Consider the following 72,089-nt stretch of genomic DNA (forward strand, 5'->3'; position numbering starts at 1 on the left):
GGACCTGCCTCCTTCCAGAGGTAACACAGCCATCCTGGTCCTTGTGGACTGCTTCTCTAAGGCATTCAAATTTATGGCACTGCTCAAGTTTCCATCTGCCAAGGAGACAGCAGAGCTGTGGTCAGGTTACACAGGATGCCTTGTGATCTGGTGTCTGATCAGGGACCCCAGTTTGATGGCCGCTTTTGGAAGGCCTTCTGCTGGCTCATGGGGGCCTCTGTGAGCCTCTCCTCCAGCTTCCACCCAGAGTCCAATGGCCAAACCAAGCAGGTCATCCAAGACCTAGCCTAGACTCTATGGTGCTTGACCTCCACTAACCCCTCCTCGTGGATTCGTACAGCATTCGTCCTTGGGCATGTCTCCCTTCATTTCCTCTGCCCATGTTCCCCAAGGAGGAGCAGTAGGTCGGGGTCCCTGCTGCTGAGCAATTCATGCAGTGTTGGGGCATGACCATCACCGAGGCCAGGAAACAGGTGGCAGACTGTAGGAGGCATCTGGCACCAACCTTCCGGCCTGGCCAGCGGGTCTGGCTTTTCTTTGTTGTACAGAAAGCATCAAATTAGAATCATCAAGAAGTGAATTCAGGCTGGAGACGAGGGAATGTTGATGGACAAATAACCAGACAAGATTTGTATGACATACAGCCATAAAGCCTTCACAAATGAACATGACAAACAAATGAACATAATCTCCAACTACACCTAGCTGACATCTGTTACATTTGTCAATCGAAAGCATCATCAAAAAAAGCACAGCAGGGAGTGACATACATCCCGTGGGCTAGTTTAAAGTGAATTAACTGATGAGACAAATTCTATGAAGACACAAAAATGTTATGCCACACCACATGCCAATTTGCAGAAATGTTGAGTGTACGTAGGTCTCTACTCCAGGGCTCTACTGCACCTAAAGAAGAATTCTTAAATCGAATAAACAAATCATACAAAGAATGTTTACTTTTTAAGAGTGCAGTTTATGTCTGTTATAGTTTGTGGTTGTTTAGTGTAGTGGTTAACACCTCTGCTTTCTACTCTATAGAATGGGGGTTCAATCCCCTACCAGGGCAAGCATCCTACACTATACCAGTAAGAGTCCTTGGGCTAGACTCCTAACATCACCTTGGCCTGCTTGTGTAAAATGATTAAATTGTAAGTCACTCTGGATAAGAGCATCTGCCTATGTCTATGTTGCTTTACTTCATAGATTTTTCTAGCTGTGTTCTGTGAATGAACACTGCAGGTGTCAGTCATGTGGACCTCTTCAATAGTCTCAGCTTTATGTTTGCTGTCAACAAACATTGTGCTTGAGGCGAATCATAAAAGTCCAAGATTTAGAGCCATAAATGTCAGTTACAGCTTTACAGAGCTGGCCAGTAGGCTAGGAGTCTAAACATGTTGAAACTGGCAAGTGCCAAGAATAGCACATTGTGCAACAAGGACACATGTAGCACTAGTGATTTCTAATCAGTGAGCACATTACTTGCTTATGCTGTCATATGCTAAAGTTATATGAGTGATGGAGTAAACATTTTAAAAGAAATGGCCAGACAGTGTGATGTTATGTCATCTACAGTATCAGTATTTGCAGCAGGAGCATTCAAACAAGACATTGGAAGTTCCAGTCACATCAAATTTCTTTTTAAGTTAAAGGCAACACTACTAACCATTAATAATGAGTTCAGAACATAAGACACACCTTATACACCAACCGGCCACATCATTAAGTTCACCTCCTTGTCTCTACAATCATTGTCTATTTTATCAATCCACTTAGCATACAGGGCCTCCACAGCACTGCTGTGTCTGATCCATAGATACCAGCGCAACATACACTAACACAGCACCACCATGCCAGCGTTACCGCAGTGCTGAGAATGAACCACCACCCATTTAAGGCATGCTCCATGGTGGTCCTGTGGGGGTCAAGACCACTGAAGAACAGAGTAAAAAAGTATGCAGAGATAGACTACAGTCTGTAACTGTAGAACTTCAATGCACTCCTATGTTGTAGGTGGAACTGATAAAATGGATAAAGGTGGGAAAAAAGGAGGCATATTTAATGAATTGGCCAGTCTGTGATTATTTTGTTTTATTTTGAACATACTTATTATAATATACTGAAGATTGTAAAATTGTATGGTCATTGGCTCATCTCATATGACTGTCGTAAAGTAAGTAAATAAACAAAATAAATGAATGAATAAAAATCTCAGTACAGTCGAAAAATAGATTTAATAGATTAAAATTGAAATAAAACTAAATAAAAAAATGAATAAAAGCTAATGTTAATGATCGTGTGATGTGCTTGTGGTGTCAGGGAATAGGTGAGCACTCTGGTAAAACTTTCACATTGAACTTTTTGTTTATTTTATTTCACTTATTTTATTTTCTCTTTATTCCTTTGGGTAAGTTCATTCGCAGCATAGGTTAATGTTTCCTTTTGTCCAGCACCATATATTCTGAACTAAACAGAGATTTCTCTGTTTCTTTGTTTTTCAAACTTTCTGTTTTTATAAACTTTTTGTTTTGAAGCAAACCATGATTTCACTACTCAGACCAGAAATAGTAAATAAAATAAATAACTGATGAAAATATGTGTAATGATTTGCCTTCTGACCTGATATCTACCCCTGCAGTCTCTGTTCGGATGAGCTGCTTTTGGCTAAAGTCATATGTAAATGCATTAGACTGGTTGAACTGTCGCAGGGGGCTGCTACAGGGGCCATAATTTATGGGTCATTCTACAGAAACATCCACTTTTCTGTCTCATAATCAGAATCAGAATCCTTTTTTGATCCCAGAGGGAAATTGCAGAGGAGTCACTCTCCATAGGAGTCACTGGTGTTACCATCATCCTCATTGGTAGTCCACATCATAAAGGAAACACCAGAGACATTTTTAATGAACAATGCATTTTACAAATTGTCTGCTACAGAACATCAAATCCCATGTTGACAATCATTGAACATCCACTAAAATATGGAATTTAATCCATTTGAATTTTATTTGTTTACAGTTACCTCAGAATAAAGTCGGTCACACCAGTGACTTCAACTAAAAGCTTAATTTGAGATCATAAGCTGAATGAGAAAATCTCTGACAACTGAAACACTCAGTGGACTCACCATGTGTTTTTCTTAATAAATCCTCAGAAAACAGGTGAAAGGAGATGAAAGTGACATCATCAGTGTGACTTTTATTTCAAAATAAGATCATTTTTGTTATGCAGTAACACCAGTGACACGACTCACGAGGACAACTTTCATTATATATTATATACTATTTATTTGTTCTCTTTATATCATTTAATTTATATATTCCATAGTCATGTAGAGATTTTTGTAGTTAAAATTGCAGAAAAATGTGTTTTTTACTTCAAAATATGGCCTCAGCCTTCACACATGACTGTGATGACGAGCTCTTCTGTGGTGCTTGGAATTCTAAACGATTGATTTAAAAAGCAATATTGCTAAATTGAGGCTCAGGAAGGTAAAATAAAAAAATAATAACTTATTGTTTTATTTTAAAGCATAAATAAATTGTACACCATTTATGTGTGAAATGGTACACCAATGGTAAAATAACTGAAAAGGCTAAGGACACAAAAACAGATGTTTTTAAAATACTCCATACCTCAGTTGAAGACGCCTGCTCTATAGTATAAGCAACACTGGAACCTATCATTGCTGTTGCTGTACATCAAACTCTAGCCCCTTTTATAACTAGCCCAGCCTTCATCCACCCAGTGCACTGGCAGCGCACTCCAGCATACACAACAGTATCCACAACACAAAGAATGAAAAAGCTGCTCTATTATAATGAGCATGAAGTGATTCTACACTGCACTGCTTTTGTGATTCACTGTTGAACGATGTTCATTCTGTTTAGCCAACAGTCATCAAAGTAGCACATGGACACAGAAGGGCACTCTGGAATAATGATTATGCTTATAAAGCGCTCATATTGAAACTGGAGATGTCATGAGAGGAAATGCTGATTCTGTCTGACAAAAAAAGCAACAACAAATGGCCACAGATTTAGGTCAAACCACGTCATTACCAGAGGCAGTGTTGTACTTGATTTAAGGACCTATAAGTCCTGGTATACCTTATGAAACTGCAAAGCACAAAAGGAGAAGAAACAGAACACAAGGGATGAGTGTTGCAGGATTCAATGTGTCTGCTGAAGTGAGGGTTATAATAAATGTGTCCTACATTGCCTGTAAAGGCCTGCAGCATGCTTAAAACATTCATAAAGAAAGTAATCATACAAATGAAGACTTTCAGACCTACATTAGAGCCTTTCTACGTTTGCATACTGTTGTGTTTTGCAATATCATGTTGGCAAGTATTACATACACAATATTGCCAAATGTATTCGCTCATCTGCCTTCACATGCAAATAAACATCCCATTCCTAATCCATAGGGTTTAATATGATGTTGGCCCACCCTTTGCAGCTTCAACTCTTCTGGGAAGGCTTTCCACAAGGGTTAGGAGTGTGTTTATGGGAATTTTTGACCGTTCTTCCAGAAGCGCATTTGTGAGGTCAGACACTGATTTTGGATGAGAAGGCCAGGCTCGCAGTCTCCGCTCTAATTCATCCCTGAGGTGTTCTGTCGGGTTGAGGTCAGGACTCTGTGCAGGCCAGTCAAGTTCTTCCGCACCAAACTGGCTCATCCATGTCTTTATGGACCTGTTCCAACAGTCATGTTGGAACAGGAGGGGGCCCAAACTGTTCCCACAAAGTTGGGAGCATGAAATTATCGAAAATCTCTTGGTGCTGAAGCGTTAAGAGATCCTTTCACTGGAACTAAGTGCCTGAGCCCAACTCCTGAAAAGCAACCCCACACCATAATCCCCCCTCCACCAAACTTTACACTTGGCACAGTGAGGTCAAACAAGTACCGGATTTCCAGACGGAGAAGCGTGATTGGTCACTCCAGAGAACACATCTCCACTGTTCTAGAGTCCATTCGCGACGCTTTACACCACTGCATTCCACGCTTTGCATTACGCTTGGTGATGTAAGGCTTGGATGCAGCTGTTCAGCCATGGAAACCCGTTCCATGAAGCTCTCTACACTGTTCTTGAGCTGATCTGAAGGCCACATGAAGTTTGGAGGTCTGTAGCCATTGACTCTGCAGAAAGTTGGTGACCTCTGCGCACTATGCGCCTCAGCATCTGCTGACCCCACTCTGTCATTTTACGTGGCCGACTACTTTGTAGCTGAGTTGCTGTCGTTCCCAAACGCTTCCACTTTGTTATAACACCACTGACAGTTGACTGTGGAATATTTAGTAGTGAGGAAATTTCACGACTGGACTTGGGAAGTCCTGAGAGGTCCAGGACTGGAGGTCCTGAGAGAGACCCATTCTTTCACTAATGTTTATAGAAGCAGTCTGCAGGCCTAGGGGCTTGGTTTTATACACTTGTGGCCATGGAAGTGACTGGAACACCTGAATTAAATGTTTTGGATAGGTGAGTGAATACTTCTGCCAATATAGTATAAATTCATATTCACTGTAAGGCTTTTTCAGGACTCTTGCCTTAAACAGGCAGCAATAGTGTAAAGTAATTCTAATCCACAACCACTCACGGAGACCAAAGCAGTGACCCAAAACTAGGTATGATGCTTGGGTTATCAAGAACAGAATAATTATCATTTAGAACTGGCAACTAGGAACTATTAGATATAACACTAAATACAAGGGAACTGGCAAGCTGATCAAAACAAGAAAAGTCCTGTCCATGCTCCGCCCACACTGGTGTTCTCTGGAGGCAGCTGTTGAATGTGCTTTACAGACTTCTGCAAAAATCGCATTTAATCACTCTGAATTATTCATTTTCGAAGTACTCAAATTTAATTTGCTATTAATTTTGAATGATCAAATGTCTGTGATTGATCAGTCAGATGGCTCTTCCCAGTAACAGTAGGTCTTCAGAGAAAGCTGTATTTTCTAGGAACTAAAAAAAATACACACTTTTAATGTTTAACTGGTAAGTACAGTACTGTGCAAGTCGTAGGCACCCAAGACACATTTTCAAAATCTATTTATTTGTGATGTTTGTGTTTATTTGCTGAGAAAAGTGTATATATATATTATATATATATATATATATATATATATTTATATCTGAATAAACAAATGTATAGAATATTAATTAATAATGATATATATATATATATATATATATATATATATATATATATATATATATATATATATATATATAATATAGTCCTGTGATGGACTGGCGACCTGTCCTTCCGCCTGTCCTTCCGCTGGATGTTGGTGTGTTTGTTTAACCATTTCCAAACGTCTACTCGAGGAAGCCCAGTATTATATGTAGTTAGTTAAGTTCAGTATTATATGTAGTTAGTTAAGTTCAGTATTATATGTAGTTAGTTAAGTTCAGTATTATATGTAGTTAGTTAAGTTCAGTATTATATGTAGTTAGTTAAGTCCAGTATTATATGTAGTTAGTTAAGTTCAGTATTATATGTAGTTAATTAAGCCCAGTATTATATGTAGTTAGTTAAGTCCAGTATTATATGTAGTTAGTTAAGTTCAGTATTATATGTAGTTAGTTAAGTTCAGTATTATATGTAGTTAGTTAAGTTCAGTATTATATGTAGTTAGTTAAGTCCAGTATTATATGTAGTTAGTTAAGTTCAGTATTATATGTAGTTAGTTAAGTCCAGTATTATATGTAGTTAGTTAAGTCCAGTATTATATGTAGTTAGTTAAGTTCAGTATTATATGTAGTTAGTTAAGTCCAGTATTATATGTAGTTAGTTAAGTCCAGTATTATATGTAGTTAGTTAAGTTCAGTATTATATGTAGTTAGTTAAGTCCAGTATTATATGTAGTTAGTTAAGTTCAGTATTATATGTAGTTAGTTAAGTCCAGTATTATATGTAGTTAGTTAAGCCCAGTATTATATGTAGTTAGTTAAGTTCAGTATTATATGTAGTTAGTTAAGCCCAGTATTATATGTAGTTAGTTAAGTTCAGTATTATATGTAGTTAGTTAAGTCCAGTATTATATGTAGTTAGTTAAGTCCAGTATTATATGTAGTTAGTTAAGTCCAGTATTATATGTAGTTAGTTAAGTTCAGTATTTTATGTAGTTAGTTAAGTCCAGTATTATATGTAGTTAGTTAAGTCCAGTATTATATGTAGTTAAAAAGCAGCTCCTGGTTTGACCAATTAGTGCTTCAGTAAATTGTGCTCATGGTGTAATTGATGATATTAACAAGTCTCTGTGGCGGCTGTGAAGCTGTCAAGAAAAAATATGGACCCAAGACATTCTTGTTACTTTTTTTTGTTTTTATATTTATTTGAATTATGAATATGACTTTATTCTAATGTATATTGTGATAAACTCACTGCTGAGTTCATTTGTTTAGATGTCTAAAACCTTCGTACTGTATTTAATAGAACCACCATGCTTGTTCTATTTAAACTCTGCACAGATTGTAGTATAACTCTTGCACTACAGTTGGAATTTTTATTGGAAACAAAAGGGTTAAAATCTTGAAAAATTGGAAAATTATCCAATCAGACTGTTGTTCTCTATGGATGCAGATATACATCTAAGCTAGCTTTCATATCAGTCAGTACCCCTGGAGCTGCACTAAATACCTTATATTAAATACTTATTAACTACTAAGATAGTGGCCCAAGTTCAGCCACGTCACTACACTGCTGCGCTCCCTTCACTGGCTCCCTGTAGCTGCACGCATCAGATTTAAAGCCCTAATGCTGGCCTACAAAGCCAAAAATGGACCAGCCCCTACCTACTTGATGGCAATGGTGAAATCTCGAACTGTACCACGAGCTTCGAGTACAGCTTGGCTTGACCCGCCATCCTTCAAGGTGTGTGGAAGACAAGCATCGAGACTGTTCTCTGTACTGGCACCCAATGGTGGAATGAACTCGCACTGGCTTTTCCGAGTTTCTTCGTGTCTTTAAATCTAGACTGAAGACACATCTCTTAACACCGCCCTTAAATGAGCACTGAATTAAGTATTGTTTGCAATATATTGTGCTGCACTTATTATATATTATATAATATATACTACACTGCACTATGTTATATTTTATTGTATTGCACTGTGTATTGTAGTTTACTTTATTGTTGAATGCACTGTGTATTGTAGTTTACTGGTATTGTATTGCATCGTATTGTATTGCACTGTATGGCACAGAGTTCAGTGTTCAACTCTGTCCTTTTTTCTGGGTATCTACAGTGACTTTTGTTTTTAGCAGCACCTGAGCTCAGGACTGTCTTTTCTTCTAACCTGTTGCTAACTAGCAAAGATACTTTCTCTAGATAGACAAAGCACTTCTTGCAAGTCGCTCTGGATAAGAGCATCTGCTAAATGCTGTAAATGTAAAATGTAAATGTAAACATAATTAGAGAGTAGCAGAGGTATCATGTCTTAATTTCCAATGGGTGGACCCAATTTTATGAGAAAAAATGGAATTCCAGGAAGTCCAGGGGTACATCACTCACCTTGAAAATGAGCAACAGCCTGACCAAAGGATTTCAGTCAGTTGTTAGAAATGGGAAATACTAGGCTTCTCACCATAAAATGCAACATACAAAGTGACATTTATGCTGATATGAGTTACAAGCTTAAACTAAAACGGAGATTGCCTTTCATTAACTTCAGAAATCTGTATTTGATCTATAATGGCCAAAAAAATGTTCTACTGTTCGCTTAGCATACTAACATACTAACATACCACTGGAAACTCCATAGGGGCCCTATTAATTTTTGTTTTGCCATTTACGGCCAAAACTGAAGGCCTAGAATTAGTTGTCATGCGTCACCACTGGCTCTATGTTTATTGCTTATTTTCAAGCAGCCTAAATTTTAATTTCTTTGCTAATGAAAACATATTATTACTATGTATTATGACTGCTAACAGCATTTTACTTTGTCAGTGTCTTGTATTCTACATCAGTGCCTACTTTACTTATGTGAAAATAAATGGACTATTTTGTACATTTAACCAGCTGTATCCTTCAATATGTAGACCCATGTTTGTTGAAAATACAAGCATTTTTGATATATAGGAGAAAATGAAGTCATTTTATTTAGTATTTTACACATACACTCACCGGCCACTTTATTAGGTACATCTGTTCAATTGCTTGTTAACACAAATAGCTAATTAGCCAATCACATGGCTGCAACTCAATGCATTTAGGCATGTAGAGGTGGTCAAGACAACTTGCTGAAGTGCAGACCGAGCATCAGAATGGGGAAGAAAGGTGATTTAAGTGACTTTGAACATGGCTTGGTTGTTGGTGCCAGACGGGCTGGTCTGAGTATTTCAGAAACTGCTGGGAACTACTGAACTACTGGGATTTTCACACACAACCATCTCTAGGGTTTACAGAGAATGGTCTGAAAAAGAGAAAATATCCAGTGAACGGCAGTTGTGTGGATGAAAGTGCCTTGGTCATGTCAGAGGTCAGAGGAGAATGGGCAGATGTAACGCGGAGCGATGAGGCGGACACATGTGCGGAGGTAAGCGACTTTTATTAAGGGCAAATCCAGGGTTGTGGTCAAAACAGTCCAAGTTCAGAAAGCCAACACGGAGAGATTGGGGTTCAGACATGACAAGAAACACAAATAGCAAACAGATTCAAACACAATACAGCGGACAAAGACCGATACATTAAACAAAGACCGGCGAACACTAAGGGTAAACACAGGGCTTAAGTAACACAGGGACAATGAGGGTCAGGTGCAGACAATCAGGGGCGGAGTTACAAAACAAGGGGTTGGACTACGACCACAACAAAAACGCACATGGACAGGGCTGGGAGGGGCCAACCGTGACAGCAGACTGGTTCCAGATGATAGAAAGGCAACAGAAACTCAAATAACCAACCAAAATCTCTGAACGTTTCCAACACCTTGTTGAAAGTATGCCACAAAGAATTAAGGCAGTTCTGAAGGCAAAAGGAGGTCCAACCTTTTACTAGAAAGCTGTACCAAATAAAGTGGCCGGTGAGTGTATTTTATTTAAATATTTTTACTAGTCAGTACATTTTAATTTACCAAACTTGCCAGTCTACGGAGACCCTGAACAGATTATAGCTAGCCATAGCTACATCTAATAATAAAAAGGCTATGAAAAAGACACAGGAAACAATGATAATGATTGTCAAGGCAATAGGTGGGTTTTGGGAAAAAACTGCATCACTCTTGCTCAAAAATCTACAAACATTGTTGTTCTAAAGACAGTGGACAAACTCACTATGGCCAGCCTATTGGAATTCAAATTTATACAATACCTTTGAACCATTTTCAACTCAGTGTGCCGAGTGTTTTCAATGCAGATAAATAAACGTTCTCTTATGAACTTTACCATATGGCGACTTCTTATAAATGCGTTAATGCACTTCAGATTAGCTAGCACTTTGGACAGATGTTGAGGGCAATCAAAACATTTCTGGGAACTCTCTGTGGCTCTTATTAGAATACATATCCAGGTCAGCTTGAGGACTGGGCTGTGTGGTATGCAGATAAACAGTCAGGCATCAAGAGGTCTTTGACAGAACACTTCACTGACCACCCTCCCCCCTTCCAAGAAAGAGACCAAAGTTAGCACATCACAGCATAAGATGACTCTCCTCTTTGCAATTCATTAACACTTGGACTTTCCACTCTGACAGCAGTGAAGGTTTTTTTTTGCCCCTATTAACGAAGCATTGGAGCGCATATCTTCTTGTCACCACTTCACTTTTATTTGTGAAAACAGTCAACACCTTTGTACCCTCCAGCGGGTTTTTTCCCATTAAAATGTGCTGTAAGCAGGTATGAGATGTGCTAGCTCATGCCTGTTTTGTAGGCTTAATGAGAAGCATTCCACCAGCATAGTGATATTTAAAAAGAAGCTATAAAATCTAGGGCTGGGGCTGTGTTTATATGTGTTTACGTGGCTCAGGGTATGCTGTGGAGCTGATTTCACTTACATAAGCTTGACTGCAGGCCAAGAACAAGCCTTTGCTCAGCGGAACTGGGTAGCTGCGGTCATCCTTATGTTCCTTTGGCACATCCCATATGAACTTATTGTTTCAACTACAACAGCATTGCTGGTTAAAAATAAATGTCTGCCTGTGCTGCTTTATTTGTGGATTCAGCTCCTTTAAACTTTAGCTACTGAGTTCTATTACTGTTGTTTTTCTATAATATTTCAATGTTTAGTTATAGTTGTTTGCCAAATGTTGGACATTTTGGACAAATTACATCTTTTGTTGTTAACCTTTGAAGTAAACACAAGTTAAGACAACCTTTGCAGCATTCTATTAAAAAAACATGTTGGACATGTTAATATACACTGATTAGGCATAACTTTAGGACCACCTCCTTGTTTCTGCACATGTCCATTTTATCAGCTCCACTTAATATATAGGTGCACTTTGTAGTTCTACGGTTACACACTGTAGTCCATCTGTTTCTCTGATACTTTGTTACCCACTTTTACCCTGTTCTTCACTATTTGGGTGGTGGATATACACTAACTGGCCACTTTATTAGGTATTAGGTATTTGCTTAATTAACATAAATAGCAAATCAGCCATTCACATGGCTGCAGCTGAATGCATTTAGGCATGTAGAGGTGGTCAAGACAACTTGCTGAAGTACAAACCGAGCATCAGAATGGGGGAAGAAAGGTGATTTAAGTGACTTTGAACGTGGCGTGGTTGTTGGTGCCAGACGGGCTGGTCTGAGTATTTCAGAATCTGCTGATCTACTGGGATTTTCACACACAACCATCTCTAGGGTTTACAGAGAATGGCCCGAAAAAGAGAAAATATCCAGTGAGCGGTCAGTTGTGTGGATGAAAGTGCCTTGGTGTCAGAGGTCAGAGGAGAATGGGCAGACTGGTTCGAGATGATGGAAAGGCAACAGTAACTCAAATAACCAACCAAAATCTCTGAGGAATGTTTCCAACACCTTGTTGAAAGTATGCCATGAGGAATTAAGGCAGTTCTGAAGGCAAAATGGGGTCCAACCTTTTACTAGCACCTAATAAAGAGGCCAGTGAGTGTATAGTTTATGCAGTAACAAGGAAAGCACAATTCACTTCTCTCCTCATGCATATACATTTGAAAGAGAACTGCAAATATGAGATCATCACACAAAAATGTGTGGGGATTTTGTAAATACATGTAATTACACATTGCATCCTGAAATTTGGGCCACTAGCAGCTGCCAGTTTTGCTTGAGACACCTCTGCCTCATACAACCTGGCATAATTTAATGATAATGCCTTGAAGGTACTCAGATAGTTAGGAGACTTCTTTTAATCATGGCAGCAATCACAGAGGCTGGATAAAGGCACAGGGCTCAAAGACATACTGAGAGAAGATTGATCAACAGAATTCAATCTGATATGACATCATACAGCCAGCATTTTGGTAGGCAACTTCAAGTTCACAGGGCAATGCAGTAGTGACTTTGCCTTGATTTTATTTGATTTGTTGCTGTAGTAATGACAAAAGAAAGCTGAGATCTAAATGGCTGAAATTTCCCACTGCATTACTTCTGCTGTGTCCCAAATTGTATAATAGCACACTAAACAGTATGTGAAATATTGTGAAGTACCATTAGAAGTGCACTCATTAGTAATAAATAGTAAGAAAAGTATAGAACTGTGTGGTTTGGGATGCTGCATTAGATCAGCCAGTGAGACAAATTCAACGGACTAACAGCATAACAGTCCAGTGGCTGATTATAGCTTGGCTGTACTGGTCATTATCTGGCAGAAATTTAGTGGCACATTCATATAAAACTAAACTGACCTCAAATTATGTACTGGAGTAAACAAATGTCTATAAATTCTTCTGTGACGTTTGCTAACTATCTTCAGGCTGAGAATATATAAGGAAGCTGATACTGTCTTGTCATTTGCTTCAAGCTTCTTTTCTGAAATGTATTTTACTATAAGGTGTCTGAATGTAAGTGCTTCACCTTTTATGGTGGAGTGGAAAATTTGAATAAGAAACTGGTGAATAAGAATCCAGCTGCATTTTGTTTATTATTCAAGAGATTTGGCAGTTTAGTTTTCATAAAAGCTGATTCACAGCAATATTCTGAACTTGAGAAGTCTACAGGTTATACAGATCCACTCCAATAATAAGACTGCTCATAGAGTTTTCTGGAGAATGCGTCTAAAGTGTCTGCATATCGTTTTGTCTTTTTTGTGGTAGATTAGATCTAGGTTGCTTGGACATCATCCACATGCACAGCTGTTGCTGCAGTAACAGCGATGAGACACATTATATCAGAGTTGTAGCTTGCCTACAAAATTATCCGTATTGGCCTTCTTAATGATGTAAACCAATGCTATATATAACACTATTTCAATTCGCACACCTCCTCCAGAGTGACTGATGGCACCGACTTTCCATACACATGTGCACCTGGCCCTCTGTCTTTTCTTAAATACCTGACTTTTTCTGCTAGATTATCTCCATGATCAAATCAAAGAAGTGCCATGAACGTGATTTATAAGGTTCTCGAGCCGAAGAGTGTCAGCTTAAGTGTTTGCTGTGGATCTGGTAGGTAATCCTGCAGCTTCTAAAGTCTCTTTGTTCACAGGCTCGCTGAAATATTGGCCCTCTCCCCTGTGTCAATAGGAACAGAGAGCTCCTCTAGCGCAGCGGCCAGCAGAGGTTACGTACCACTAATGAGCTGCCCGACCTCCAGCACCTGACATCTAAACAGAAAGGAGGCAGGAGACGTGGAAAAAGAAAAAGAAAAATGTGGCTTGTAATTAAATGGACCGATCTCAAAGATAAGGCTTCCAAGGAAACATGTCAAGCAGTTGTTAGCAGAATGGATCTACCAAGAAAAACATTTGGTCTGACAAAGTATCATTTGGCTTTTCTTCTATTTTGGCAAGCTTGCAATCTGATTGAGATCAGACAGATCTGGTCATTCTGATTGTGACCTGAGATGTGGTATCAGCCAAGAGTTTTGACTAGAGAGATCCGTAAAGAACCACCTTAGCCTTGACCATTCTGATTTTGGACAAACACATCAAGAGTTTAGCTGATGGCCAATATGTGTCATATGTCTTGACTGCTGGGCTCTTTGTTGTTAATAATTGATCTAAGTACTACATCTTCAAGACCAATGGTAAAGTTAGCAGTCTTGTCTGTTATCGCAACCTGTGTTTTCTTTATATTGAGCTGAAGTCCTGAGCTTTCCTTATAGGTTTTCCCTCAGGTCTTCATGATGATCTGTTTTAGTGTTTCATCTGCATTTTAAAGCTTACATTTCTTCCACGTCTTCCAATCTTCAGTCCACTGTCATCCTAGCCCAGTCCTTTCAGATGATTAATAAACTCTTAACAGATTATCAGTAACACATAAACAACATATACGTGAAATAGCAGTAGTGAAGCATCTGAATACATTCAGGTGATTATTTTGTAGATGCTCTGTTAATACATTATTTACATTAAGTAGAGATATTGTTAATATGTTACTTCCTTTACACAAAACCTAACCCTAACCCTGGCCCTAATCCTAACCTTAATCTTAACTTCAACCCAAAAGCTAATCTTAACCTTCACACTGGCCCTAATCCCAATCCTAATCCTAACCCTAAACTCAGCCTAAAACCTAATCCTAACCCTCACCCTGGCCCTAATCCTAAACCTATTCTTCACTTCAACCCAAAACCTAACCCCTACCCTCACACTGGCCCTAATCTTAACCTTAACCTCAACCCAAACCTGACCCTCACCCTGGCCCTAATCCAAAACTTAACCTCAATTTAAAACCTAATTCTAACCCTCATCCTGGCCCTAATTCTAACCCTAACCATAATCTCATCCCAAAACCTAACCCTAACCTTAACCCCAACCTGGCACTAATCCTAACCTTAACCCCAACCTGGCACTAATCCTAACCTTAACTTCAACTCTGGCCCTAATCCTAACCCTCATCCTGACCCTAATCCTAACCTTAACCTTCATCCCTGGCCCTAATCCTAACCCTCATCCTGGCACTAATCCTAACCTTAACCTCAGTGCCAACCACAGAGTGTTTTTTTTTTGACATAATTTGGTCAGCACTTAAACCAAGTCTTCTTCAGAATCTTCAGACATTTCCATTGTAATGATATGTATTTCTGGCAAGGAGCTCAGCACCTGTCTGAGTGCGTCTTCTAGCACTGAAGTTTCTTCTACGTCTTTACAATTGACTTCTTTTTTGACAAGGTCCGCTGTGTTTTGTCCATCTTTGTTTGATCTGTTATGACTTGTCCTTCCTGCCAGCTCTCTGGATTTTTACACTTTAGCTCTCCTAAAAGATCTTTATCCTTCTTGATTTTGGCTCCTATTTCTTATTTTTGTCATTTCTATCATATCAACAGTCAGTCACTTTAATGTTTTTCTCTTTTTCATTCTTCTCAAGGTGTTTTTTTCTTTACCATGACCTTTTCGAGTTCCACAGTTTTTTGGTCCTTTAACAATGATGTACATCTAAAATAAACAGTTCCTGACAATCCAGGTGGAGTGTTCTCCAGTGTTTCACACTGTCTTTGCAATTAAAATAGAGCTCCTCCATCTCTTGGAGCGAGAATGTGGTCGATTTGGTTTCAGTGAGCTCCATCTGGTGATGTCCAAATGTAGAGATGTTATGTTGGTTGCTTGAAGAATGTGTTAGTATCGAATAAGTCATTGTACTCACAGTCTTTCTCCTGCTTCATTCCTGTTTCCAAGGCCATGCTGTCTAATTGTATTTCCCTCCCTTTCATTTCTGACTTTGGCATTCCAGTCTCCCATCATCAGTAGTATATCTAGTCAGTTTCACCCTGAGCTTCATCATAAAACCTTTAGCTTTCTATATCGCTTGCCCCTGCAGGTGTGGCATGAAGCTGTATGACTGTAATGCTGAATGGTTGAACATGAAAGAGGATTGACATGGGTTAATCATTCACAGTGTTACGTTCTACAACAGTCTTGCTGACAATAAAAGCCACTCCATTTCTTCTTTGTTGTTTTTGACCTGAGTAGCAGACGGTGGGTTCTCCTTATCGAAATCTGGTCCATTTTTATAGTTAACTTAATTTTAACCTTTTTTAACTCCCTGAGACCACCGGTGGTTCCAAAATGCACTTCATCATATTCTTCATAACTTTATTTCATAAGCTACATTCAGAAGCTGGGTATTGTATGAGGCTGTAATGTCTTGTTTCCAGTGAAATAGATGGTGATGGCATTTTATCCATCCATCCATACACCCTGGACAGGTCGCCAGTCCATCGCAGGGCAGACAGACAGACACAGACAGTCACTCATACACTCACACCTAGGGGCAGTTTAGCATGTCCAATTGGCCTGACTGCATGTCTTTGGACTGTGGGAGGAAACCGGAGAACCCGGAGGAAACCCACACAGACACGATGAGAACATGCAAACTCCACACAGAGAGGACCCCAGTCACCCGGCTGTGAGGCGAGGAGGGCCATCCACCACGCCACCGTGCCGCCGCGTGATGGCATTTTAAACCCTTATAATAAAAAAAGCTGAACTCACAGTTTGTTTTTCTACTGAAAGTCGATCCATTTTCCCACAAATCTGGTGCACCTATATAGTAAGCGGAGCTGATAAAATGGACAATGGGTGCAGAAACAAGGAGGTGCTCATAATGTTACGCCTGATCGGTGAACATCTGTGAGTTACTAGTAATGGAAACGTGGCACTGATATATTACTAGACGTAGTGTGTCAGGGCAACTCATGACAGCATATGACGACTGCCAGGACACATCTATGGCATGGTTAAGTCAATGATATGCAGCTGGTTTATTATTTAGTTAACACAAGGCTTATTACATTCAATAACTATCTGGACTACAGTGCAAACTGGCAGAATTACAATAGAAACTTATCGAAGAGTGAAATAAATGTTTGGACTCTGTGGTCTTGCCCATTTTAAGGGTTAATGCTGAAGTAAACATCAATGAAAGCAAGTGTTGATTGCATTGTTTACATTAGTTGTGGTTCAGAAATGCAGTTCATGGTTAAAGCTTGACCGAAAGGCAAACGGCAAAAGGATGCCATATTCAAAAAGCATTTTTGCTGGCCCAGTCAGAAGCAGAAAGAGCATTAGCCCTGCCTGTGGTCTCTGAGAGTCTGGCCTGGCACAGCTGCAGGGTAAACAGAGAGGGGAATAGAGAGAGCCTCTGTGGCAGAGTTTCGTTTTCCATAATCAGTGCAATAATGCTGGGGGAATAAGGTCAGCCCAAGCGAAAGGAACATGACAGGAAGGAGGCGCCCGGCGTCAGGCCTCCGGCAATATCGGCTGTCACTCACCCGGCGCACCCCCCCACCATAAACGCTTATTCCACCAGGCAGTCTTCATCAGTCTGGGGCCAATCATCTCTTGGTGCTGAATTGGGACAAGACATACATGAGTGGGGGAGGGGAAGGGGGGTGGGGTGTATGGAGCAAAGATACGAAATAAACGCCTCACTGTCAACAAGGATGAGCCTATCAGTTTCTTGCCTTGGCTGGCACCAGTGCAGCAATTAGCAAGGGCAGCACCAGGATCGGTGGATGACTAATGGCTAATTATCACTTATGGTTGCTGCTGCAGATGGCTCGATGAACGTTAGCTAACAGGAGGACCAGGAAGGATGGCCCTGATTGTTCTGGCTCACACACCTCCAGTGGTGGAAAGAGTACTGAAAATCCCCACTTGGGTACAAACAGGACATAAATGGAGGTGGGGATGCAAGAGGATGTCATTCACCCCCAGTCCAAAAAAATAAAAGAGACAAATATGAAGTCCTGTACCCTCCCTTCTTCCATTCCCTTTAGATTAAGGTGATATACTTAAGCAGTAGAACCTGAGGAGTGTGTTGTTGTGAAATAACATCACGGCTGTGATTTGGTGGCCGTAGATCATCGCAGCCATGATGTTATTGGTGATAACATGCTCCTCGAGTGTTCTACTGCTTTAATACAACAGTTAAATAAATACAGTAAGAAATGAATAAACGCAGCGTTTAATATGTTTTAATGTTCAGTTCCTTCCTCCAAATTATAGCTCCTTAACAAGCAGCTTGTTGCTACGTCAGAGTAACGGGCTCTGCCCACTCGCTGCACAGCCGGCAGTTCTCTCTCCACCTCCTTACACTAAATTCCCAAACTGTCGTCACCACTGAGCAGCTTTTCAGTTTTTTATTGGGTCAGTTTTATGGCTCAGTCTGATTTGGTCAGACTCTGAAGATGAGACACATTTGGCGAATGGTATTGGGTTCATTTCTGGCTGATTCCAGGTTGTTTAGCTGTTTTTCTGTCACAGCTGCCGACCGAAAAGCTGTGATGCTCTACGGCCACCAAATCACAGCCTCTAACCTTCTATTGCTTAAATAATTTGGCTTATTTTAAGAAAAAATGCTTGAAAGAAGTATATTTTTATTAAAAAATGTTCTACGAGCATAGTGAGAGATTTTGGTACAGAGTAACACAGAAGTAAAATAATAAGTAATGAGCATGCCATTGCATTCTGAGAGAAGTAATTTGTATCTTGTAATTGATTACTTTTTAAAATAATTACCCAACCCTGGAGCTCTCTGTACTAATACTGACACTAGCATTATATACATTCTACTGAGTCAGTAACGGTTGCTACGTAACGCATTCATAACACCTTTCATAAACGCTTCATAACATCTTCATGCATGTTTAAATCAACTTTCATAAAGCATACATGTTTGACATGATGTTAATATGGACTATTATTAATATGGACAATCTTTTTTTACTGAGAAATATTTTTCCAAAATAAAAGTTCTTTTATTTTGAAAATCTATATTATTTTCAGGAAAATGCCTAATTTGTAGACAGCCACAAAAAAACTTGCTCTTTACCTCATGGGTTAAGTGCTTTGACTGCCAAAAATAAAAAATAAACAAATGAATAAATAAATAAATAAATAGATAAAAATGTTCATTTATTTCATGCACATACTGAATAATTTGCCGATTTGGTCACGAAAATTCAGATGGACAAACCATTTCACATTTACATTTACAGCATTTAGCAGACGCTCTTATCCAGAGCGACTTACAAAAAGTGCTTTGTCTATCTAGAGAAAGTATCTTACCAAACCAAACAAACCCTGGAGAATAAGAGGTTAATCCAATTTTGTACAATAATCATGGCCAATTCCAGTTGCTAGCTCAGTCTCCCCAGTCATACTCAGCTACCAAGCAGGGAGAGGGAGGGCTAGTGCATTTTGCCAATAGATGAAGAACTGCTAACTGCCAGGTGCTCACGTTGGCCAGAGTTATGTTGAGTAATGGAGTAGGGGGAGGCCAGTTATGCTCTTTGGGACTCCTGGCATGGGTGTTTGTGGCATTGCAGAGATAAAATGCTAGATTTCTTTACTATTTGACCAAAAATTAGACAGTTGCACCATTTGGGATCCTCTATGATTGTTATTTTAAAACAGCCGAACCTTCAAAAGAGGTTTGAATATTTTGATGTATATAATAGTGATTTTCTGGATGTGTGATTGTTTAACCATTTTCAAACCTCTCCTCGAGGAAGCCCAGTATTATATGTAGTTAGTTAAGTCCAGTATTATATGTAGTTAGTTAAGTTCAGTATTATATGTAGTTAGTTAAGTCCAGTATTATATGTAGTTAGTTAAGTTCAGTATTATATGCAGTTAGTTAAGTCCAGTATTATATGTAGTTAGCTAAGTCCAGTATTATATGTAGTTAGTTAAGTCCAGTATTATATGTAGTTAGTTAAGTTCAGTATTATGTGTAGTTAGTTAAGTTCAGTATTATATGTAGTTAGTTAAGTTCAGTATTATATGTAGTTAGTTAAGTCCAGTATTATATGTAGTTAGTTAAGTCCAGTATTATATGCAGTTAGTTAAGTCCAGTATTATATGTAGTTAGTTAAGTCCAGTATTATATGTAGTTAGTTAAGCCCAGTATTATATGTAGTTAGTTAAGCCCAGTATTATATGTAGTTAGTTAAGTTCAGTATTATATGTAGTTAGTTAAGTTCAGTATTATATGTAGTTAGTTAAGTCCAGTATTATATGTAGTTAGTTAAGTCCAGTATTATATGTAGTTAGCTAAGTCCAGTATTATATGTAGTTAGCTAAGTCCAGTATTATATATAGTTAGTTAAGTTCAGTATTATATGTAGTTAGTTAAGTCCAGTATTATATGCAGTTAGTTAAGTCCAGTATTATATGTAGTTAGTTAAGTCCAGTATTATATGTAGTTAGTTAAGCCCAGTATTATATGTAGTTAGTTAAGCCCAGTATTATATGTAGTTAGTTAAGTTCAGTATTATATGTAGTTAGTTAAGTCCAGTATTATATGTAGTTAGTTAAGTCCAGTATTATATGTAGTTAGCTAAGTCCAGTATTATATGTAGTTAGCTAAGTCCAGTATTATATGTAGTTAGTTAAGTTCAGTATTATATGTAGTTAGTTAAGTCCAGTATTATATGTAGTTAGTTAAGTCCAGTATTATATGTAGTTAGTTAAGTTCAGTATTATATGTAGTTAGCTAAGTTCAGTATTATGTGTAGTTAGTTAAGTTCAGTATTATATGTAGTTAGTTAAGTCCAGTATTATATGTAGTTAGTTAAGTCCAGTATTATATGTAGTTAGCTAAGTCCAGTATTATATGTAGTTAGCTAAGTCCAGTATTATATGTAGTTAGTTAAGTTCAGTATTATATGTAGTTAGTTAAGTCCAGTATTATATGTAGTTAGTTAAGTCCAGTATTATATGTAGTTAGTTAAGTTCAGTATTATATGTAGTTAGTTAAGTCCAGTATTATATGTAGTTAGTTAAGTCCAGTATTATATGTAGTTAGCTAAGTCCAGTATTATATGTAGTTAGCTAAGTCCAGTATTATATGTAGTTAGTTAAGTTCAGTATTATATGTAGTTAGTTAAGTCCAGTATTATATGTAGTTAGTTAAGTCCAGTATTATATGTAGTTAGTTAAGTTCAGTATTATATGTAGTTAGTTAAGTCCAGTATTATATGTAGTTAGTTAAGTTCAGTATTATATGTAGTTAAAAAGCAGCTCCTGGTTTGATCAATCAGTGCTTCAGTAAATTGTGCTCATGATGTAATTGATGATATTAACAAGTCTCTGTGGCGGCTGTGAAGGTGTCAAGAAAAAAATATGGACCCAAGAAATTCTTGTTACTTTTTATTGTTTTTATGTTTATTTGAATTATGAATATGACTTCATTATAATGTATATTGTGATAAACTCACTGCTGAGGGAAATTGTTTCAAAATTTGCTTAGATACCTAAAACTTTCACACAGTACTGTATATGCAGAAAGTGCCATTACAGAGAAAAGTGTACTTCATTTCGGTAACCAGAGTGGTTGTGAAAACTTACTTTATTTGCTTCTCTGATTATACTAGATATGACCTGTATTCCCTGTCAGCCTCTCAGTACTTAAAGCTAGACATATATTTAGGCATACAGACAGATGGACAGAAGGGCTGGGGTGAGAGAAAAAGAACACGCTCTATCCGAGATGCTGCTAACATCAGCCTAACATTGAAGTGCAATTACACAGCTGTAAAGTGGCTCCCTGCATGCTATTCTTAGCCTTGCCCCTCTTCAGAACTGATTTGACTGATTGCAGCATGAGCATCATCATCTGAATAATCTTTCGCATCGAAATGTACATTATGGAGAGCCAAGAGTTATTTTGGTGCCGAGATCTAAAGAGTGTAATTGCAAGCCACATTTAGACTTGCAGGGAGGAAGGGCAGATTGACGAGACTGGGCAAAAATGATCAGGCTTAAAGGAGCTACAGCTACATCTTTGATTAACCCCTTAGAAGGCTAGGGCCTTTTGGTTTGAGTGGTAGCTATGCTGTGTAAACTGTGCCACAGTGAGAGCACCCACTGAAAACTAATGACAACCTACGCAAGAATGAACCACTTCTTCTCCCTGTGAAAACTGCAAAACAATCCCTGTGAACAGTGTTCATGTGATAAATCTTGGATTTTTGCAATTAAATTAAAAAAAAACAACAAACTCCTAATGTTTCATTGTTTCCGTGTCAGTATGGCTGACATCACTTTTGGGAAAATGTGACAAACACACTTGATTTGGTGTGAAATAAAGAGGAAAAGCTAAAAATGCAGTCTGTAAAAGTTGGTGATCCTCAATCAATAGACAGTCCAAAATTCTAGTCAACAGTCTTATTTAATGTACAGAGAAGAATGAGTCTAATATTAAGGGAAAGCAGTGATCCGATTATTGAAATGGGCATGTAAGCACTGTACTCCAAACTAGAAATCAGACTAAGAAATCTGATAAAGAGGCTTTTAGCTCAGTAATCAGATTCAGTGCATGTGAGCTCTTAATCCGATTTCTTTTGGATTTCTCAGTCTGCGCATGTGTGAAAACAGACTGCTGTACCGGGAATAAGCAGCACCCTGAAACCAACTACATTCTCAACAAAATAAAGGATTTAAGTGATACTTATTTGTCCCACAATGGGGAAATTTCACCTCCGCAATTAAACCATCCGTGAAATGAAACACCATATACACACTAGTGAGCGCACACACACACACACACACACACACACACACACACACACACACACACACACACACACACACACACACACACACACACACACACACACACACACAGAGCAGTGGCCAGCCCTATCCACAGTGCCTGGGGAGCAGTTGTGGGTTAGATGTCTTGTTCAAGGACACCTCAGTCATGTACTGTTGGTGCCAGGGATTGAACAAGCAACCTTCCGGTCACAGGGCCAGTTCCCTAACCTCCAGCCGACGACTGCCCCTTAAACATTCTTCACCTTCTAAATAATGCATGTTCATATTTTTGGGCAAATTGTCACAATGTTTTTTTCTAAAAAAAGCCATGGCATGAAGTTTGAGTCTTCTTCTATGAGTTCATTGTCTATTCAAATCTGTTCATTCAAATCCGATTACTGTCTGACTCCTGTAGACCTGGAGTTTCACATTATCTGATTAGTTCAGTGCATGTAAACATGCTGAACAGATTACTGAGAAAATCAGATTTTCTGCAGTTATCGGCTATGAAGTGCATGTAAATGCATTTATTGACGCCAGGCTCAGATGCTGTTGAATGCTGATGTAAGTATCGGTGTCATGATCTCCTCTGTCCTGGTCTTCATCTGGTTTCTTGCTCTGTGTTGAAGCCATGTGCTTGTGTTTTTGTTTTGGTTCTTGTGTCTGTGGACTCTGTCTCCACCCTCTCCCAGGTGTTCCCCATTTTGTTGTAGCCTTTATCAAGCCCTCTGTTCCAGTCATTGTTTGTCTGGTCTACTTATCACTTCGGCAGATGTAGTTGTGTGACTAGCTCATGTTTGTTTCTTTGCTCAGCTTAGTAGTTTGCTATTTTGTGTTTTAATTATTCTACTAGCCTGTTTTGTTCATTAAAGTGTCCTCGCAAGTACATCCGGCCTCCCTGCTCTCCACACACATGATAATTGGTTTCTCGTAAATGCTGATCTGATCTCATTTGACTGGATCTATAACACCTAAAATGCTGTAGACACTGACTAAAGAAGGCCTTCCTTTTTGAAGACGTGGATCAGTTGACCAGCAAAGAAGCTGCAAATTGAAACTGGACACTGATCTCCGTAGCTCAAGCTTGTGTTGTGTTTATTATTTTGCTGTATCTTGCATGCTTATGGCTACAGCTGAGAGGAGTTTTCTACACAGAAAGCGCCAAGTCAGCAACCCTATAAATGTCTTTTTTTTTCTACCTTCGTCATCTGGGGCTGGTTCCCTGGAGATGAAGACAAACTCTGACACTTGAGTGGTGATTCTGGGCCATAATGAGAAATCTGGCCCAGATTCTGGGCTATAAAAGCTTAACCACGTTCACAGGAACAGACTCTTTTTCTCAAACTTTAAGACCACTTTTCTCGCAGTACCCAGGCTGGAAAATGAGGTGACTTTAATTCAGGCAGATAAGGTTTTTTTTAAGTGGGGAAGAGGTTTTAGGATTGCTGCCTTGGGTGTCAAACATATTTGTTGGATGATTCATGTAGGACATCTTTCTCTCTCCTCTCTCTCTCCCTCTCTCACACACACAGAACTCACAGAGAGAACAGTGTGCTTCGTGTACATCTTATCTAAGCTTTGGAACTGGGTCATTGTGTAGCAGCTTAGCTCTCGTCTACTACATGGCCAATGCCCCAGACATCCTTTTGTTTACCATCTAATGAATATATAAAACACGTTCTTGAAGCAGCTGCTTCAAAATGCAAACAATGCCTTTTAAGCATCACACTTACTGAGGCCCATTAAAAGCCCTTTTGTAGTACTGCATTACTTGATGCTATACATTTTTGGGGAACACTTTGTTCTATTCATAAGGCTACATAACACCTAAGCTTGTCATGACTACTGACATAAACTCTCTACATAAATGTTTATAAATGCTTATTCCAATAGGCATCATCTGTCATAAAGGCTACTTAAATAATGTTGATCAAAACTGGCTAAGGTAACCTTATGAACAATACTCTACCCTCTAAATATGTGTTACCCATTTTTCTTAGGAATGTAATGTTTAATTTAATGTATAATTTGTTTAAAGATATCAGGTAAGAATATTTTGCTTATCAGTTTGGTGAAAATGTAAGGGTTACACATCTGTACAAATGGTACATTAAGGAAACGATTTTCCTCTTACTTTAAATGTAATCAGTTAGCAGAGATATATTTGGTGTGTAAAACTGCATAGAAGCTTTGAGGATAATGTAGCTAATGTAAGTGCTTAGCCAACCTTAACAGACATGTTAATGTAAGATATCAGTATTCTGTACTACTACTACTAGTGTTCCACCAATTTTTGGCGCTCATGTTTGATTAATTTAACATATCGCTGTTGTCGGAACAAAAGCTCATATATCCAAAATGGTAACTTTACAGGAAAAGGAAAAAACTTACCTTACTTTTAATGTAAGTCAATGGAACCAGATGTCTTTTCAAGTCATTTTGGGACATTTCTTTTGGTCCACGCTTCATAAAATTTATATATAATGTAAAGGACAACAGGCATGTTCAAATTATGTCAAAAACTGAAAAACAGCAAAAATGGAGATATGACACCAACAACAGCGATATATTACACAAATCCCTTTGTTAAAGCTTAAAACATGATGTATACTATAACGAGCACATGAGCTTTTTGCCCCTAATTCAGTGAAATTCTAATGAATGCTTACAAATCTATAGCTTTTCTTCTAGGATGAAATACATTAAAATGACTTTTCTAATGACAATTTGATTTTAATATGTTCTGGGGTCTAATAATCGCATTATATATAAATCCGTTTCATGTTAAAAAGCAAAAACTATTTATCATGGAATCAGAATAGCTTAATGAAATGAGATCTCTTAGAAAATGCTCTTAGCTGCCCGAGGCTAAAACATCCAAAGAAAGTGTGGAACGGAAATATGGTGACATTTGGTTGTTTGCTGGATAAATAACCTCAGGGGTTTTAATCCTGGGGAGTGTTTAACCCTGTGATACCTTTATTTACAACTTCTAGAACTGAAAACATCTTGTTGTGATCTGTTGAAAAATAAAATAGTTTGGCTTCACATTCATTCCCTTTTTCCACTTCACCATTCAGGAAGATGTCGTTTGGCCCTCTAAAGGGAAAGTCAATAGGAAACTGGATAAGGGCATTATCCATTACAAAGGGTATTTTTATGAGGAATTAAATAGTCATATATAATGGATGACAAACCCATCAGGTATCAAATCACCTCTATTTGGTATATATGTTAAAATACCCAAAATAAAAATACAGCTACAAGTGTTCTCAAACCATAAAATGCCCCATTCAATCGGGTCTCAACCAACTAACATTTGTTTCAAAGAGTAAAGGATGAGGCTGACACGAGGCAGTTTATTACATACAAAAGACAAAAGACTTACACCAGTCCTTGTATCTCAGTTCAGCTCATTGTGCATGCGGAAATGCCTATTGCACTGATGTGCTGTAGCGTCAATAATGTATGGGCCCATGTCATGCCTGTCTATGCTCATAAGAGGCAGGTGAGTGATCCCTGTCACTGCATGGAAACTCTAACCTGCCGCAGATGGTTTCATCAGCAATAAACAGGCCTCACCAGACGAGTCTGGTGAATTTTGCTGCTTTACCCAGCGAAGAACCACATACTTTGACAGGAAGAGGCCGTTAGACTGACAAGGAAAATAACCAGTAACCAATACAGATTGTTGTTTTTGGGTGATGTGTAGACATCAAGGAAGATGAAGGAGGTGAAGAAACTCAATTGCTGCAATTGTGAGTTAAATTTTTATTGCAATCCTTAATGAAAACAAGAGGAATTAAGCAAAAAGAACTAGATTAAGGAAGAAACAAAGAACATTACTTAGCAACATAAGAAACTCAAAGACAATAAAGGACTAGAGAGAACGAAGAACACTAATATCTAACCTGGAAATTATGAAACAGGGTTTGGAAAACAAATTTCAGGACAACACTAGGGGTATAAATAAACAAGGGATATACAGTACTGTGTGAAAGTCTTAGCCACCCAAGACATGTTAAAAAATCTATATGTGTAGTTTGTTTTTATTTGCTGAGAAAAGAGTTAATATTTGAATAAACACAATTTATAGAATATAAATTAATAATGAGATACCACAGTTTAAGAACAACGTTTCTCAATGTTCAATTGCAAGGAATTTAGGGATTTCATCATCTACAGTCCATAATATCATCAAAAGATTCAGAGAATCTGGAGAAATCTCTGCAAGTAAATCGGCAAGGCAGAAAACCAACATTGAATGCCCGTGACCTTCGATCCCTCAGGCCGCACTGCATTAAAAACCGACATCATTCTGTAACGGATATTATCACATGGGCTCAGGAACACTTCAGAAAACCACTGACAGTGAACACAGTTCGTCGCTCCATCTACAAGTGCAAGTTAAAACTGTGCCATGCAAAGCGAAAGCCATAAATCAACAACACCCAGAAACGCCGCCAGCTTCTCTGGGTCCGAGCTCATCTGAGATGGACTGACGCAAAGTGGAAAAGTGTCTTGTGGTCTGACGAGTCCACATTTCAGATTGTTTTTGGAAATCGTGGACGTCGTGTCCTCTGGGCCAAAGAGGAAAAGGTCTGTCCAGATTGTTATCAAGTGTGTTAGTGCTCATGGCATGGGTAACTTGCACATCTGTGAAGGCACCATTAATGCTGAAAGGTACATGCAGGTTTTGGAGCAACATATGCTGCCATCCAAGCGATGTCTTTTTCAGGGACGTCCCTGCTTATTTCAGCAAGACAATGCCAAGCCACATTCTGCCATTGTTATAACAGCGTGGCTTTGTAGTAAAAGAGTGCGGGGACTAGACTGGCCTGCCTGCAGTCCAGACCTGTCTCCCATTGAAAATGTGTGGCCCATTATGAAGTGCAAAATACGACAACGGAGACTGTTGAGCAACTGAAGTTGTACATCAAGCAAGAATGGGAAAGAATTCAACCTACAAAGCTTCAACAATTAGTGTCCTCAGTTCCCAAACACTTATTGAGTGTTGTTAAAAGGAAAGGTGATGTAACACAGTGGTAAACATGCCCCTGTCCCAACTTCTTTGGAACGTGTTGCAGGCATCAAATTCAAAATGAGTGAATATTTGCAAAAAACAATAAAGTTTATCCGTTTGAACATTAAATATCTTGTCTTTGTAGTGTATTCAATTAAACATACATTGAAAAGGATTTGCAAATCATCGTATTCTGTTTTTATTTATGTTTTACACAACGTCCCAACTTCATTGGAATTGGGGTTGTATATATATATATATATATATATATATATATATATATATAGAGAGAGAGAGAGAGAGAGAGAGAGAGAGATAAATACAATGACAAACAGATCAAGAAGCATCTGAGCACAATTATAGGGCAGGATAACAGACAAGACACAGGTGAAGTGCAGGACAAAAGGGTGAAGCAAGGAAGCAGCAGGAAAACAAAGACAAAGAAAAGAATATGGTTAAGAGGCATGACCGGAATGGCCAGCACACAGGACATACAGCCATATACAGACCCACAACAGTGGAAATGTGATAGAAACATAGTGGGATGCACTGGCAATCATGCTGTATGCAGAACATGCAGGATACCTCGATTACTAGCTACCAATGCTTAATAGACAACTGGTGAATTATGTTTAAAGACATGATGCTATAAATTTTACACACATTTTTCAATCCAGCTATTATAGTTCCCTCCACAAATATTGGCACCCCTGGTAAACATGAGCAAAACAGGCTGTTTTGCATTTTTATTGCCAGTTTTTTTTTACCTTTCACTCAAAATATTAAGAAAAATCAAATTTTTAAGGACAAAGACTGAAAAAAACTAAATCTTATCAGGAAATATTTTCTCAATTATTGGCAATTTCATTTAATACTTTGTGCACCCTCCATTTACAAAGATAACAGCGCCTATAATACGTAATGAGACTGGAGAACACATGACAAATGATCTGAGACCATTCCTCCACAAAGAACCTCTCCAGAGCCTACAGATCCTGAGAGCCACACTGCAGACTCTCCTCTTCAGCTCATCCCCCAGGTCTTCTCCGGTGCCTGCAGAATGTTCAAAATGGTGCAGCCCACCTTCTGACCTCAACAAGAAAACGAGAGCACATCACCCCTTTATTGGTCTCCCTGCACTGGCTCCCAGTTGCTTTTAGAATTCATTTTAAAATTTTAATGATTGTTTTTAAATGTTTAAACTGTTTGGCACCGGCATATTTGACAGAACTGTTGCAGCCTTATTGTCCAACCAGAGGTCTGCAGATCAGCTCCTCCTAGGTGTTCCCAAATCTCGGCTCCAAAACTCTGGAACAGTCTGCCTTTAAATGTGTGATCAGCTAAGTCTCTAGAACAGTTTAAAGTTGGTCTATTTTCTTTGGCATTTCACTCAAATTAATTCTCCATTTCTTCTTTCATTCTATGTGTAATTTCTATTTTTTTAATTGAGTTGTTTTTAATTACTCTTTTTACATTAGTCTGTATTTAATGTGTGATTTTATTGCTTAGATTTTATTTATATTATTCTATATTATTATTGCACTTTGTACAGCACTTTGGCCAACTGACATTGTTTTTAAATGTGCTTTATAAATAAATTTGACATTGACATTCTATGGGATTTAGGTCAGCGAACTAACAAAACCTTGATTCTGTGATCAGTGGACCGGGTATGTTTTGGATCATTGTCCCACTGGAAGATCCAAACTATGGCCCAGTTTGAGCTTCCTATGGTGATTATGCAAGCTGTGTGTACTGCTACTGAATGCCTGAGTCAGCAATGGGAGCAGAATTCAGTAATTAAGAGGGATATCTGGATACTTTGGGAATTGTAGTGCACATTGCATTGTATCTTTTACAAGCCTTGAGTTCAGATTAGTGCAGAGATTCCTCTGTGCCAGTGGCATTTTTACACACAAATGAGAAACAGCAAAATTCCAGCACAGGGAATGAAAGCCAGCAAGGCCCAGTTAGCATCCATGACATTTGCTCACTGCTCCCCATTAGCTATCATTCATTGTTGGGCACATTAAGTATTCCATTAACTTAAACATGCCATTCAAGCTAAACAGATAACGTGAGGCAGGAGCATGCTGCCATTTTCCGAGTGGCTGCCTCCAAATGATCTTTCGCTCTCTCTCTGCGGTGACGGACTCTTACATCTCCTCGGGAATATTTGTTGCCTGTCATAGATCAACTTCCTCGATAATCCCAGAGGTAAACATTGTCGCTGGAAGATCTTTTCATATTTTATAACCCAATTCTCAGGTCTCCCCCTTTACATTGCGAACCTGCCACTGTGGTTTTCATGGACGCACTCTCTTCAACACACGCTTGGTACCTCTCTACAGAGACGGTGCTACACTGCTCCTCTCATATGTTATGCATGAAGTGCTTCATGTTCTATTTACACTCAGATGGCTCCACATATGGTCCCTGTATGTGCAACAACTGCAAACGGGTCTCATTTCATCAACAGGGAAGGAAGCTAAGCATCAGCCCTGAGATTTACTGTGCTCCCTGGTGGGAAATCGTCCTCTTTTGGGCCCTTTATCTTGGTGAGATGGCTGTTGCTGAATATTTGAGCCTAGTTATATTGAGGTTGCTATAAGATTGTTTGCAAATACACAGGGATGGAAAGACCACTGAACATTCCTACTTAAGTAAGAGTGCTTCTGCTGTAGTGATAATTTAACTGAATATAAGCAAAAGTTTAACAAATTACCTCGAGTCATTACTTTAAGTCAAGAGACCCTCTGCAATCTAACCCATCTGTACACCCTAATAAGGATCTCCTAATACAATCTAACCCATCCATGCAGTGGAACACCACACACACGCACTAGTGAAAATACACACTAGGCGACAGTGGGCACACTTGCCTGGAGCAGTGGGCAGCCTTGTCCACAGCACCCAGGGAGCAGATGGGGGTTAGGTGTCTTGCTCAAGGGCACCTCAGTCACAGACCGTCGGCTCTGAGGATCGAGCCAGTAACCTTCTGGTTGTAGGGCTGGTTCTCTAGCCTCCAGCCCAAGACTGCCCCTGAAAATTACTTTCAAGATGTACACCCTCAGGGATCCAGGACCACTTAATTAAACACGTTCTACTCTGGGACACTCAAAATCAAAATATTAAAGGGAGTTTCTGAAAATAAACTTTAAGAATGTCTTGTAATATTTTGATCTTCAGTATTAGCTAGAGCTGAGCTCTGTTGAAGAGTGGTGCTGTAGCAGATTAGTTAACCCAATGAACCTTTCACCAAAGTTCTCCTCTCAGGACTGATTTTTGGAGAAAACTTGGTAACACTTTAAATTAAGTGTTGACTAATTAACATGAAGTAATACATTGGTTAACATGAACAAGACATGAAGTAATGCGTTAATAATGGTTGACTAATGTTAAACAAACATGTGACAACTGCGTTAGTTAATGTTTTCATATGAAATGTTGACTCACTTACTTTAAGTAATGCATTTATTAACATGATCAACAATTGAGGTACTACTGAGTTAACTAATAGTTAACTGAGGTACTACTGAGTTAAGTAATAGTTACAACTGCATTAGTTAATGTTCTAGGCTTTTGTTCCAAAGTGAAATGTGTAAGCAACAAAGAAGCAAAACAGGAGCTGAACCACCTCAAAAAGATAACACAATGAAACCACAACAATAAACCAAACATTAGTGGTAGAACAAAAAATATTACAGCAGTAAAAGGAAGTGAGTCAATGCAACAGTGGCTACCACTGCTTACATATCATTTCAGCCAATTAAACTATTAGTTAACTGTTTTTTCAGTCATTAGGTATAAATGCAGTGCATGAGGAAAAGACTAGAACATTATCTAATGCAGTTGTAACATGTTTACTTAACATTAGTTAACCGTTATTAATGTAGTACCTTACAAGTTTTTCATGTTAATAAATGCATTGCTTAATGAGTCAACACTTCATATGAAAACAATATTAACTAATGCAGTTGTCGCATGTTTATTTAACATTAGTTAACCATTATTAATGCATTACTTCATGTTGGTTAGTCAACACAATGTAAAGTGTTACCAAAAACTTTACACCCATTGCACCAGCTGAAATAATGCTTAGAGGCTATGAAGACCAGTCTTACCGGTACAGACTAACATGAAACCATTTTGTCATAATCCTAAGAAAAACACATATTTCCAAAATAGTAACTGTACTGAAACGTAACTTATTGTGAAGAGGTTTTATGTGACTTTGGAGCATTTCCATTACTCCATTCATCTTAACATTTTCAGACAATTTAAAGGACTGCTGTGGTATGTAACAATGACAACTGCTAAGCAACTGGCAATACCAAACAAAAATACTAAGTACATATATTATATTGCCAAAAGTATTCACTCACACATCCAAATCATTGAATTCAGGTGCTCCAATCACTTCCATGGCCACAGGTGTATAAACCCAAGCACCTAGGCCTGCAGACTGCTTCTACAAACATTAGTGAAAGAATGGGTCGCTCTCAGGACCTCAATGAATTCCAGCGTGGTACCGTGATCGGACGCCACCTGTGCAAGTCCAGTTGTGAAATTTCCTCACTACTAAATATTCCACAGTCAACTGTCAGTGGTATTAGAACAAAGTTGAAGCAATTGGAAACGACAGCAACTCAGCCACAAAGTGGTCAGCCATGTAAAATGACAGAGTGGGGTCAGCGGATGCAGAGGTCACCAACTTTCTGCAGAGTCAATCACTATAGACCTCCAAACTTAATGCGGCCTTCAGATCAGCTCAAGAACAGCGTAGAGAGCTTCATGGAATGGGTTTCCATGGCCGAGCAGATGCATCCAAGCCTTACATCACCAAGTGTAATGCAAAGCATGGAATGCAGTGGTGTAAAGCACCGCCACTGGACTCTAGAGCAGTGGAGACGTGTTCTCTGGAGTGACCAATCACGCTTCTCCATCTGGCAATCCGATGGACAAGTCTGGGTTTGGCGGTTGCTAGGAGAACGGTGCTTGTCTGATTGCATTGTGCCAAGTGTAAAGTTTGGTGGAGGGGGTATTATGGTTTGGGCTCAGCCAGTGAAAGGAACTCTTAATGCTTCAGCACTAAGATTTTGGACGATTTCATTCTCCCAACTTTGTGGGAACAGTTTGGGGACGGCCCCTTCCTGTTCCAACATGACTGCGCTCCAGTGCACAAAGCAAGATCCATAAAGACATGGATGTGTGAGTTTGGTGTGGAAGAACCTGAATGGACTGCACAGAGTCAACCCGATGGAACACCTTTGGGATGAATTAGAATGGAGACTGTGAGCCAGTGTCTGACCTCACAAATGCGCTTCTGGATGAACGGTCAAAAATTCCCATAAACATACTCCTAACCTTGTGGAAAGCCTTCCCAGAAGAGTTGAAGCTGTTATAGCTGCAAAAGGTGGGCTGACATCATATTAAACCCTATGGGTTAAGAATGGGATGACACTCAACTTCATATGCATGTGAAGGCAGACGAGCAAATACTTATGACAATATAGTGTACTACTACTTTCTATAACTAAATCAATTCACGATGCAACTCATGAGGGAAAAAAAACTTCATAGTCATTGAAACCATGCTTTTGGACAAATGCAACAGATTAAATGGATGGATAAAAAATGTTTAGAAAAACGTGATAAAAGATTTTTTAAGACTGACACATCCATGTGCCCATTACTTTAGTTAATATAGTCTTAAAAGGTGAATTAATATGCAATAAGGCTGTTACTAAATTGTATATTGTTGGTTAAACAACCTGTTATTTTAACTCTTAATCAAGGAATCAGATTTAAAAAAAAAAAGCCAAAACAAACTGAATTAAACAGCAACGAAGTATTCACATCCTTGCAGAGATTTGGAAATACATTGCTGGAAATGGATACTTTTGGAAACCTTACAATATAATCATCCAATAAGGAAATGTATGCTATTCAATGCAAACCCTATGCGTTATACAATACACACCACAATGTGTAAATTATGGGCAAAACAAACTGTGATCTGTTTCAGGACTCAAATCTTTAGTCATGTAATATAAAACTACTCCTAGAAAATGTATTTCTATCAATTGTAAATCAAAATGTGATTGGTTGATTCTACTATAACTTCATTTGTTTAATTAAGGTTAGTGACTTTCACTCCAGCTTTTGAAGTCCTAATCAACGGGGGAACTAGCTCTGCTGTGTCTACCCAAATACCATAGACCAGAAGAAATCCTCACTCCATTGAGTGTTTCAAGACTCCGAGCGTGTCCTGGGTCTTCCCCAGGGTCTCCTCCCGGGTAGAGGCGTCCAGGAGGCATCCTAACCAGATGCCCGAGCCACCTCAGTTGGCTCCTCTCAACGTGGAGTAGCAGCGGCTCTACTCTGAGTCCCTCCCGGATGACCGAACTTCTTACCCTATCTCTAAGGGAGAGTCCAGACACCCTACAGAGGAAACTCATTTCGGCCGCTTGTATTCGTGATCTCATTCTTTCGGTCATTACCCAAAGCTCATGACCATAGGTGAGGGTGGGAACGTAGATCGATTGTAAATCGAGAGCCTTGCCTTATGGCTCAGCTCTTTCTTTATCACAACAGACTGGTAAAGAGCCCGCATCACTGCTGACCCAGCACCAATCTGCCTGTCAATCTCCCGCTCCCTTTTACCATCACTCTTGAACAAGACCCCAAGATACTTAAACTCATCCACTTGAGGTGACCCAGAGAGGGCTCTCCACCTTTTTCCTCCTGAGAACCATGGCCTCGGATTTGGAGGTACTGATTCTCATCCCGGCCGCTTCACACTCGGCTGCAAACCAATCCAGCAAAAGCTGAAGTTCAGGGCTTCATCAGCAAACAGCAGCGATGTGACCTTGACATCATCAAACCAGACACCCTCCATCCCCTGACTGCGCCTAGAAATTCTATCCATAAAAATTATGAATAGAATCGGTGACAAAGGGCAGCCCTGACAGAGTCCAACTCTCACTGGGAACGAGTCTGACTTACTGCCGGCCATGCGAACCAAACTCCTGCTTTGTTTGTACAGGGCCTGAATGGCTCATAGCAAAGAGCCATGTACCCTGTACTCACGAAACACCTCCCACAGAATACCCCGGGGAACACAGTCGAATGCCTTCTCCAAATCCACAAAGCATATGTGGACTGGTTGGGCAAACTCCCATGAACCCTCCAGAATCCTGGAGAAGGTGAAGAGTTGGTCCAGTGTTCCATGACCAGGGCGGAACCCACACTGCTCCTCCTGAATCTGATGTTCGACTATAAGCCGGATCTTCTCCAGTACCCCTGCAAGGACCTTACCAGGGAGTCTGAGCAGTGTGATTCCCCTGTAGTTGGAACATACCCTCCGGTCACCCTTTTTAAAAAGAGGCACCACCTCCCCAGTCTGCCAAGCCAGTGGCAATGCCTCCGATGTCCACGCGATGTTGAAAAGGCATGTCAGCCAAGACAGCCCCACAACATCCAGAGCTTTGAGGAACTCTGGATGGCTCTCATCCACCCCTGGAGCATTGCCACCAAGGAGGTTTTTAACTACCTTAGTGACTTCGGCCTCAGTAATGGACAAGCCTATTCCTGCCTCCTCACTGGAGAACGTGTCGGTGGGATTGAGAAGGTCCTCAAAGTATTCCTTCCACCTCCCAATGACGTCTTCAGTCGAAGTCAACAGCACACCATCTCCACTATATACAGTGCTAGTGGCATATTGCTTTCCCCTTCTGAGTCGCCTGATGGTTTGCCAGAATCTTTTCGGAGCCGACTTAGTCACTTTCCAAGGCCTCACCAAACTCCTCCCACACCCGGGTTTTTGCCTTAGCGACAACTGAAGCTGCAGATCGCTTGGCCTGTCGATACCTGCCAGCTGCCTCTGGTGTCCCACAGGCCAACCATGCCTGGTAGGACTCCTTCTTCAGCTTGACGGCGTCTCTCACCTGGGGTGTCCACCATCGGGTTTGAGGATTACCACCCTGACAGGCACCAACTATCTTGTGGCTACATCTACAGTCTGCCTCTTCAACAATGGAGGAGCAGAACATGGCCCATCCTGAGTCAATGTCCCTCACCTCCCCCGATATCTGGTTTGTGATGGACAAACTGTGGTTGGCACAGAATTCCAAAAACTGAACACCTTTTGGGTTCAGATCAGAGATGCCATTCCTCCCAATCACACCCCTCCAGGTCTCACTGTCATTGCCCACATGAATGTTAAAGTCCCCCAGTAGGACAATAGAGTCTCCAGGAGGAGCACTTTCAAGCACCCTTCCCAAGGACTCTAAGAAGGCTGGGTACTCTTAACTGCTGTTCGGTGCATAAGCACAGACAACAGTCAGGACCCGTTTGCCAACCCGAAGGTGTAGGGAAGCTACCCTCTCGTCCACCAGAGAAAACCTCAACTTACAGGCGCAGAGTCAAGGGGCTATGAGAAAGCCCACACCTGCCCGCCGCCTTTCACCATGGGCAACTCCAGAAAAGAATGAAGTCCAGCCCCTCTCAAGTCGATTGTACCCATTGCCCAAGCTGTGTGTTGAGGTAAGCCCAACTATATCTAGCCAGTATCTCTCAACCTCACACACCAACACAGGCTCCTTCCCCGCCAGTGAGGTAACATTCCAAGTTCCAAAAGCCAGTTTCAGCAACTGAGGATCAGAATGCCAAGGCCCATGCCTTCGGACACTGCCCGATCCACAAAGCACCGAACCCCTACTACTGCCCCTCCCATCGGTGGTGGGTTGATGGGAGGGGGGACTCATGTAACTCCTTTGGGCTGGGCCCAGCTGGGCACCATGAGTAAATGCCCAGTCACCAGATGTTCGCTGGTAAGCCCCTCCCCCAGGCCTGGCTCCAGGGTGGGGCCCTGGTAACCTTGATCCGGGCAGGGTACACAAGTCCTGTTTTCTTCTTATTTTCATAAGGGTAATCATCGATCACACTTTGTCTGACCTGTCACCTAGGAGCAGTTTGCCTTGGGAGACCCTACCAGGAGCTTTTGCTCCAGACAACATAGCTCCTAGGATCATTCAAGCACGCGAACCCCTCCACCACGATAAGGTAGTGATCCATGGAGAGGGAATTGTTAATATAATGCATTATAAATTGTGTTAATAACATATTATACTGTCAGTTCTAAAGAAGTCAGTCCCAGCTTGGAGGGCATAAAGTAAAGACAAATACAGAGTTCATTTATCTGGGATTTCCAGTGTTTTATTTCTCAGTGCTGGTGCTGTTAGAGCTGGATCTTCAGGGCTTCAGTCCTGAATATTCAGAGGATCCAAACAGGCTGTCTAGGCAGTACAGTAATGCTAATTTCTGCTAGCGTTCTAGTGCATATGCAGTGTTAAGTCAATGTCAGACTAACAGTGGTGCACATTAACAGTGTTGTACATTGACTTTCCCACATTGGGTAAAACACTGATGGCAGCACTAGTTTAAACTCTGACATTTGAAGCCTGTAATGAGCTTTATTGTGTATGTTTTAGTGTTTCAGTAAATCCTTGAGTAAATACTTCAAATTGAAGCCTCAGTCTTAACACTGGAGGAGGCTTTAGTGCAGTACGCTTTACATAGAGCGGACAAACACAGCTTATGAGCTCTTATAATTTGTTATGATCAGTATTTATAATGCATTACACTAACAATTCATAATGTATAATAAGCATGGCTATAACATATAATGCATTTTTATAAATATGTATAGCCATGTTTATAATTCCTTATGAATGCATTATAACATGTTATAAATGTGTTTATAGATGCTTACAAACGTGACATTCATAGAAAGTGTTACTGATTTAACTACAGTTTTGAAATGTATGGAAGTATTTGCAGTCACCTGACATTTCTGTCTAAACTCAATCATGAAGTCTGCATGACAAAGTTTTTCCATGTTTGGTAACATAGTTAACTAATCACGTACTGTTGATACACATACTTTAAAAGATAGTGAAGTTAGCTATTTAAGCTACGCGGTGCCATTACAGAGACTCCAGCTGTAGGAGAAAGAGTCTCTAACTTGCATGGTGTGCAGCAGCACTTTCACTAGCAACAGTCTAGATTGTTTAAAGCGGTTACTGTAGCCAAACAAAGCCCCAGCATTTGACTTGACTAGAAGGCCCCAGCATTTGACTTAAGTAGGTAAGTATTGATCCTGGAGGGGCAATTGCAGCGTTTCATAAGCAAGACATATAATTACACATGAACTTAAATAAACTATGGAGAAAAATTGAACAGAGAGATAAATCTAGGCAGAGGTTAAAGTACAAGACAAATAAAATAAAGTATAAAAGTATCTATTTACATATTTCCATGGCATATGACACAGACAGCAGGCACTGAGTGGTATGAGTTCTAACAGCACATATTAAAGACATGACTAACTTACATCAATATTTACATCAGTATTGTAGTGTAAAGTGCACAGTGAAAAGTGTCATTACAGTAATAGTTGTGATATATTGCACAGTGTGTATTGATCAGAGAGGAGATACAGTGATGTGGTTCAGCTCAGATCAGACAGCAGGAGATCAGTATCGTCTCTGCAGTAAGGAGAATTGTTGTTGACTACTCCCATGTAGCTATACAACTTTTTTGTGCAATAGTCTTAAAGATATAATCAACTTAAAGGCATGACTGAGTTATGACCAAATGTACAGTATTGCTGTAATATTGTGTGTTCGGTAGCTTAGTTGAGATCTCAAGAGTTTGCTACACTAATGAAATTTGACCCAAATTGTAGAGAGATTGAGTGTGAGATGATTAGTTTTACCGAATACTTACCAAGTCTGGTTTGCTAATGAACACATTCTTATTGTGTTAGAATTGATTTGATTTAAGACCAGACTACACCTACAATGTGAGCAGAAAGCCCTAGTGGGCTTTAGAGCCAAATGGAGAACAGTGGCAGTCAGCTCACTGTTAGGAAGGTAGCTCAGCTAACACTAGCAGTATGTAACAAGACCCAGTGGGACATTTACGCTAAATGTTAACCTTCAAATGCATATAATCAGACATTTACCTACCAGCGTTGCTGTTCATCTCCAATAGATCCACACAGGTTTATACGTGATGAGGCTTCTCATTTTTTGATGGAGATCTTTTCACAGTCCATTGCTGACATGGCAGGGTCAGAAGCTAGTCAGGTGCAGCTGTAGTAAAGAAGGGGGCAGGAATGGTGAATTCTCACTTTTCATGAGGTCAAGTTACCCAGGCTCCTTTTTGAAATGAAAAAAAAAAAAATAGAGTTTTAGATTTCTATGTTTCAATGAAAGAAGTTGAGGTGTCTGATTTACTCCCTAGCTGTTTGTTCTATGCAATCGTGTTGAGTAAAACTCAACATCTTTCTTATTGGCTCCTGGCATCATCTATTTGCATATTGCTTTACTTGTTTTACTCACTCTCTTCATGTTGTTTTCTCTTGGCCTACCTTATATTGTGTGTGCATCTTTAGGTTTTATACAGAGCATTTATGCTTGTTATTCTGGAACAACAGCAAAAAATGATCATTTTAGAACAGTGTAGCTATATAAGTAAGATTAATTAGACAGGGAGCTAATTGTTTCCTCAGATTGGAAATGGCAGATTCTTCTTATTCTGTAACAGTGACTAAAAATAAAAGGGTCTACATTAAATGCTTTATTGGTAATAGGCACAGATACACATACTGAGATACCGCATCTGTTATTCTCTATGTGAGGCGATACGTCTGCGCGTCCGCCATGTTGGAGAGGTCAAGATCCACTTGTGAACAGATTCACCTGTACTGAGAGACAAAGAGTCTCAGGTTTAAATTGGCCACAACTTCCTTATTACTTATTACCCATTTCCACCTAATCTGTTTGGTTATAATCCCCAGACTCAGATTAATCCAGGCTGCGCTGCTGCTCTCGGCAGCTTTCATTACTTTAATAACTGATCGTGATTATTGTTCGTCCAGACCAGCAGGAAAGTATTCAGTCAGTACCTGATGTGAGTTTAGCGCCCCGGTAAAAACACAATCAGCAAATCCATCAATGAGTGAATCACTTCTAATCTACATAAACAGAAGGACGAAGCTGAAGTGGCTTCATAGTCACCAGCAATTTTTCCGTTCCACCTTAAATGGCGCATCAGTCAGCTTCTTGTTTGAATTTTCCCGTTCCACCTTAAATTGTGCAGCAGTCAGCTTCTTGTTCGAATTTTTCCATTCCATTTTAAATGGTGCAGCTTCAAAGGCGCCAGAATGTGACTGCTGCACCATTTAAGATGGAATGGGAAAATTTGAACAAGAAGTTGGCTGATGCAGTATTTAAGGTGGAACGGGAAAATTCGAACAATATGCTGGCTGATGCAATATTTAAGATGGAATGGGAAAATTCGAACAAGAAGCTGGCAAATAAGAAGTTAACTTCAGGTTTGTGTGATAAGGTGCTAATCTATTATGAATATCTATATGGATTAAGGAATGCTATAACTTACCTACAAAGCATTAGCCATCACTGTAAATAAATAACTACTACATATAGTTAAGATCCCCTCAATAGACTATTACATGAAATAAGCTTAATATAAAACCAGAGGAAAAACAGTCACATCAACAGGTTCTCTGGGCCTCATTAACCACATGACCATATCTACATAAGCATCACACAGACATGAGCGTGGATCACTGCGTTCCCTCCGTTATATAATCCTATTCCACTTTCTGAGAGCAATATTTTTGAAATAGTGTAATTTTTGACAGTGTCTTTCTTAAAACTGCCGCTCTGTAATGGTACTGAATGCAGTCCAGCAGCAATGTTGACCACCCTAAAGCAGCGGTGCCGTTGATGTGCCTTTCTGGATGCCACATCTAGGTATGTATATCTATGGTAATAGGGATGTCATTCAATTAAAATGATGCATTTTCATATTATTCTGTTATTTTATGTAGATGTTAATCACATTTGTCTTATTTGCAGAAATTTGAACACAAATATATATATATATATATATATATATATATATATATATATATATATATATATATATATATATATATATATATTGAAAAAACAGTGCATTTTGTTATAGCTGTATGAGTGGATAAACTTTATCATAATGTTTTCATTGCTTTCAGTTATTAACCCCTTAAAATAACAGGCTTATTACATACTGAGTTTTATTATTCAGTAACTACAGGGACTTCAATGCAAACTGTTTAAGTTATTCTTAGATTATAAGTGTATAATTAAACTTTGGGCCTGCTGGTGGATCCTGGCCATTTAATGCATTAAATAACATGATTGTCAGCATGAACCTAAACATGTTTCAATTTCTACACAGTGAATGCAGTTTCCCTTTTTCATTACTGATGTCCAGTAAGAGCAACAGTGGCTTCATGTTCCAACCAATGAGTGTATATCAAGGGTTTGGAGGGTTACTTTAAAATTGTGGTTGAATACAGATTACCTACTAAAAATGTAACATGTAACCTAATCCAAAAGATTAGTATAATAAAGTAATGCAATCTAATTACTTTTTGATTACTTTTTTTTTAGCATTATAAAATAAAAAATAAACAGAGGAAAATCATCAATGAACCTTTTCCAATAAAAATTTTACTTCAAAATCGAAGCTTATGGGCTACTGAGTTGTCTGCACTTTATTTGTGTTGTTTATACATCCATTCATAAATCAGAGAAGCTGCGCAAACAAGTTGGAACAAATCCCTGTGGTGGATGGTTTTGGACCTGAATTACATTTACATTTATGCTATTTAGCAGACACTCTAGAGATTACCCACTTCTACTTGTGAACAGTGAAAATGATTACAAGATCAACTATAATTATTATAATTATTCTAATAACTCTGGCTGGCCATCATTTCTTCTATCTGCTAAAAGGCCTGTACTGGCTCATAAGGCTTAACACAATTAACTGTAACTGCCTTTTCATATCCTGAATACATAAAACAGATTACATGTATTCTGTTACTACTATCTTGAGTATATCATACATCACATTATAGAGGCAAGGATGGCAATTAATCATTGCAGCGTATCATTCTCAGAGTCTTTCATACAGCTTGTGAATTTACGGGGGGCTGTAGCTGTACACTTTGCTGTTGCTTTTGTTAGTTTGCTGCTTATTGATTTATCTATATTCGCTACTGTGAATATTGCCTAGTTAAAATTGCTAAAATGGGCTGAAAATATCCCTTTAAAAAGCCATTTAAAAGCTGTATTTGAATGGGAAAGGTACAATTGCAGATTATGCCATAGCAACCTACAACACATTAGCAGCTGGGCCTCAGCCTGCACTGTTACAGATGGACGAGGAAAATGTGTTATTGCTGTTAAAAAAAGTTAGCCGTAATATTCTGTCTTGCCCTGTTCTTGTCTTTTATCTATTTTTCCCTTTATGTTGTCGTTCTCTCTGTCTCTGCCATGTGTCTTTGTTTGTTTTGGTTTCCTGCTCCTCCTTAGCTCCACCCTTTTGAAACATTCATGACCTGAACCTTGTAAATAACCCTGCCTAATAATTAGTCCTAGGTGTTCCCTCATATCTATATATGAGTCTATACTCATATGAGTGACTCATATGACTCATATGAGTCTATACTCACTGGGCACTTTATTACGAACACCTGTACACGTACACATTCATGCAAATATTGTTGCAGCACTGCAGTACATAAAATCATGCAGATACTGGTCAGTAGCATCAGGTAGTGTTCACATCAAACATCAGAAAGGGGAAAAATGTGATGTCAGTGATTTTGATCATGGCACAATTAATTGAGTATTTCTTTTTTTTTTTTCAAAAACTTTTTATTAGGAGAAAGTGAAAGTAAGCCCAATACAACATCACGTTTATATACAGAATACCTTCACAACTTTCCCCATTTTTCCACCACACACCAACCAAGTTTTATAATAGAACACACACAAAAGCAAAAATGTACCCCAACACCCCCCACCCCCCACCTCAAATGTCCCATCCCAGCTCACCACACCCAACACGCACACTGCGAATAGTGATAGCTACAGAAAGGCCACGAAGCACACATTTAACCAGCTAATACTTTTAGGTTGGAAAAATACGATATAAAGGGCTTGGTAGATTTCCAAAGTAACAATAAGCGGCGTCTTGTCAATAAGGATGTAAAAGCTATAGTGTCACTTTGCATAGTGCCAAGTGCGAGAGAGTGGTCTGAAACCCCAAATATAGCAATTAGTGCACAAGGTTGTACCTGAACTCCAAGAATAGTGGACATTATAGTAAAATAACCCGTCCAAAAACATTTTAGTGCAGGACAAAGAAAAAACATGTGGCTAAGGTCACAGGGGGAACCATAGCATCTATCACACACATCTTTCACTTCTGGATACAATTTGGAAAGCCTAGATTTAGAGAAGTGTGCCCTGTATAAAACCTTAAACTAAATTAATCCAAGTCGTGCACAAGAGGTAGTAGAGCGTATACCATCCACGGCCTGTTCCCAAATGCCTTCTTCCATTTGAATTCCTAGTTCCTCCTCCCATTTACCCTTCAATTTTAGATCAGAGTAATCACTAACAGACATAATGAGATTATACAATTTCGAGATAACTCCTCTATGATGAGGAACCATTGAAAGCATGGTTTCCCAACACTGTACTAGAGGTAATGAAGGAAAACTAGGAAGACATTTAGCCACAAAATTGCGAACTTGAAAATAGCGGAATAGATGAGTGCCAGGAAGGCCATGTCGGGAGGACAAATTAGCAAAACTGTCAAAGACACCATCTACATAAACACAAGTGTTTACATTGTGTAATACCTTTATCAGCCCATAGTGAAAAAGCAGAATCCAAAATTGATGGAGGAAACAAATTATTATTATTTAAAGAGAGGAAGCTGAATATGAATATGAGCAGACCAATAATAAACTTGAAAATTAGGTAATGCAAGTCCTCCGCTAAGTCTACTTCTCTGCAGCATAATTTTACGGAGCCTAGGTGGTTTCCCTCCCCAAATTAAGGAACAAATAATCTGATCTAATGAATCAAAGAAATGTTTTGGTATAAAGAGAGGAATTGACTGGAATAAAAACAGAATGTTCATTTTAATAACATTAATCCTACCAATTAATGACAGGGGAAGGTTACCCCATCTTTGAATATCAGACGTAACCCTCGAAATAAGAGGAGTAAAATTAGCAGCTGCAAGACCAGATAATGAACGAGTCACATTGATACCTAGATATTTAAACCCAAAATGACTTAATTTAAAAGGCAAATCCAACTGTTGAAGATGACAGGCTGCAACATTAATAGGAAAACACTCACTTTTCGCCAAATTTAATTTATAACCTGAGAAAGTGCCAAAATTCTCCAGAATACTTAAAACAGCAGGGACAGAAAATGTAGGATTAGTTAGATACAGTAACAAATCATCCGTATATAACGATAATTTATGTTCAGTATAATTACGGATGATTCCTTTGAATAAGGAGGAAGATTTCAGTGCGATAGATAGAGGCTCAATTGCGATGGCAAAAAGAAGAGGTGACAGTGGGCAACCTTGGCCATGACCCAGATTAAAATAATCCGAATAAACATCATTAGTGTGGACACTGGCTTTAGGGGAAGAATAAAGAAGAATCCAAGAAATATACTCATCACCAAAGCCAAATTTCCTCAAAACAGCAAACAAGTACTCCCACTCGACCCTGTCAAATGTCTTTTCCGCATCCAAAGAAATTACAATTTCAGGAAGTACAGCTGATTGCCTTGAGTAAATTATATTAAAAAGTGTACGAATATTAAAAAACAATTGACTCCCCTTTATGAAATTTTAATCCTCAAATATATTACGAGGGAGCACATTCTCCAAACGGGATGCAAGTATTTTAGCCAACACCTTTACATCAGCATTAAGCAGAAATAGTGGTCTATATGAACCACAGGAGGCTGGATCCTTGTCCTGTTTGAGGAGAAGTGCAATGGTGGCCTGTGTCAGAGTTGGTGGTAGTGAACCGCCTTCCAAGGATTCGTTGAACACATATAGAAGTAATGGAGCCAAAGCACCAGCGAATGTCTTAAAAAACTCAATTGGAAAGCCGTCGGGGCCAGGGGCTTTGTTAGATTGCATCGCTTTAATTGCATTCAGTACTTCCTCAAGAGAAAGTGGAGAATCCAATTGCTTAGCGATATCAACATCAACCACTGGGATTGAAAGACCATCAAGAAAGTTGTGCATTCTAGTGCTATCTATAGGAAATTCTGATTTATATAATGAGGAGTAATAAGATTTAAAGGTAGCATTAATCTCTGAGGGGTCTGTAGTAATGACGTTATGAGCGTTTCTGATACTGGGTATCAAACGTGAAGTGGCCTGGCGCTTCAGCTGATGCGCCAGTAAACGACTTGCCTTGTCACCATGTTCATAATATGTGCTACGACTGCACAATAATAAACGTTCTGCCTCTTTAGTGGTAATACGGTCAAACTCCACCTGAGAGTCAATATGCTGTTTAAGTAATTCTGGAGAAGGATTCAACGCATACAAGTGATCAAGATTCCTGATAACAGATGTAAGTTTGTTAATTCTAGCATTATTGTTTTTGTTAGTAAAAGCAGAGTAAGATATGATTTGACCTCTTAGGTAGCATTTAAGTGTCTCCCAAAGCAGTGAGAATGAAACAGATTCAGTTTGAATAAAAGCCAAGAAGTCATTAACAGTATTTGAAATAAAATTGCAAAATTCCCTTTCTGCTAACAGAAGAGAGTTAAATCTCCAAAGTGATGGGTTACGTTTGGCAGTAGAAATTTGAATATCCAATAATAATGGTGAATGATCTGAAATTACAATACCTAAATAGTCAATAGAGCTCACACAAGAATTAAGTGCATTGTCAATTAAAAAGTAGAGGGGTTACGAGATCTCCATGGATCCACAAGTCCATTTTGTTCCATAAAATCTATGAATGACCTAGACATAGCAGATTGAGTTAGAATAAGAGGATAAGAACGATCTAAGGTTGGATTGAAAACACATTAATTAACAGATGTGTACTTAAACAGGGGATATTACTTAATAACTTATTAACAAATTCAACATCATCAAAATTTGGAGCATAGACATTTACCAACAAAATCTTCATCTGCATGACAGTACCAGCAACTATGAGGTATCGGCCATCTCTATCTGCAATAATATTGGTGGCAGAAAACTGATATTTTTTACTAATTAATATGGCAACGCCCCTAGACTTCGAATTAAAATTTGAATGGAAGACCTGACTTACCCAAGGACAATATAACCTGTGTTGATCTTTAGTGCGAAGGTGAGTCTCCTGTAAAAAAACTACATCAGAAGTTAGTCTTTTTAAATGTGCAAAGACCCTGGATCATTTAACAGGATTACCCATACCTCTAACATTCCAACTAATAAATTTGAGATGTGTGCCTGACCCAGCTACACTGGGACCACTATTGCCATCAACCATTTAAATAAATAAGACAACAAAAACTCAAATGGTCGCAGTGAGCAGAGACGGGACGCCCTCCCCCCAAAATACCCCCAAACACAAACACACCCAAAGTCTCCATAAACCCAAAAAAGAGAAAAAATATATAAAACAAAAACAAAAAAACAAAGGAGACAGCAGTGTTTCCCACAGTAACGAAACGCTGCTCACACTAGTGTGAAGCAACACTGGGACTATGCAGAAAAAGAAGTGAAAAAGAGAGATAAACTAAGAGAGAGAGAGAAAGGGATATTCCCACCGATTTTACCACAATACAACATTATGCACTAAAAACGAGTCAATAATGTATTACATTAAAATAAAACCCCTATTTTCAAACCAAGAGATGAACACTTTAACAAGAGAAAATATGTTATACAAAAAGAAACAACAGTGTAAAAATCTAATCAATAAAAGAAACTAATACCTGTATAACCACAATAACACAGTTAACATCAGTGTATCAAAAGGACGGTATAACTTTAACCTCAGAAAAGGTTGGAGTTCACCTAGTGGTCAAAGTTTTAATATACTTGTTGGCTTCTTCCGCAGAAACAAAATCTTTTTCAGTACCGTTATGTGAAATTTGCAGCCGCGCTGGATAAATTAGACCAAACCGAACACCGTCAATGTCCCGAAGTTTCCGTCTGACATCATTAAAAGCAGCCCGAGCCCGAGCCACCTTAGCAGTGTAGTCAGGAAAGACCGAAATAGTTAAATCTCCAACTTTAATTTGTCGGAGCTCTCTGGTGCAGCGCAAAATGTCCACACAATCACTGTGATAGTGAAAGCTACACACAATGGCTCGTGGACGATCACCTGGCTTGGGTTTGGGTTGGAGGGTTCGATGAGATCGGTCCAATAGCGGCTTCTTTTCCAAACCGAACGCATCTTTTAGCATGACGGCTACAGCAGAAGTGGTACAGGTGTCGGGGCCCTCTGGCACCACCACTATCCGGACGTTATTGCGGCGTGACCTGGACTCACATTTATCCTCTAGTTTATTTACCTGTGTGGTGAGAGACTTTATAGACGCTTTCATCTCTGAGACGTCATCGGCGCACACAGCGCGCGCTCCATCTCTCCGACTGTGTTTTTAATGTCAGACACAGTTTCGTCGATAGCAGCTTTATCAGAAGCTAACTGTGTCTTTACCGCGTTCAGGTCCGACTTTATAGAGGACAGGACATCTCTGAGTGTTTCCTGGAGCTCCTTTTTAAAAATCTCCATGATGTCTTTCCTCAGTGAAGCCAGCAGCTCTAATTTGAGAGTAGCGATGTCAGGGCTGGTGTGTGCTGAGGAAACTACAGCAGATACCACTGGCTCATTGAGGTCGCGGTCGGAGATTGTGCAGTAGGCCGCAATCGAGTCTGAACAGTACTGCGAGTTTTAATATCTTTTGCAGCCATGTCAGACACTGAAAGGCTTTCCAACAAAAGAAACACAATATACTTTCGGGGGTAAAATAAAGCAGAAAAGCAGGCACACTTTGAGCGTGTTAATTCCAATTAATCAACACTTGTATGCCACAGCCTATTTGAATATTATTGCTGACAATGTGCCTCCCTTAATGGCCACAATTTACCATCTACTAATGGAGCATTGTGGTTGGAAGGTCGCTGGTTCGGTCCCCACACCGACGGAACATGACTGAAGTGCCCTTGAGCAAGGCACCCAATCCCAGACTGCTTTCCGGGTGCCATGAATAGGGCTGCCCACAGCCCCGGGCAAGTGTGCTCACTAGTTGCATGTATGTGGGTGTTTCACTGATGTGTTAATTGTGGAAGTCTAATTCCTCAGGTGGTCAATGCTTCTGAATTCTACTTAATTCTACTTCCAGTATGATAATGCACCATGTCACAAAGCAAAAGTCGTCTCAAACTGGTTTCATGAACATGACAGTGAGTTCACTGTTCTTCAGTGGCCTTTCCAGTCGCTAAATCGGAATCAATAGAACACCTATGGGATGTGTTAGAACGGGAGATTCATAGCATGAAAAATTTGCTGGAATTGCATGATGCAATCATATCACCATGGACCAGAATCTCAAAGGAGTGTTTCCAACATCTCGTGAAATTGATGCCATTAAGAATTGAGGCTGTTTTAAGAGCAAAGTGAGGCCCTAACTAGCATTTGTGAAGTATTCCTAAATAAGTGCTTGGTGAGTGTATATACTCCTTGTTTTTGTCTTGTATCTTGCCTGGCATTGTTTGTTCAGTTGTGACTTAAGTGATCCTTATTAGTCCCACAATTACACCTCTGCATTTAACCCATCCACACAGTGAAACACCTCACACACACACACTAGTGAACACATACACTAGGAGGCAGTGAGCACAGTTGCCTGGAACGGTGGGCAGCCCTGTCTGCAGTTCCCAGGAAGCAGTTGGGGTTTTGGTGTCTTGCTCAAGGACACCTCAGTCATGTACCGTCGTCTCAAGGTTTTGAACCAGCGACCTTCCGACTTAACCTCCAGCCCAAAACTGCCCCCACTTTGTTGCCCTCATATTTCGCTGTTTTATAGCTTTTTTTTTTTTAATTGTTTTAAATTTTCTTTAATACCTGCATTTTCTCCTGTTTTCTATAACACCAACTTGCATACGCGTCTCCTGTTTTTCTCATGTAACAATTGCGTTAGCACGTTATTAATGTTAAGAGCCCAATCAGAAGTAAATTCCAGTACAAAATACTGCAATTGAGCCTAATTGTAGCTTTATAGGGAAAAATGTACTCAAGTACTGTAATGAGAATGTGTCATGATTGGCCCCTCCCAGTCCTGTCCATGTGTTCGTGTTGTGTTTTGGTTAAGCCCACATGTTCTTTGTTTTGTTTTTTTTAGTCCAGCCCCCTTGTTTCGTGACTCCACCCCTGATTGTTTCCATCTGTGTTCCCTCCTGTTCCTCATGTATTTAAAGCCTGTGTTTTCCCCTGTCTGGTCGCTGGTCTTTGTACTGGTCTATGTACTGGTGTTTGTTCTGCTTGTTCTGTTGATTTTTTTTCTTTTTTGATTTTCTGTTTTCATTTTTGTCATGTCTGCCCCCCGATCAATCCATGTTGGCTCTATGACCCTGGACTGCTTAGGCTATGACCCGGGATTTGCATATAATAAATGTCGCTTATCTCCGCATATGTGTCCGCCTCCTTGCTCCCAACCATTACCAAATGTTTGTAATTGGTTATCTCTGGAAATTAAAGGCATTTGAACAAACCAAGAATTTGTCAAATTGCAATAAAAGAGACTGTTGTTTTATATGCTTTAGTTTTTTATGACTCATAAATGACTCATAAATGACTCCTTCATGGGGTGGTGGTTGTGGTATGTTTTTGCTTTGCAGTATTTCAGTATGATACCAGCATGCTTAGAGGATACAGCCCACTGCTTGACAGAAATCAATACCCACAGTTACCTCACAAAAGAACAATAAGCCAAGACAAAGTCCTGGTGCTTGACTCCAGGATTTCTCTGCAGCTGGAAGCCATACGAAAAGGATAGAGCCCGGGGTGCACTTCAATTTACCCAAAGGTGTTCAAGCGTAGAGTGTAGGCAGAAAGGCCTATGTCTTTTATCTGCTGGTGGCAGACATTGACATATTGATTTAATGGGAGAGGGAACATCCAAGTCCGCACATTATTATTGTACGCTGGACCTGCCTTATTTTTCTCTCAAAGAGCTCCCCACTCCATCAGCCTCTGTTCGTGTCTTTGGGTGAAAGCCAAGCATAATGCAAGGGATCGTGGGATTGGGGGGCAGTATTTTGTGCTGTTTGCTCGGCATGTATTAAGTTAGAGAGAAGTAAATTTCCACACAAACAACAACTTCAAACTTTCACAGATGATTCTCAATTAGAAGTGCAATACATAAACAAGTTCTGTGCAATATCTGTAATTATTATTGTGCAATATCTACAATTTCTGCACAATATCCAATCATTACCTGCTCAGAAATGTGCAATATCCATACAACTGTATGTGTAAACTGTAAATTTGTATAGTTTCTTAATTCTATTTATATATATATATATATATATAAATATTTTTTTTTTTTTTTGCTAATAGACGCCTTGATTCTCTTATTTATTTCTATATTATATATTATATTTTGGTTTTTTTATGATGCCCATCTTTGTCTACTTACTGCTTACTGAGTATTCTGCTGTAACAATGCAAATTTCTTCCAGTGGGATAATAAAAGTCTATCTTATCTTAAATGCTTATAAATACTGAGATAGGCTGGCAGAAGGTGAAGTCCACGCCTATGTCTCATCTATGTAAAAGCATTTGAATGCATCACATGTTTATGACGTAGCATTACACTGTCAGAAAAAAAAGGTACGACACTGTCACTGTGGCGATTCCCTCAGGGGTCCATCTCAGTACCTTTAGTAAGGGAACATAACTGAACCATAATCCACTGAAATGATATGTTCTAAGCTGTACTTAGAACAGCTCTCCACATGCCCTGTCTCGCCTCCAGGCTTTTATTCTACTGTTCTGTTTTAAAACATTCCGTTATGAAAAGGTACAAATATGTAATTTTCACCTGGAAAAACTCAGGTAAGGTACTCCACTGGACCTTAAAACCATTGCTGTACCTTTGAGGGTACACTTACATTGTTTATACCTTGATGAATGAATCATGTACCTGCATAGTACGTTTATTTCTAACAGTGTACGTCAGCGCTAATATCCTCCATATCTACGCTTTTATAAAGATGTATAAACAAACAGAATGGTCTGAGTAAAAATGAACAAACTCTGCATGTTCTCTTTGCTCTAAACATTAATGTTTAATCACTCAGGCAAGAGCTAAAGGCCGTTAGTCATGTTAGATATTTGTTTCGTCTATTGCCTTGCAAACATTAAATGGCAGCCTGTATTATTTCTAATTTCTACTGGAGTCAAGTTTCCAAACAGAGGGGCTAGCGGAGGGGGGGGGTGAGTAACTGTGTAATCTGGTTATTCCAGATGTGTTGCAAAAACAATAGCAGTGAAGAATAGTTTTAGAGAGGGTCCTCTCAGGGTTCTCTTGGATCAAACCGCTTGGGAATTTAGGGACTGCATTGTGCTATATAGCTGAGTTACACTAGGAGAGCAAATCTGGAAGATTAATTAAGAATGACCTCATAAGCAGCTATAATTTGCCCTTATTATGGTCACTCGGCAGGAGAATTGAGGAAGAAAACAGTGGTAGATCACATCTGGCGCAGTTTCTCTTTCAGTGAAAACATTGGGTCTTTGCATTTTTTTGGCACTGGAAGCTGCATTGATTCAAATAAAATAAAATCTAAAATAAAAAAAATAAGAATCTGTTTAATTAGATGAATCTGTTTAAATGTCTTAAGCCTAAGAAGCCTACAGCAGTTTTCATTTTGTTACATTACTGCAAACACCCACATACATGCACACTAGTAAACACTCACCCACTAGTCCTATCCATGGTGACCGGGAAGCAATTGTCAGCATCCGCTGACCCCGCACTGTCGATTTACAAGGCCCACCACTTCGTGGCTGATTTGCTGTCGTTCCCAATCGCTTCCACTTTGTTATAATACCACAGAGAGGTGGCTGTGGAATATTTAGTAGTGACTTGTTGCACAGGTGGCGTCCGATCACGGTACCACGCTGGAATTCACTGAGCTCCTGAGAGCGACCCATTCTCTCACTAATGTTTGTAGAAGCACTGTGCAGGCCTAGGGGCTTGGTTTAATACACCCGTGGCAGTGGAAGTGATTGGAACACCTGAATTCAATGATTTGGATGGGTGACTGAACACTTTTGGAAATATAGTGTATTTTCATTCAAAGCTTAATATTGAACATTAAAACAGGAACCTGTTACTAAATAGCCATCTGCCATGTTGCTCTAGTTGCTAAGAAGACAGGTTCAAACAAAACTAGGTTCTTATGTAGGGTATGTTTAGTAGTAATATTCACTGTAAATACCTGTTGGTGGAGAACACTATGGCCATTCTTTCCCCATCCACAGGGAATGTCTAGCATTGATTTGTTATGAGTCTATGGCTGTGGGATGGGAAATCTAGAAAGCTTCCCCATTCCAAAATGCTCAATGGAACAGAGAGATGAAATCATAGCCACATCGGCCGCCAGTGCTCCACAGCCTTAAAGCTCAATGCCACTGACAGCGCTTACAATCTTTAAAGCTTACACTGGGTCCAGGAAAGAACTCACTAGGCTTTTAGAGGCTTAAGATGGTTGTTTTGACATTTCCTTTTCCCTGCCAGTGACCAATGATGTGAAAAAAACATTCCCAGAAATCCGTTCATGAGTATAAAATAACTCTACACTTATGTTAAAAAATGGCAGAGTGGTAAAAATGATATATATCACAAACAGCAAAACATGACAACAGGCTTTGCGTGTAGAGCAGCAGTGAAATAAATTGAATAAAGTGAGTAAAACGACAGAAACAAAGCTCATATCACGGTATTTGAAAGCCATATCACCTCCGAGTGACTCCAGGAAAGATACTTGAAAGCAAGTGACGCATGAGACAAATCCCACACCAAGGTGCTAAGAGAGGGGGCGGGGCTTTACTCACCACAGGTCATCTTTAAGAAGCTTTTTTTATTAATTGCATGTTATGCAATAGTGTGGGATTAGTTGAGATTCGGCTTTTCTGGTATTATCCAAGCAATCTCATAATTTCTTCCATATCAGGGAAAGCATATAAAATGTATACAGGGCACCCAAGACATGTTTTCAAAATCTATTTATTTGTGTAGTTTGTGTTTGTTTGCTAAGAAAAGTGTTAATATTTGAATAAACATGATTATACACACACACACACACACACACACACACACACACACACACACACACACACACACACACACACACACACACACATATATATATAATAGTGATTTTCTGGATGTGTGTTTAACCATTTTCAAACCTCTCCTCGAGGAAGCCCAGTATTATATGTAGTTAGTTAAATCCAGTATTATATGTAGTTAGTTAAGCCCAGTATTATATGTAGTTAGTTAAGCCCAGTATTATATGTAGTTAGTTAAGTCCAGTATTATATGTAGTTAGTTAAGTTCAGTATTATATGTAGTTAGTTAAGTCCAGTATTATATGTAATTAGTTAAGTTCAGTATTATATGTAGTTAGTTAAGTCCAGTATTATATGTAGTTAGCTAAGTTCAGTATTATATGTAGTTAGTTAAGTTCAGTATTATATGTAGTTAGTTAAGTTCAGTATTATATGTAGTTAGTTAAGTTCAGTATTATATGTAGTTAGTTAAGTCCAGTATTATATGTAGTTAGTTAAGTTCAGTATTATATGTAGTTAGTTAAGTCCAGTATTATATGTAGTTAGTTAAGTTCAGTATTATATGTAGTTAGTTAAGTCCAGTATTATATGTAGTTAGTTAAGTCCAGTATTATATGTAGTTAGTTAAGTCCAGTATTATATGTAGTTAGTTAAGTCCAGTATTATATGTAGTTAGTTAAGTCCAGTATTATATGTAGTTAGTTAAGTTCAGTATTATATGTAGTTAGTTAAGTCCAGTATTATATGTAGTTAAAAAGCAGCTCCTGGTTTGATCAATCAGTGCTTCAGTAAATTGTGCTCATGATGTAATTGATGATATTAACAAGTCTCTGTGGCGGCTGTGAAGATGTCAAGGAAAAATATGGACCCAAGAAATTCTTGTTACTTTTTATTGTTTTTCTGTTTATTTGAATTATGAATATGACTTTATTCTAATGTATATTGTGATATACTCACTGCTGAGGTCAACTGTTTAAACATTTGCTTAGATGCTTAAAACTTTCGCACAGTACTGTAGGTAGACTATGTAAAACAAAACTGAGGATATGATGAATAAATTACCTTGGAAAATGCATTTCAGGCATTTATGCGGCTGTGCCGCATAGTCATGTTTTCTTGGTTAGTCACTAAAGCTACTCTATGAGATGGAACAATGTCTCTTGACAAGTGCAGGCTGTTTCACATTACTGTGCTCTGACCACAGACCTTAAACTTGTTAGTTTTAAGCTGACGCTGAGTAAAATATATCCTCCGCAGCTGGAATTTAAAGGGGCATTCCAGTCTAAAACTAGTATTTATGTTGTTTGAGTCATTATGTAATGTTCTGTAGAGCACTCAATCTGTCTGCCACATTGGTTCAACAGAGTTCACAAATTGGTATCCTTTAAGTGTCCAACTATGTTCTCTCACTACAATACCCAGCATGCACTACAGATACAATGACTGGGAATCCCCCACTTTGATAAAGAAGTCCACTAATGTGCCGCTGTTGTAGAAGCTAATAAATACAGATGTGATTGGCTTCCTTGCAATAAGATTAGTTATCTGGCTTCCTTCTGGATGTAACGCTGGGCTCATGGATCAAACACACACAGATAAAAGATGAACCATAAGGTTTATTCAAATGAATGTGAGCAGGGTTAACTTAACACCAGACCAGGTCAACAAGCAGATTATTCAAATACAAAGTGTGGGAATAAGCAAAATCAGAGTCGAAAAACAGGTGAGGGTCGGAATCAGAATGTACACATACATGAAATGACTAAGCCAAAAAACAGGAGTGTGAATCAGAAATGATAAAAACAAAGCAGGGTCCAACACGGAACAGCAATCAGGCACAATGATTCACTCCACTACATTTCAAAGTCTAATATCTGACTTTTTCCTCCACCACATTTTGAGAAATCTGTCGTTCCTTTTGGTTTCTGTGTGTATAAAAACGTAACATGTCAAAACGAAAGAAGCGCAAAGCAAGAGCACCAATCAGGGCACAGCGGTCACTTTGTTTAGAGCTTGTTTTGACCTGTTGGTCATACCGACCCAGTGCAGCACACGGTTCAACGTCAGCACAGCAGCTTAAAATTTTGGGAGAGTCTGTTCAACATAAATGATGAACTAACCTAACTTTGTGTAAATAGAGCACAATATAGAAATATGTCCACATATGCAGTCGAGACTGACGCGGCTTTTTTCTGAATTTATACAAACACCATTTCATTTTATAGTAAATTAGTTTGGGCTGGTTTATGTTTATGAACAGAGACCTACAGATCAATATAGTAACATTTTAATATTTTAATAGGAGTAATATTTTACCTTGGGTGTCTCTACTTTAACTCAAGTACATGGTTTGTGTACTTTGTCCATCACTGGTAAAACAGTCTAGTATATCTACTGAGTACAACAGGTGGTGGCAATTAGTTGGAAAAATCTTGTGACTGACTTGAGGGATTCTGGGAAACAGAATCCTTGATGGTATGAGTGTCTGACTGAGAACCAGGATGCATGACAGTGGAAAAGAATCCAAACAGCCCATCCATGTTGAAGCACTTGAGGTGAAACTATTGCATTTCTACTGGAAACTTATTGATGTTGGTCTTTAATGCCAGACCGAATACGTTTCCTACTGTTCCTGTCACCCATAGCCATCCAGCACAATCACGCAACCCATGCAACTTAGACATCTGTGTTTTATTTTTATTTATTTTTTGCACTCTCAATGTACAAGGAAATGGTCATAAACAAATCTGCTTGGCACTTTTGATCATTTTCACTCTCAGAATGAGCTCTACCACCTATGTATTTGCATCTATTAAAGATGTTTATAAAAATGTAAGACTTCTAAAATCTGGATCATAAGCATGTTGATTGTGTATGTATTTGATCTACATTCTCTTTGCTTTTGAGAGATCCTACCATTGCCTGTAAGCTTCTTTGTTATCAGTTTATTATCAGCTTCATTATTTCTGTTTTGAAAGCCAGATGTTGGTAACCGATGCATTTTACAAATAAAGCACCATTTAACATCAGATGTTTAAATTATCAGCAACATGTGGAAATTTCTGACGTCTGGCGATTACAACAAAACAAATTTGGTACTAAAGAATTTACAGCTGATGAAATCATGAGATCTCCTCCTTATATGTCAATACACACAAATTTGTTTACAGCCCCAACATGGGGGATGCACAAATATATCACCTCAGCTTGAGAACTAACAAGGAGACTATATAAGTATATCTGTGGGTCCACACATCTCCTTCACATCCTGACAAGCTGCACAACCATGGAGACACCTGAATGACTGTGCTGTATAGTGACAAAAGATTTTGTTACTGTACAGTGATGTGACCAACCAAATGCAAATGGTTTAGTCAATAGCCTTGTTTACACTGGTTTCCACAGCCCTACCAGCAGCCCTACTTGCTCTGTTGCAGAGTAGACTTATGAGACCAGAAAATGTTGAAATGAAGAAAAACTATGCATGACAGTGGCTTGGTATCCACTAACAGCTATACATGGAACCCACAGAACACATATGGTTTCAGCTGTCACGCAACTTTGCGCTCTCAGATGAGTCTTTATACTCTAAACATGTCATTTCAGCTGAAATCAAACCTGCACGGTGGTGTGTGGCATGTCTAGCCTACCAAATAAGTTTTGAAATGACACAGGGTGAGGTAGCTATGTCATTAAGCCATCCTACCTGAGCATTTCTACAGTCCTGGGTGGTTAACCAATATCAGGAAAACATTCTGAGCAAACATGTCTGCATGGAAATGCAATTCAAAGAGTTATTCATACTCAGAAAATAGGCCAAATGTATTTGTTTTGTATCTCCTACACCAAAGTGTGGTGATCCTATGAGTACACTAAAATAGACTGGGTGATGGTTCACATTTTGGTGCTAATTGAACCTGGTTGTATAGCTCTGTCATGGATTATTAGGAATCTGACAGTGCATATAAAGTACAGGACTAATAGTAAAATATGCTATTTGAAAAAAAAAAAAAAGGGTTAATAATTAAATTAAAAATTACATATCACGGTATTTCAAGATGTTTTCACTATACAGAAATCTTTCATGTTGCCAAAGCCAATGGCTTTGATGCCAACAATACTAACACTTTTCATGAGTTTTGTCTGTTCTCAACCTTCAGATTCGTCTGAAGGTTCATAATTCTGAGGTTTGATAAGTTAGAGCATCAAATTTAAAAGGATGCAAAAATTTCACATGCACTGCAATAAATAATGTAACTTAACATACCTTATTACGCTACTGATAAAGGGTAACACCTTATTATAAGCCTTTATAGGCCTAAATTACAAATTGAGTATTATCTAGAAGAGCAATCATGAATGTTAATAATAAAAGAAATGCTACATTTGCATTAATAAGTGCTACCACTTTGTTTATTAACCATTAAATGTAGTGACACATTTCTTATTCTGAATTATTAAAAACTTAATCACAATAATACTTTAACAATATTTAGCCATTTGATACTCATAAATCATAGCTCAGAATTTATATCTAAGGAAATAAATTATTAAAATTATTTTAATAAATTAAATCAATTTAATAAATTATTTAAATTATTATGAGTTAATATTTGCTACTTTCTTAAAATTAGTTTGAAATGATTAAGTATATATATATGTGTGTGTGTGTGTGTGTGTGTGTGTGTGTGTGTGTGTGTGTGTGTGTGTGTGTGTATACACACATGCATACACACACATTAGTCGCTTCTCCCTCAGGGTTGCGGGGGGGTGCTGGAGCCTATCCCAGACGTCATCGGGCAGAAGGCAGGCTACACCCTGGACAGGTTGCCAGTCCATCGAAGGGCAGATAGACAGACATACAAAATCACACACACACCTACGGGCAATGGAGCATATCCAATTGGCCTGTCAGCATGTCTTTGGACTGTGAGAAGAAACTGGAAAACCCGGAGGAAACCCATGCAGACACGGGAAGAACATGCAAACTCCACATAGAGAGGACCCTGGTCACCCGGCTGGGGAATCGAACCCAGGTCCTCCATGCTGTGAGGTGACAGCGCTACCCACCGTGTCACTGTGCCGCCTATATGTACATACACTATATTGCCAAAAGTTTTCACTAACCCATACAAATCATTGAATTCTGGTGTTCCAATCACTTCCATGGCCACAGGTGTATAAAACCAAGCCCCTAGGCCTGCAGACTGCTTCTGCAAACATTAGTGAAGGGATGGGTCGCTCTCAGAGGAGCTCAGTGAATTCCAGCATGGTACCGTGATCGGACGCCACCTGTTCAACAAGTCCAGTTGTGAAATTTCCTCACTACTAAATATTCCACAGTCAATTGTCAGTGGTATTATAACAAAGTGGAAGCGATTGGGAATGACAGCCCACGTAATGACAGTCGGCCACATAAAATGACAGAGCGGGGTCAGCAGATGCTGAGGCGTATAGTGCACAGAGGTCACCAACTTCCTGCAGTCAATTGCTACAAACCTCCAAACTTCATGTGGACTTCAGATCAGCTAAAGAACAGTGTAGAGAGCTTCATGGAATGGGTTTCCATGGCTGAGCAGCTGCATCCAAGCCTTACATCACCAAGCGCAATGCAAAGCCTGGAATGCAGTGTCATGCCAGAGACGTGTTCTCTGGAGTGATTAAGTGATTAAGTGATACTTTTTTTGATCCCAGGGAATACCAGGGAAATTCCAACTCCGCATTTAACCCATCCGTGAAGTGAAACACCACATACACACTAGTGAACACACACACACTAGGGGGCAGTGAGCACTCTTGCCCGGAGCAGTGGCAGCCCTATCCACGGCGCCCGGGGAGCAGTTGGGGGTTAGGTGTCTTACTCAAGGACACCTCAGTCATGGACTGTCGGCCCTGGGGATTGAACCGGCAAACCTTCTGGTCACAGGGCCAGCTCCCTAACCTGCAGCCCACGACTGCCCCAATTCTCTGTCTGGAAATCCGATGGAAGAGTCTGGGTTTGGCAGTTGCCAGGAGAACGGTACTTGTCTGACTGCATTGTGCCAAGTGTAAAGTTTGGTGGAGGGGGATTATGGTGTGGGGTTGATTTTCAGGAGTTGGGCTTGGCCCCTTTGTTCCAGTGAAAGGAACTCTTAATGCTTCAGCACCAAGAGATTTTGGACAATTTCGTGCTCCCAACTTTGTGGGAACAGTGTGGGGACGGCCCCTTCCTGTTCCAACATAACTCTGCACCAGTGCACAAAGCAGGTCCATAAAGACATCAATGAGCAGGTTTGGTGTGGAAGAACTTGACTGGCCTGCACAGAGTCCTGACCTCAACCTGATAGAACACCTTTGGGATGAATTAGAGTGGAGACTGCAAGCCAGGCCTTCTCGTCCAACATCAGTGTCTGACCTCACAACTGTGCTTCTGGAAGAACAATTCAAAAATTTCCATAAACACACCCCAAACCCTTGTGGAAAGCCTTCCCAGATGAGTTGAAGCTGTTATAGCTGCAAAGGGTGGGCCGACATCATATTAAACCCTATGGATTAAGAATGGGATGTCACTCAAGTTCATATGTGTGTGAAGCCAGAATACTTTTGGAAATATAGTGTATTTAATTAATAGTTCATTTATAAATAGCATTTAGTGCTTTAAACCACTGAAAATATTTAAGCTCCTCATGAAAAATGTACTTTATGTAAATGTTTGCTCACAAACTATGTAGCTGACATGTAGTACAACAACTAGATGAATGATTTACAAAACATTAAACTGCTGCCATATAGCAGCGTTCAAGGGAATAGGGCTTCTTTGGTTTGATAACATATGAAAATCAGTTTTGCTTCCCCAAAGAAATGGATGGTTAAAAAACTCCTCCGTGGAAAGGTTAAATGTCATTACCTCACAGTCTGTACATACAGAAGATCAAGTCATGGTGGTCCTTTTCTTTGCAGTATTTGTTGGGCTGCTTTGCTATAACCCTTCTGACCATAGATACAGACATGCAGGGGCAGAAACTACTCACTGGAGTGACCTTCCAGAAGTGCTTAGTACATTCATAAGGAGTCCACTGAGGCTGGACCCTGCCAGCTATGATACAAGATTCTGAAATTGAGGGAAATGTCTTTTGGAGAACAGGCACGCTGGGTCCAGGCAACTACTCCCTGACATTCAAAGGGCACCCGCATCCTGCCATGCTGCTTAAAAAAGAGTCCAGATCAAGGAAGCTTTGAAACAGCAGGGGCACCAAGATAGACAGATTAGGTAAGAGACATCTGAGCCCACTTCAGCATTCACCAATTGAAATGATGGCATTTAGGCAGAATGCTCTTTCATGTTTCTGTTCCTCTTTTGAAACAGCTCTATGTACGACTCCTACTCATTACGTATTACACAGAATATTATATTACACCTGCAATACAGTGCAAGTTTGGGTGCCCCTGTAGCAAAATGACATTTTGCTCATTTTCCAAGTGAAATAAGTTGCCTATCCTCTACTGAGAAAACACTTCTAAGCATTTTAATGCTCAAACAATGTTTCTTCACTGAAATTAACATACTGTTAAAAAAAACCCGACCTCTGAATAAATTGACATTTTTATTTCATTTTTAATTTTTTTGCAATATGTTAAAGCAAATAAATAGAATCTGGGCAGAAAAATGCAATAAATTTGTTCTCTGCAAAATTATTTCCACTTAGAAAATCAACAAAGCTTGTTTGACTAAAGTGTTGCATAGGATTCTATACAGTAGGCCAGAGGTCACTAACAGGCGGACCGTGGTCCGAGTCTGGACCCAGACGCTGTTCTATGTGGATCTGGACCTTTACCCGATAAACTATGGAGAATTATTTAATTTCAACGGGTAGTCCTGTTTTAATTGGCAGAACTTTTCTGTCCTTAGGGTACTAAGGTACTGGTACTGGTACTAGGGTACCAGTTTAGTGGAACCGGAGACTCACAGACCAATCACATGCGTTGTACATATCACACGTGATGCTACTCAGCCAATCAGATCTGTGCATTACGATGAGCACTGAGACTTGACACTCACACAGGGGAGGGACAAGGCGAGAAACAGCAGTCAATGAAGAAAGTGAGTCAGAGGGAAGTTATTTCACATGTTGTGCTCTAAAAAGAGAAAACTGACAGTAAATGTTATTGAAATATCACTGAACTGTACTTTAAGTGACCCTTCATCCCACGATTGGGGAAACTGTGAAGTGTGTGAACCCATCTGTAAAGTGAAACACCACATACACACTAGTGAGCACACACACAGTAGGGGGCAGTGAGCACACTTGCCCAGAGCAGTAGGCAGTCCTATCCACAGCACCCAGGGAGCAGTTGGGGGTTAGGTGTCTTGTTCAAGAACACCCCAGTCATGTACTGTTGACTCTGGGGATTGAACTGGTGACCTTCTGGTCACAGGGCCAGTTCCCTGACCTCCAGCCCACAACTTTGTTTGAGCTGATATTCAGTTGTCGACTGTATAAGATGCAGATATTCCTACTAGGCTACTTCAGTAAACAGTATATGGCACTGAATCATAATACAAGCTAGATGTTATGATGTTTGCTTGAGGAAATTGTCTCTAACTGGACCTTCTTGATTTTTTATTAAAAGACTCCTGCAGTAGACTTATGGACTGTAATGTGTAATGTGGACCATGGCAATCAGTAAAATTAGCTCAGGCCCATAGCGCGTGCTAACAATGCCCCATTTCAGTTTCAGCTCTTTCATCTCACATTGATTCAGGCTTCATTGTCTTTACTCACATATGCAAAGCTCCTTATTGATCTACTGGTTTCTACAGATCAATTAAATTAATCAACAAAATACCATTTGATGAAGTTAAGATGCAAATAAGCCATTTGAATTAGCCAATTGCCAATACAGCCTTTGCCTGGTGATTCTTGAGTCGCATCCAGTCCAAACTCGTCTGGATGGCTGTGGTGTTCTGACTGGACTGATTTTACTTGTTTCTTTTTCCCATCACATCACTTAAACTTCAGACTGTGCCAGAAAAAAAGAAGTAATCTCTGAAATCAGAGGTCATTGACCTCGAGGACTCTGAGGCCATCCACAATTTTGCTACTTCAAATAAATTACATAATCGTGCTATCAAAACCTGGAGTATTAGCCAATACCAATCTTCTAAGCTATAAAATCTTTACAATTTTATTTATTTTTAAACAAAGCACTTCACTGACATCTAAAAGATGCTCAAACTACTCAACATCACACAACGTGAGTGAGCACACTGGACAGATTTGTTGAATTGGATCAGATTCATTCTTGTTTCCCTCTAATATCTGATCCATTTTCTGTTACCAATAACTTTAAGATCCAGACTTGGCCTAAGGGGGTGCTTTATTAAGAAGTATTAATTACCTACACTTTGTGCCAGTGTGGGTTGCCAAATTAATAGGTTATGCATTTATATCATCCATGCTTTGTGGTTATCACATGACCAGAACAATATAAACCCTTTGTTGGCATTTGTATGAAAGCCCATTTTTGACTGGTTGGAGAAAAAATTACTTTTTTTTTTGTTTTCCAGAGATTTTTGACTTAATAAGTTGAAAAAAAATGCTTTTACTCTTTGAGGAAGAACATGGTTATTTTGAGAAAATAGGTTATAATGCCAGGAACTAATCGAGACTACTCTGTTCGGAAAGGCATGTTCATTTTCAGCTAATGGTGAAAACGAGCTGAACTCGAGTGCCGTGCTGAGCATTTAGAAACCATGTAAAACTGTATAATAATTTCTACTCAAAACATCCTGGTTGCTTGGTTTCTGCCACAGAAGCCACAGCACACATAGCAGGAGTAAAAGTTTTGAGTAAAGCAGGGATTGCAGAGCCAAAATTCGAGCCATTAAATCGACTTTTAATTGTTGCCAGTATTTTACAATATATAACACTTATTTTTCAAAATAAAATGCTGCATTAATTCCTCTGAAGATATTTTCTGGGTTTCTATTTACAGTGAGGTTCACACTGAGCTGTAACAGGCAGTAACATGTTATTATATTATATTATTAACATTTTAATAAAACATTCTGATGATTCAGGATGTAGGCAATTTAAGTATGAATCAAGTTTTCCTATATATTATTGCCAGTTTTGTTTCTGGTCTCATTTGTAAATGTAATAAAACAACAGAATCCAGACGTGTGCAGATAAAACCAAAAAGATTGTATTTATTATCACGTGAAGTAAGTGTAGTCGAAATACAAGCATGGGTCAGAACTAAAAGGTGAAGCAGGATCACGATAATGATCATTACACCAGGCAAACTAAACAATAGGGCCAGGCAGAAGACATAGTTGAAAGGCAGGCAATAAGGCCCAAAAACAGAGAGCAAAAGTCCAAGGCAAAGGCAAAGGTACAAAAGTGATAAGCAAAAACGGAGAGAGAGAAAACATCAAATACATTCAGAAATAACCGCTCAGTATGTTTACAGGGAAACAATACCTCGCACTGACTAAGTCTAAAGCCCGGGCTTATAAACTGTCTGATTAAGACATGTGACAAACAAGAGGTGACACCTCTTAGTAATCAGGGGACAAGAGTGGCAGAAGTCACATGATCCCCGTTAGTATTGTGGGCGATGTAGTCCATTGTGGACTCAGAGTCAGAAGGAGGCTGAGAAGTCACCTGACCTCCCGGAGGAGTCTGGGTAATGCAGTCTGTTTCCGTCTGAGAGTTCGGGCAAGGTGTAAGAGTAAACACATATGCAATGATGCAAAAGGTCAAAAGAGCATCAACTGCTCCTTTTAAAAGGGGTTTGCACCAGCACAAAAAAAAAACTGCCCCCCAGTTGCCCCCCAACATACCTAACTAAGATATACTAGTCTTGAGTGAACTGAAATGTGGACTGAATTCTAATGACTTGTTGTATATCAAGATAATTAAGACTGAATGTAAGTATAATAAATTGTATTTGACAAATACAGCAGTAAAATTATTGGTTTAATAGAACATAGAAACAAAGATCTGCAGGTAAAAGCTTTGATGGGAAAGAGTGCAGAGTTTCTGTACTATGTTTTTTATTATGGAACATGCTGCGTAATGGAGGGAAACTTGGGCTCAGAAATAGTATCACTGCAACAAAGACACTTACTCTCCAGACTGGATGCCAAGCGGCTTCATTGCTCACAAGCTTCTATGAGATGTCCTGACTTAGCTGCTGCTTAGCAAATGATGAACTGCATGGCAGAAAAGTGGAATCCCTGTGAAGGGATGAGAATGCAGGGCTAAATTAATTTCCTCACTGGATTGTCATGTGATCGCCGTTGCTAAGGAGAGCCTCTTGGTCTGCATGCAAGCACAACTTGGCCCTCTTCATAATCCCTTGAACTTCCATCTCTTGCTATGGCAACACAAATACACACGAGTCACGGTTTGTTTTTTCCCTAGATGACCCTTGATCTAGTTTTGCACTGAGACGGTGACACTCAGAATGCACAGTGAACGTCTGCCACTAATTAGTATGATTGTTTCACAAATAAGAGCTTGTTTCGCTCTTAATTGCTCCTCATGCCATGTACGATTCAAAATAGAGCTCGCCTCCGACCTGCAGTAATGGGGACTATGACAGGAGTCTTATGGCTGCAGGCACCCCGTTAGATAGCCAGTGACTATAGATAACGCGGCCACTGCCAGGCTGCATTAGCATGGCTGGCAGACACGGACTGAGATGACACCTAGGCTGCGAGGTAATGACTCTGCAGAGAAGCCAGAGCTGCCAGTCTCACCCCAGCCAGGTGTCACTGAGTTGATGGACAGGAAGATACAGAGATAGACTGACATTCTTCTCCGCAGCCGCATAGAGCTGAGTGCCATATAATTGCTCCGCTTTCTGACTGACACTAATTACCGTGCTATTTATCCATATCGAAAAGGGCCCAAAAATGTCTTCCCCTGCTTTGCCTTCACCTCAAATGCTCTACATAGCATAATCAGAGCTTGTTTTTCCAGTCCTATATATATATATTTTTAACAGGGGCCAGGGAAAGTAAGTTATTAGCACTGATGGCAGAACTGGGTTTGCAATGGATTGCGTCACTGTGTTTGTCTTCTTCGCAGCTCTGAGCTAACTGGAGGCTTCTCTCTGTCAGTAGCAGGCTGGCCACCTTATGTTGATGGACTAATCAGAGGAAAAGGTAGTGGAGATGACTGAGCTCCTGCATTCAGCACAGGCATGTAGGCTACACTCTGTTGGTAAGTGAAAAATGATCCAGTTCACTTGGCCATTTAGAAGAGGAGCTGGGGCCTCATGCATACCAAGATGTCACAATGCTCTAATGCCAGATCCTCCTGCCTGTTATAGTGGGTCAGTTCATTTCGAGGTCAGATCACAGAACAGATTTCACTTACATTAGCACTGAAGGGAAGTGTCAGGACGGTTTGGCAGAAAAGTCACGGCTTTAAAAATAAAGAAGCCAACACTGTGCCCATATGTCGGTCACACCTGGCCAACCATGATCCCACTCTACTTGCTTCCTTTGTAGGGCTCTTTTATCAAAGGATTATATCAGCCCCATCCCTAGATATTTCATCGCTCTAGGCAAGGTACAGCTTTTCCATCTCACCTATTGACATTGCTTGATTACTGTCTATCTTCTATGCAGAACGAACATGTCTGCTAGTGTAACACCATAGCAACACGTCTCTGGACTACACAAGGCTGGGCATAAAATAAAGCAGACTATAAAAGCAAAGTGAAACTGAATTAAAAAAATAAATAAATAAAAGGTAATATGTCAAAGACTTGGCTGTAAATTACCCAACTACCCACCTCTACTCTGTAAACAGACATAGAGCTATATTTTATTCACAGTAGAACATAGAACACATACAGTATCAGATGTTGGAAATCAGACATTTTACCATTTCATGAAAAACATTCACTCATTTCGAATTCGATGACAGCAGTGCATCTCAAAAAAGCAGGGGCAGGGCCGTGTCTACCATTGTGTAGCCTCCCCTCTCCTCTGAACAACAGTCTGTAAATGTCTGGAAAGCAAAGAGACCAATTGCTGGAGTTTTGGGAGAGGAATGTTGTCTTGTTCTTGTCTCATGTAGGTTTCTAGCTGCTCAACAGTCCTGGGTCTTCTTTGCTGGATTTTTCATTTCATTAAGTGCGAAATGTTTTCTATTGCTGAAAGGTCTGGACTGCAGGCGGCCAGTTCAGCACCCAGACTATCTTCTGTGAAGCCATGCTGTTGTGATGGATGCAGTATGTGGTTTATTGTGTTGCTGAAATATGCAGGCTGTCCCTGAAAGAGACGCTGTCTGGATGGGAGCAGATATTGTTCTAAAACCTCCATATACTGTTCAGCACTGATAGAGCCTTTCTGGATGTGTAAGCTGCCCACTCCATAGGCACTAATGCAACCCCAGACCATCAGAAATGCAGGCTTTTAAACTGTGTGCTGATAACAAGCTGGATGGTCAAATTTTGATTCATCTGACCACAGAATAGTGTTCCATTTTGCCTTAAATTAGCCTTGGCCCAGAGAAGACGGCAGCGTTTCTAGATCATGTTGACATAGGGCTTCTTATTTGCCAGATACAGCTTTACCTTGCATTTGTGGACTACACACACAGCTGTGTTCACAGTTGAATATGTAAAAATATATTCCATCTTTAAAAGAAACACATCAAAGCTTGTATACTAACAATTTTAAAATCAACAGATGGCGAATAAAGATGTACTCTGAATAAAAACCTAAAAAACAGCTTCTTTATAAACACTGAGATTCCTATTAAAGCATGAGAGACTGATAAATCAATGTGATCGGTTATTAATGTCAGTTGTTACTGAGCTCTGCTAAAGCCTGAGTAGACTGATAAATCAATGTTATCAGTTATTAATCTCAGAGTTACTGAGCTCTGCTAAAGCCTGAGTAGACTGATAAATCAGTGTGATCAGTTATTAATCTCAGCATCACTGAGCTCTGCTAAAGCCTGAGTAGACTAATAAATCAATGTGATCGGTTATTAATCTCAGAGTTACTGAGCTCTGCTAAAGCCTGAGTAGACTGATAAATCAATGTGATCGGTTATTAATCTCAGAGTTACTGAGCTCTGCTAAAGCCTGAGTAGACTGATAAATCAATGTGATCAGTTATTAATCTCAGTGTTACTGAGCTCTGCTAAAGCCTGAGTAGGCTGATAAATCAATGTGATCGGTTATTAATCTCAGAGTTACTGAGCTCTGCTAAAACCTGAGTAGACTGATAAATCAATGTGATCGGTTATTAATCTCAGAGTTACTGAGCTCTGCTAAAACCTGAGTAGACTGATAAATCAATGTGATCAGTTATTAATCTCAGTGTTACTGAGCTCTGCTAAAGCCTGAGTAGACTGATAAATCAATGTGATCGGTTATTAATCTCAGAGTTACTGAGCTCTGCTAAAGCCTGAGTAGACTGATAAATCAATGTGATGATCAATTATTTATCTCAGTGTTACAGAGCTCTGCTAAAGCCTGAGTAGACTGATAAATCAATGTGATCTGTCAATTATAAATTTCTATTTTCCTGTTAAGTACCATGAATATTGTACAGATTTACCTGCTTTATAGTCAAATTTGCAAGATTCTGTTGTTGGGATATGGTGAACTGTAGTTCAGAGGGCAGTGGTCTTGTGGGAGCTGCAGTGGACTGAAGTGGGAAATGACAGCCAAAATAATGGTGAGAATTCATTTAAATAAATAACTGAAGAAAACCAGTAACAGTGAAAAACACTGGACCTAATTTGCCAAATTTCCTTTTATATCCTACTCAAGGAGTTTTCGCTAAGATTCTGACATTTACAAATGTTTATTTTCATTTCATATGTTCTTAGGGAAGAGCACAAAGAGCAGCATCATAAATCTGTCTTTGTCTTAGGACCGTTCTCAAGAGCAAATTTAAGAAAATGAATGATGTCACCTCCGTAAGCATCTATAAACACATTCATAACACATTATAATGCATTCATAAGGCATTATAAACATGGCTATAAATATTTCAAAATGCATTACATGTTATTGCCATGCTTGTTATGCATTATGGATTGTTAACATAATACATTATAAGTACTGTTCATAACAAACTATAATACCTCATAAATTCTGTTTGTCCACTCTAAGTAAAGTAAAGTGTACTGTACACTAAATTTGAAGTATTTACTGAAGGTTTTACTGAAACACTAAAACATACACAATAAAGCTCATTACAGGCTTCAAATGTCAGAGTTTAAACTAGTGCTGCCATCAGTGTTTTACCCAATGTGGAAAAGTCACTGTACACCACTGTTAATGTGCACCACTGTTAATGTACACCACCGTTAGCCTGACACTAACTTAACTCTGCATATCCAATACAATGCTAGCAGAAATTAGCCTTACTGTACTGTAGTGTAGTGCAGTGTTAAAGAGTGAAGGGTTCTATTGCTTGACTAGAACCAGTGATGGAACAAATTACAATGACAGCACTTGACTATCTCGCCTGTCCCTCTTCAGGCCTTCACTGTTTATGCCACCACCAATATGTACATGTAACATTAGATTCCACAAAGGTCCACCTTTAAACAGCATAATGAGAAATTAAACACCTTATAGCCTCAAGTTCTTTGTGAGGATGTGCAAAAGAGGGCCAGTTGTAAGGTAGTTAAGATTACTGGTTAGGGCCGCATTAGTGCTGTTTCCACTCTCGTTGTGAAACAGCTTTGTCCAGTACTGAGGTATTTTATGACAGCTATACTGTACATAAAACCTGAACGCTCCCTTGATGATTCATCACTGCTGCGCTTCAGCAGTCTGTTTGGAGCCTTCTATAAGCTGCATAAAAGCGGGTGCTCCTACACGGCTGCTGCTAATTACCAGGACAGGTTGCAAACAGTGCAATAATCTGCACTCCAATTGCCGGCCAAGTTGCCGGGTGCTAGATGAGAAGGCTGGAAATGGAACCTGTGGATTATTAAGGAGGAGGAATGAAAAGATAATAAGGACACAACTCACAGAATGGAATTGAGGCAGGCTGCCACGGACCATGCAGCCTGCCCACACAGTACTCCAGACTATCATTATGGGCCTAATGAAGTGATAAAGCAAAGCATCGGACCATACAAAAATCCCACACACCAGAACAATGCAGCTCTGCCTTCCTCAGAAGGGGCTGTTGCCCAGAATTGTTGTGTAAAATGTGATATTTTAGTTCAACCTAACATGGGATAAAACAGCTTGAATAAGGCTGTGTTCACATTATAGATGGTTTTCATGTAATTGGCAGATAAATGGGGAAATTATTACCATTGGTCTGATATTTTCTCCATAATCATATATGTATTACCCAGTGAACTTATTAAAAAAATAAAATATTGTTTTTAACTATTGTTGTGGGCCACACCAAGGAATTTCCATTTTTGGTTACTAGTATAGAAATTCTTAATGGATATATAATTCACATGGTGTCATTTTATAAACATGTTATTAACAAATTCTAAACAAATTGTTGTGTTAGTTGTATTTATTACATACGATGAGTTACAGCATTTCATTTATTTGCATTCTTTGTATGAAAGATGTATGGTTTGTATGATTTTGGCACACATTTACAGCATATACTGGCTATCAGCCTCGAAAGAGATGGTCATGGGTAGGGGGTTGGGTGGTGTGTGGTTAGTGCATCACTCACTCTATCTCCTGTAAGTAGATTGAGAGCCTCCGGCGCTGTTTAGACCTTCACGGGGGGCCGTCGGCCGGCTGTAAACACTATTTAGGCATCAGGCTACCATTAACTCTTTCTTTTCAGCCCAGTGAACATGGGAGGTGGCCAAGAATCCCAGGGCTTCTCCACTGGCATGTATATATATATGTGAAATGGTACCAGCTCTGAAAAATGCATGTCATCCTCTGATTAATCTGATTTGTATGCAGTATTTAATAGGTGCCTATAAATCCTGACATTTATGCATTGCATCATTCTGCCATATAAGTTCAAACCACAAAAAACAATAAAAAACAAGTAAATATACTAATCATAGATATTTTATATATTAGATATATTATGTTATGATCTATTTAATAAATTTAAAAAATCATAATTTATATTTATAAAGCATTTTCCATTGGGGGTGTCTGTCCCAAACACTAACCCAATAACTTTCAACTTGTGAAAATCTTGCATTTTTAAATTTTATCTTATTAGAATGATTTTTAAGGCAACTGGTCTGAAATGGGTAGCAGGAGGGCTCGACAGTCAGTCGTCCTTCAGTGTCCGGCTGGACAGGTGGGCAGTCAATGTGTACCAAACATTTTTTGTGCTATGATCATTTGTTAATGAAAAAGTGGAATGTTAATTCATTTATTTTAATGAAGTAAACATGATTAAGGTGTAGGGACTTAAAATAAAGGGATTTTAGTGAGAGAGCAAACTTAAATATTTTAGTAAATGTTACTGCACGATTTGTTTTAATGAAAAATCTTATGATTTTATGTGTGTTCAGAGCTGTTCAGAGCAAACTGTTCAGAGCTGTCTTTGCTAGTCATGTACAGGCTGGTGTTTTTGAGTTTTGCTCAAAATGAGTTAAAATGATCACTGCCGCTGAAATCAGAGAAGAGTGTAGACCCTTAAAAAGAGAAAAACAGCTTTCTACTTTCACTTTAGGATCTTAGGTCCCACTCGTACTGCTCCGAGACACTCCGAGGCTCAGCCAGCTGGCAGTGTAAAGATGGTCAGTGGGTAGTCACCCATGAAGTCTGTTGGTTCAAGAATTAACACATCGACATACAGGCAAATTACAACTTGGAACTGGCCCACGAAAAGGGCATGAGCACAGTCAGAGATGCAAGGCGAAGTGGTCTTTGTGCTTCTGTTCACATAATACAATAACAAGATTAGCACCTATAAATCAATAAAACAGGATAATTGGCTTATTTTCCATCAGTTAAATTCATATTGTTCATATTGAGTTTGAAGATATGATTTAGGAATTAGAAGGTAGTATAGGGCTCAGTAGCACTGTACAATAAGGGGATGTGAAATAACATCAATTTATGCACAGTGTCATACATGAGTTATTAATAATTCATACATATAATGCATTATGAGCCTTCATGAATATGCATGAGGTGACTGTGTCGCATGCATGCCTTAAAGCAGGAGCAATATATTAACGTAATAATTACATTTTTTTCAATACTACACTTTTCTTCTATTTTCTTTCTCCCCCTTTAAGACAGATTCTAAGTCAAAGAGCTCTGTCTTGATTGGCTGCTCTATATTATGCCTCATTGAAAAAGTACTCAGAGATGAAACAGTGGCTAAAAATTTAATATGAAAGGGCAGAGCTAAACTGCTGGCTGGATAGGTGGTGACTTCATAAACAATGAATTTAAAGCAGACAGGTTTTGCAACATAGCTTTCATACAATAAATGGTACACTTTGGAACTCCTCAATGTTTACATATTACTATGAATTCACTTATTTTTAAAAAAGTGAAAGAAATTTGGTTTTCCATGATATGAGCCCTTGACCACTCCCAGCCGTGGGCTGGAGGTTAGGGAACCAGCCCTGTGACCGGAAGGTCGCTGGTTTGATCCCCTCAGCTGACAGTCCATGACTTATGTGCCCTTGAGCAAGACACCTAACCCCCAATTGCTTCCCGGGTGCCGTGGATAGGGCTGCCCACCGCTCCGGGCAAGTGTGCTCACTGCCCCCTAGTGTGCATGTATGTGGGTGTTTCACTGCATAGATGAGTTAAATGCAGAGGTCTTCTACAGTGTGCAAAACACAGTTGGCGGATGGTTCTGAATTCAATTCATAATCAGTCAACATTATAAAAGTACACATGTTAAGACTTTAGAGATTTGTCTGGTTTTGACAGCATAGAAACAGAAATCAACATCAAGTCAAATGTAGAGTGGTGTGAAGGAAAAGCCAAAAAGGAAGAATATCAGCTTAACAGCCACAGCACTGAGCTCTTTCTTGTAGCCTTTGTAGTTCCACTCACTGACAGAGGATGACAGAGAAGGGTGATGTGTTACAGATGAGTGGACATGCCATTCTAGCTGAGCTAATGTGCTAGCCCCAAGCTATTGCATCAGTTATTGCACTAGCCATGAGCTATGGTAGTCCCAAGCAAACACACTAGCCACAAGCGAATGTAGGCTTCCGAACCT

This window comes from Pygocentrus nattereri, chromosome 4 (genome assembly GCF_015220715.1).
Source record: "Pygocentrus nattereri isolate fPygNat1 chromosome 4, fPygNat1.pri, whole genome shotgun sequence".
Lineage (NCBI taxonomy): Eukaryota > Metazoa > Chordata > Actinopteri > Characiformes > Serrasalmidae > Pygocentrus > Pygocentrus nattereri.